This window comes from Prinia subflava, chromosome Z (genome assembly GCF_021018805.1).
Source record: "Prinia subflava isolate CZ2003 ecotype Zambia chromosome Z, Cam_Psub_1.2, whole genome shotgun sequence".
NCBI lineage: Eukaryota > Metazoa > Chordata > Aves > Passeriformes > Cisticolidae > Prinia > Prinia subflava.
The window spans coordinates 21,894,572-21,963,863 of NC_086283.1; the positions used below are offsets into that span (position 1 = coordinate 21,894,572).

Here is a 69,292-nt window from a genome sequence, read left to right on the forward strand (position 1 = left end):
GCCAGTGACAGGACAAGGAGCAATGGCCATTAACTAAGCCACAAGAAGTTCTACCTCAGTGCGAGGAAGAACTTCTTTTCATGGCTTGGGCAGAGCACTGGCACAGGTGCCCAGGGAGCACCGGGAGTGGCTGGGAGGGAGCTGGAAAAGGGGCTCAGCCTGGAGAAAAGGAGGTTCAGGGGGGACCTTCTCCACAACTCCCTGACAGGAGGGGGCAGCTGAAGGGGATCGGGCTCTGCTCCCGGAGAACAGGGACGGGATGAGAGGCAACGGCCTCAAGCTGCGCTAGGATGGGTTCAGGTTGGACATCAGGAGGAATTTCTCCATGGAAAGGGTGGTCAGGCCTTGGAAGGGGCTGCCCAGGGAGGTGGTGGATTCCCCATCCCTGGGGATGTCCAAAGAAGGACTGGAGGTGCCACTCAGCGCTGTGGGCTAGTGACAAGATGGGGATCGGTCACAGGCTGCACTCGATGACCTCGGAGGCCTTTTCCAGCCTCTCCAATGCCGTTGCTCCATGCCGGCACTCACTCCCAGCGCCTCAGGGGAGCTGCGGGCAGATGGAGCCGCGTGAGGGCGCGGCCGCCAGGGGGCGCTCCCGGCAGCCCCGGTGGGCGGGGATGGGGGCGTGGCCACCGCAGACCCCGCCCCGCCCTCCGCGCCGTCCCCGCTGCCGCTCCGGGACGCGGCAGCAGCGCCGGCGCCATGGTGAAGATCGCCTTCAACTCGCCTTTCGCCCTCAAGGATGAGCCCAAAAAGGAGGCGGCCGAGGCGCTGGTGGCCGACAAGGTGCGGACATAGGGGTGTCCCGGGCGGCGGCGGCGGCGGCGGGAGGAGCGGAGCGCTGTGAGGGGGGCGCGAGGAGACGGAGCCGCCGCCATTTTCTGGCGGCCGGGGGAGGCGGCGGCGGCCGCGGGGCTCTCGCTCGTGTGGCGGCCGCCCCGCCGGGCCCTGCCTGGGGCCGCGGGAGCGACTCCCCTCCGCCGTGACGAGCCGCGGGGCCCTGGTGCCGCGGCGCTGTCGCTCTCCGCAGCCCTGTCGCGGTGCGATGTCCCGTGACACCCCCGGGCCAGCGCCGGCACCGGGTGTTTATGTCGAGCTGGGCCCGTGCCAGCGCCGCGTTTCCTGACGGCGCTTTAAAGCTCCCAGCGCGGCCCTGGGCCGGCCGGGGAAGCGCAGGGAGAGCCTCCCCCCGGCGGTGGCAGCGCTCGGCCGGCGCCTCTCAGGCAAACAAAGCGGGCTGAGGCTCGTCCTCCGCTCCCGGCGGCGCTGGGAGCCTGCCGGCAGCTGCGGTGAGGCGTCGGTGTTGCGCTTAAATTAAGAAACCTGCCATAAAGGGTTTTTAAATAGAAACCTAGTCGAGCACCCTGTGGTTGGCTTTTCCTTCCCAGCGAGCTGCGCGTCGCTGGCTTGAGTGGAACTTTCCCAGTTTGTGGGAAATTTTGTTTTGAAGGTGTCTTGCGTTTTAGGCAGATGGAGGAGCTCAGCCTGTAGGTAAATACATCAGTGGTTCTAGACGGGGAAGAAGATGGCATGGGCTGAGTTTATTTGCAATTGGAGAGTAACCGAATTTTTAAAACAAAACTTGTGGAGTTGGACTCTAGTTCTGTTTTTTCTTTTTTTTTTTTTCTTCCGTTCTAAGCTTTAATCAGGAAAGCAGCTTCCCCACCAGCCTACACAGCCTCACCTGAAATAGCCTTCCTTTGGAAGGAGAAGGGATGCAGAGCGATTTTCTTGCTCAGTGCGCTCTTCTGAGCTGTCAGTTTGATGTGTGCACATTTAATACAGTAGCACTCAATTACAGGATCAAAAGGAGAGAAAGCAGGAAAACAAGGTATATAAAGGATTTAAAATTTGAAGATGTCATTAGCCTGGCCAGTTTCTTGTAGGACAAACTCGTCAGCTACTCCTGAGGCAACTGGTTATACATATATTTACTAGCCCTGTACTGTGAAAGCTCTGACTGGAATAGTTCTAACAAACACACCCCTTTTTCTGTTCTCATGAGGGCTGTTTCTCTCAGTTTGGAATATTCTGTATGTTTGCACACACGTATGTGGGATTTTAACAACCCTTCACTCTGACTTCAGGGCTCGGAGTTGCATGTAAACATCAAGTTCATAATTTTACTCCAAGACAAACTTGTTGGAGTGGTTGTTAATTTCTTCTTCAGCTAGAATATTTGTGCAGAGCAAACAAGCTTAAAGGTTAATATTGGCTGAAACAGCACAATAAAAGTTCCCTGGAGTATCTGCACAAAACTCTTTAGCTTGCAGAATATTCTCCCTGCAGGTTCTTTGGGGCTGTCAGTAGTGTTAAAACAAGTGATTTTTCTTATCCCTCGTTTGCTTTGCTTGTTACAGCTTAGAACTGTATTTTGCTTATGGGTTTTTGACGAATTTTAACTGTTACTTTTTTGTGCAGTGGTTTTGTAACCTGCTGGAGCAAAATGTTGCTGTTTTGTTCTCTTAGCAGCTCTGTCAACTCTCCCCTCTCAGGTTCAGCTGCCCACATTGCTGCTTAATATGCTCAAGTACATTTGCTTTGTTTGAAATAGGTGTAGTGCAAGTGTAGCTAATTAGATTTCGACATCACCCCTGCACTGGGATGGCTGCAGTGCCAAAACTGGTGCAGACTGGTGTGTTCAAGTAGGGACAGGCTGGATGAGTAAGGTGGGAGAACACGGAGAGAACAGGATTAATCTCCATTTTACAGCTGCTTAACCCTGAAAGGTGATTTTCACACAGCGCCACAGAAATGCGGCATCATTCTGACTTGAAACCAGGGTTTGGCTTTGTTTTTGTAGTTTGTTGCTTTTTTGACAAATGCTTCACATGCCAGTTGTAGCAGCTTGTGTCCCGCTGAACCAACATCTTTGTGTTTGGAGGATGCGCGAGTGGAATGTGGGAGTACTGACTTTCACAAAACAGCTTGGGGTTTGTTTCAGCACTTGCATAACCGATGGGTTTGACTTTTATGCTGCTGCATCTTGCTGACATGGAAATATTACAGCCCTGGTGATAATGCTGGCATTTGTTGGGAGCACAGGTCACTAAATGTGTTGTGTTCTGCAGGACCCAAATAAAGAAAGGCCACGGAAGCTGCTGTGCCCAGCCCAGCCACTGATTCTGGGAACACCTCAAAGGAAAAGATCTTTTACTGTGACATCCAATTTTCTTCCTTCCTGACTGGGACAAAGAGCAGATCTTGAAAGCAAGCTATTAAACCCTGGAGTCAAGAATCATTAAAGGGACATTCTTGACCAAATGTAGGGGTTATCCAAACATTTTGGGTTTGGTGGTTGTTTTTGTGTTTTGTTTTTTCCTTTTAAAGACTCAAGCCCAGTGTGTGATTCCAGGAGGGAATGTCTCTTCTGATTGGGATTTTGAACAGCACTTTTGCTGTTCTCATCACTTGGCTTGCAGCTGGAAGTCTGGGAAGGTGCTGCAGGAATTCTGGAAGGTTAAACTTTCCTTTCAGACACTACCTCTGCCTTTGCAGTGAGGATTGCACAACTCACTACCAGCTGAGAGCAGTTTCCTTTGGGTGCAGTCATCTTTGTTTGAGAGAACATTTGGTGGCAGAAAACAAGCTGCTGAGCTGAAGAGAGAAGTTTCAGGCTGTTGGAAACAAAACTTGCTGGGATTTGGGTAGGAGAAAGGTCATTTTGAGCCTGCAGGGTAGGATGTGCCACAGGGACTTGTTTTTATTTGGCATTATTGGAAGCTGTGTTTAAGCTGATGAGTCGTTTTCTTTCATAAGGGACTTTGCTTGTGCATATTAAAAGTTCCAAAACCTGGTGACTCGTGTCAGTTGTCTGTTCCCCAGCCAAGAGACAAAGTTGCATCTTGGCTTCTTCTGTTAATCCGGCTTTGGGAGGAAAAGTGATGTTAATGCACATGATATCAAGAGGAGGAGGGGAAGAGGCCTGAAGACACTGTGTGCGCTTAATGACCTTGATCTACAAATCCTGCTTTTTGTGCTACGGTGTGGCTGGAGCACAAGATCTTCTGTGACAGTTATTCTTCCTACATCTCAAGTAGTTTCTGGACAAAGGTTTGTCTAGAAAACGTCCTCTAACTCAGAAAATACCCTTGGTGCTGTTTGAAAACTTTTCTTAATCTGATGCAGTAACGTTTGATGAGAGTGTTTTATTTTATGATGCTGACTTGTAATTACCACACCTAGAAGAAATAGGAGATGGTGGCTCAAAGTGAAACAGTTGATAAAAACTCATTTTAAATTCAGAGCAGGTGCCCATTCTCAGTTCTCCCCTTCTTTATTTAAAGGACCCAGAAGTTGCCACACACAGAGGTGAAAACTCATCTGGAAGATGTCTCTTGACTCTGCTGGGCCTGGCCTTCATCTTGGCAGGGGTTGTTGTGGGTGGAGCCTGCATCTACAAGTACTTCATGCCAAAGGTAATCTGAGAGTTCTTTTTTATTTGAACGGCATTGGTTAAAAAAAGTATGAATGGATTATCACTAGGCTGGAAAGATGAAGGGGAAAGAAAGATGAGGACATGACAACTGCGTGTCCTTTGGGTGTGACACAGCTGTGCTCAGTCTCAGCAGACAGAAGTGCTGTGTTTGAGCTGATTTGTGCATTACCTGCCCTTGCTCATGTCCCAGCACAAGGTGTACCGTGGGGAGATGTGCTACTTTGAGAACGAGGGCCGGGAGCGGGCGGTGGAGCCGTACTTCCTGCCTATCGCCGAGGAGGCCGACATCCGCGAGGACGACAACATTGCCATCATCGACGTGCCCGTGCCCAAGTTCTCCGACAGCGACCCCGCCGCCATCGTGCACGACTTCGACAGGGTCAGTGTCGGGGGCACCGCGCAGCTCCGGGGTTGGCTCCAGGGCTTTACAGCTGGCTGTCAGCGCAGGCTGCTCCTCGGGTTTAAGCCTGGCAGAGCTGACCCTCTGAACTCTGGAACAGTGGGATTAACTCTGCACTGGTGGAACAGTCACTGTGGGTAGGAGCTCTGAGCTGTATCCCAGAACGATGCATCTCAGTGCTGTGCAGCTTTATTGTTGCCCATGGGATATCTGCAAGTGCCACTTGCTGTTGGATCAAGAATCCCATGTAAATGGAGAACGTCATAAACGTGAGTCAAGGGACTGAGGACTCGGCACAATGTCACAGCAAAATGTAGAATTGCAAACAGATGTGGGTCTTGGAGAAGGGCATTGGAAAATCACTTCAAGCAGCTGAAACCTACATCGTGACAGTGCTGTGACAGTACTATGGTAGTTGCGTGGAGTTTCTGTAAGGCAAAGAGGAGAGGGTGGATTTCATTTGCCTTTTTTATCAAAGTCATGTTGGTAGTGTTAACATTTATCCTCAGTCAGCTGTAAAAGCTCCTGTTGGTTGGTTGTAAATCCAGCCTTGGCAATGCAGATAGAATAAACAGATAATTCTAGTTGCTTCAGTTCTTGCAGTCAGGGCAATGCTGATGAGATTTTTGGAGGGACTAACACTTTTCCTGAAGAACTATTTAAAGGGAATTATCATTGTTTATCAGCAGCTGGATACCTTTTGTTTGCACTGTGCTTAATTAGACCTTTTCAGTTATGAGATCACACTCCCAGATATTTCCTCTGTGTTAGTACAAACTGTACTTCTTTACAATTATGGCAGAAGCTGCTTTTTTGTTCAGCTTTCTCTTATGTAGGAGAGTTTTTTAAACTATTGCTGTAACCACTTGGTTTGCCAAAGTGGTAACAGTTCAGTTCTTACACTGAGCAGTTCCCGAATGCATCACCTTTGTAGTAGCTGTGAGTGATCTCCAGCTTTTTTAGCTTGCCTTGGTCCTGGTGGAATTGTGTTCTTCTAATCAAAGGCCCCCTGACTAATTGAAAACTTGTTTTTTAAACAGCTTTTGACGGCGTATCTCGACTTGCAGCTGGGGAACTGCTACGTGATCCCGCTGAACACTTCCATCGTCATGCCTCCGAGGAATCTGATGGATCTCTTTGCCAAGCTGGCAGTATGTGGGAGCTTTGCTGCTGGGTTCTGCTGACAGTCTGCCTTTTGCTAAGAGTGCTGGGTGCTGCTCTTGAACTCCAGGCCCTTGCTAGAACAGTCCTCCCTCCATCAAAGTCCATAATCCCCTGGCTCAGTCACTGCACTGAAGTTAAGGCCAGCTGTCAGTGTATATTATGTTGAGTAGATTCATGCCTAATGCTCTTATTAATACCTGGCTTTATGAGAGCTGAAAGCAACCAGCAGATAAGGTTAAATTCAGCTGTTAGAAAGGAATTTGATAAAGCTCCAAATATCACTGAAAGCCTAAACCTGAGAGTTACTCCCAGCAAGCTCACTCGCCCCGTGAGGGTTTTGCTGAAAAGAACAATGTGAACTTGTTCCCCAGTTATTGGCACTGCAGTTATGAGATCACCATGAGCATTTGACTCTTCAGTGACTAAAACTGGTGTTTTTCCAAGATGATTTATGGGTCAAGTGGATAGAGCTTGCTGCTGGTTCCCATTAAATGCAATACTCGGCTGTCATGCATCAAATGACTTTTTAAAAAAATCATTGGCTCTCTTACACCTGGTTCTAGAGGCCACTGGTCTAGCTTAGCTTGTTGCGTTCTTGTTTTTTGACTCGACGAAGACAAGTTCTCAGTGTATGTCCCTGCCCCTGGTTTTAGGAGTTGGGGGGTAGGAAGCTGTTTTGGTGGTGCTGGGAGCATCTGGTGATGCCTTTTGTAGGTTGCTTTGCCTTTTTTATGTTAGAAATACACTACCTCAAACCTGTAGCCTTTCACAATATTTTGTTTCTCTTTTAGCTGCAAACTGTGTACAGCTAAACCTGACCAGGTTCTATTTACGTTTGCTTCACGGGAGGCTTGCAGAGTTGAGGTTAATTGTGCTCTGTTTGGACGTAACTGCAGCTGTTTGAAATGGCCTCTGTCAGTTTTTAACTTCCCTGGTATGCGACTGATTGAGCTCAGAGATATTAAAAATCAGGAAAGCTGAACTCTGCTGCTTGAATCCCTTCCAAAGCAAAGAGTGAAATGTAGTGGTTTGTCCCTTGTTAGCAGCAGTCTGTACCCTTCAGGCTTTGTCTCTTCCAGACTGGCTCTTACCTGCCCCAGACGTACCTGGTGCGTGAGGAGATGGTGGTTACAGAGGAGATCGATAACGTGTCTGACCTGGGCATCTTCATCTACCAGCTCTGTGTGGGAAAAGAGACCTTCAGGCTTCAGCGCAGAGACCAAATCATGGGTAAGCTTGCCTCAGGAAAAGCAAATGTATTGTTTAACTAGGGAAGGGGTAAATACTTAAACCTTGGGAGTTTTTAATCTGGGGAATCTGAGTGTTCAGCAGAAGCTGAGGCTACTCCTGGCCCTGCTGGGTATTTCCCCTCCCTTCATGTCTGAAGTTGAAGTGTCGTTTGAACACTCTGAGAAAGTTTCAGTTAAACAATTACAGGTTACATGCCCCAAACAGATTTAAGTTTGTTTCTGTTCAATTCTTGGTTGAAGTTGTAAGTAAGTTTGACTCCAAAATTCATATAATCCATCAGATAATGTGAGTCTCTGTGGGCGCAGCTTCTTCTGTCCTTGTCCTATCTAAAACTGGGTTACAGGAGCACCAAATAAAAACATTTTCTTCTGCTTTACTTGCTCTGGAAAAAAAGTAATTGAACAGTGAGCTCTGGACATCCCATACTTCCTCTCTGAAAGAGGAAGAACACTTCAGAACTGCTGAGCCCTGGTTCTTTATTGCCTGTGTGTTCCTGCCGCTGGCAGGGACTAAGCTGAGGTGTCTGTGCCCTGACCTCCTGGGACAAGACCTGGGGGGCAGAAATCTGATGCTGTGTATTTTGTTTCACTGTAGCTCAAAGCATTTCATATTTGCTGCTCCCAGCAAACAACAGTGAGCTAACCCTTTGTCGGTTAGAGCCTTTCAGAATGCAAATGTTTGGTTTGTCAGCACTCTCTGATTTGGCTGCCAAGCTCTTAGGCAAGAGTTTCCTCAGCCCAGTTGCAGCATCAGGAGCCACATCTGCCGCTTGCTGCACACAACATCCTGTTGTGGATGGAAGCGAGGCTCCCTCTGTGGGAGCAGCAGAGGGGTTCTGTGTAGAGCACATGAAGGAACACTAAACGCTGCCCTCATGGGAGGCAGAAGCATATGACTGAGCTGTTGTGAAAATGATTTTGGGAACAAGACTAAATTGACAGCTGCTGTGTCTAGAGACAGCCCTGTGAAGAGTGTTTATGATGTTCCCTGAAATCATCCTGCTCTAACATGTTGACATCTTTGCTGCAGAGTAAAAGATTCCTGCAGAGAACTTGTACAAAAGGATTCTGGTAAATGGAAAATTTTTCCTGGTACAGCTGCTGTGCTGTAACTCTCCTTGTTCGCCTGTGGAGGGGAGAGGATGGGAAATCAGACCAAACTGAGGAGGAAATTGTTCAGGGGCAAGTCTTGCCTTGCCTTCCCTATCTCATTTCTAGCACTCAGTGTATGAGCCATGTCACAGAAATGAAACTGCAATGGATAAAGTCCTGGAACTTCTCTGGAAAAGTCTTTTCATTTATTCTCATTTAACTAGTGCTGCCTGGGCTCTCAGCTTTTGTGGAGTTTGTGTATTCATCTGTTAGATCAAACTCAGGTTTGTGAGGCTGTGTCAATTCCCTGGAGTTGTAAGTTGGAGGTGTGGGAGGAACCCAGGTCATGCTCGTAGGTGGGCTCTGGAAACTTCACCTCCATCCTGATGCCTTGGAATTGAAGGATAGCCCGGATTTTAGGTGTTTATAAACGAAAGCAGTGCCCTGCTGGGGTTAAGAGCTGGTGCATCTCCTGCTTGATCTGAACAATTCTCTGCTTATTAAACAAACTAAATCCTTCTGAATTGTTGCAAGTGGAAATGATTGAAGAGAGCAGCTCTTTGATGGTAGGACTGCTGTGTTCCTGTCTCTTACTGAGCCACGGCTGATACAGGCAAAAGCCTGGGTCAGACCTAGTGCTGGCATGACCCAGAATAGAGAAAATCACTTTAATAGTGTTAGGGAGGACCAGAGGGAGGTAAATCCTCCCAAGGTGAAGTGCTCTGCAAAGCACATCCTGTGCAATGCACACTGGGTGAGGGATTTGGGATGGAAGACAACCTTGTATCAGGCTCTGGTGGCAATTCCTGGCTGGAGAAACACAGTGCACTGAATGATGGAGTCCTGTAATGACGGAAGGCTGGCAATGCTTGCTGTGGGCTGTGGATCCCTTACTCAGCCTCTTGTCCTCTCTCGTCCCCAGGTGTGCAGAAACGGGCAGCGGAGAACTGTCACTCAATCAGACACTTTGAAAACTCCTTCGTGGTTGAGACAAAGATCTGTCAGCAGTGAAAGGTGACAGATGGGAGGTGACCAGGTCACACCTTTGGGGAGAAGTCAGCGATTAGACATCGACTTCTGCAATTAAACCGTGCAGTGATAATCAAAAGCCTTATGCATTTTCTGTGTATTGCTTGTATTTCAGAAGACAAAGTCACCATTTCAGCTTTTGTTGATCCTTGATATAACTTTTTAGTGTTCTCATATAAAACTTAAATTTGAGTAAGGTTTTTTTAGAAGGCTAATATCAGTTTATCTGTTGAATGTGTTTGATTTAGTGTAATCTGGGAATGGCAGAAAAATATATATATATATATAAAAATGTTAACCAGTTCCTTGGCTGGAACCAGTTATGTTCACCTTAACTTTCACAGAATGATTAATATTAATAATCTGTGGTTTGCACATCTTGTGTAGTTCTGTAGAATAGCTCTGCACTCCGCATCTGGGCTCAAAAACCTTCCTGATCTGGCTCATTAAAGGTTTATTTTAACGACCATGTGTGCAGCATGTAAAATCCAAGCTCAGCGATCAGAAACCTTTAACACTACCCTGTTTCTTTTTGTGCAATTACTGTATTGAATTTGTATGTATATTTGGAACCTTCCCTGAGCTTATGTTGAGTTCTTCTCCCTTAGTTTGGTTTTGTGGCATTTAGTTGTTAGATTCTGATAGAGTTGCTCTTAAAGCTTGTCATTATTTTTGGTTATGACTTGGTTTATCCTGTAACTTCTATTTCCAGGATCTGTTCTGGTATAGCTCACTTGTGAACGTGACTGTAGTTGTAAACTTAAACTACTTGGGCTTATATAAAACTTTTTAGATCAACTTTTTATGAGCAAGTAGCATTACTGCTGCAGTCAGAGCATTGTTCCCTTTTTTTGGAAAGCTGCAGTCTACAGAGAATGAAGAATTAGTGTCCTGCAGTTGATAAACTCGAGAGTTTTATTAGGGGACTTTATATTGGCATAAATTCTGCAACCCTATAATAAATGTTTCTCTAAAACTGCGGTGTTTGTGTTGTGTTTGGTGCTCAGAGGTAAGGGGTTGGTGCTGTGGGCCTGGGACAGTGTGCCTTGCTCTTCTCTTACCCCTCTTACTTCTTTTTGAGCTTCTGAAGCTGAGTTTCCTCTGCTGCTGCTACGGAAATGCTTTGTGGTGCCAGACAAGCTCAAGGAGCAGAGGGAAGAACAGACGGCTCTCTCCAAACAGGATCCCCCAGGGGCAGCTTGAGGGGTGTTCGCTGCAAGGGCAGTATTTACAATTCATTTCAATATTGCTGGTGATGAGGCTGTGATTGAAGGTTTGCCGGTCCCAGGGTGTTTGTGGGTGTTAATGAGGGGCTGTGCAGAGGTTAATGAGCCCTCGGCTCTGATCCTGAGCTTTGCTGGAAGCTCAGACAGGAGAGTCCTGCCCTGGAAGTGCTGGGGCACAGAGCTGAAGTGTTGCTGAACCCTTGTGGCTTTCCTGGAAAGTGCCTGGGATTGTGCAGCGGGAAGGAAAACAGGATTTATGGACAGAGAACAGTGGAGTGGGAGAGGTGCCTGTAGGAGTTGCTGCTCTGTCATTGCTCAGGTAACTGCAGGAGAGAGGAGAACACAGGAATTTTAGCACAGGAGCTAACACGGCTCTTCCCCCAAGTTTGTGTCAAAAACCAGAGCTTTGGCTCTAAAATAGAGTGTGTAGGAGAGTATTTCTGTAAATTGAAGTGTATAGTGAAGTAAAATGCTGTGGAAAGTTCCAATTCCTGTCAGTGTGAGCCAGGTTCCCTTCACTCACAGATGTTACTGGGAGAAGCAGATGCACTGAAAAGTTTTTTCTCCAGACTTGTCCTCGGACAAGGGACTTCCTGCTCCTCTGGATTGGCTGGGTTCTTTTGGTAGCCTTGAGTGGGAGAACTTGGAGATGTGTTGGCTGTGGAGAGCAAGAGGCACCTTGTAGCACAGAGGTCTGATTTTATGGAAAATAAAACTCAGGAATTTTTTTTTCCAGATCAGAATGGCCATGCAGTCTAGTGCACATCCAGCCAGGAATGCTGGACCTCCTTCCACATGGGCTGGAATACTTTCTGTACCTTTGTAAGAAAATGAAGTCAGTTCCCAGGCAGGGAGCCAGGGACAGGAGGAACAGGTTGTTCTCACCTGCTCTGAGGTGAGCAGGGAGCTGGGTTTGGTCCCATGTGTGCTCTGCTGGCCGTGTGGTCTTTCCCTAAGTGTTTTAGGCTGGGGCTGGGTGTCCAAGCCAAAATACTGGAATTATTAGGTATTCGTGGGATCTTCTAATGCTGTGTTTGGCTTTGAGCAGCTCCTGTGTTCAGCTGGGCTACAGAAGTAGAAAGGAGCACGAGTTGAAGGAGTCATTTGCACCAGCAGATGGCACAGGCAGCAAACACTTGGGTGTAAAGTGTGTGTAACTGGTAAAAACTTGGTGTATTCACCCATCAGACAGCTTTTCAGCTATTTTACCAAAAATTAAATCTAAAAATGCTTTGATCAAAGCTTCATCCAGCTGGTGCTCAGTGTCTTTGCATAGTTTTTATCTATAGTAAGGAACATTTTTGTAATAGAACTAACCTGTGTAAAACCCTGTTAATATCTGAGTAGAACTGTGCTACCGACCTGGGTGTGGTGACTGAGGGGGTGACACTGCCAGGATGCAAATGCAAACTCAATTACTGTAAGAGCTTCGTTTACTTCGTTTACATGTTTACTGCAAAAGCATGCTGTGGGCATGGGACAGTCAGCAAGATCTCTGCAGGGACATGACAGCTTCCTTAGGGGAGCTGGCAGGTTCATCTTCTGACCCTATAAATTCAGAATCTGGTGTAGATTTTAAATACCTTTATCAGCGTGAAGCTGGCAATGCAGCGCTTTGGATATTTGCTCTTGCAGCATTACATGTGAGTTCGTTTTGGTTTTTTTTAAATCAGAAAAACACGTGAGAAAGAATTACTAAGAACACAGTTGGTTTTGGTTCTCAAGAGGAGATGCTGTTGTCCTTTGCAGAACCTGCTGCTCTGTGTGACTGCTGAGGTGTGGGTGGCTGTGGTGACAGACTCTTCCATTAGAGTATGTAATGGTCTAAATTAGAACTTCAGTCTCCTCCAGGCTTACTGTTCATAAAAATCTATAAACATTGAACTTCTTTGCATATATAAATATCTTGAGATGAAGATCTGGAGAAGAAAAAATAGGGATAGTGTGGAGACATTCGAAAGATGCCTTGAGACCTCAGGCTGGTATGAAAAGGAGCTCTAGCACCTCAGACTAGGTAAACTGCTTATCTAAACGAGGCTTTCCTGGCAGTAAGCTCAGCTCTGTGCAGGGCCCGTTGCAGAACAGCTGTGCTTGATGTGGCAGTGAGAAGCTGTCACCTCCCACCCCCAGCAGCACTCCCAGGGTCTGTGCAGAGGCTGGGGGACAAAGCCTGCTGGGTCTCCAGCAAGACTGGGCTGGCTCCTGTGGACTTTGTTAGTTCCTGGAAAACTCCCCAAAATCCAGCTGTGCTCAGCAGAATCTGGGGTGAGTGATGGCTGAAATATCAGTACTGAGCACCCTGGACCTGAAGAGAACCCGTGTCCCAGAATCCCAGGATGTTTGGGTTTAAGGAAGGGATGTTAAAGCCCATCCCATTCCATCCCTTCCCACAGGCAGGGACACCGTCCACTACCCCAGGTTGCTTCAAGCCCCATCCAGCTGGCCTTGGACACTCCCAGGGGTGGGGCAGCCACAGCTTCTCTGGGCATCCTTGTGCCGGGGGAGAATTTCTTCTGTATATCCAAATTTCCCATCTTTTGGTATGATCCTAAATCCCCCTTGTCCTGTCACTGTACCTCCTGATGAACATTCCCTCTCCAGCTTCCTTGTAGCCCCTTCAGACACTGGAAGGTCTCTTCTTCCAGAACCTTCTCCAGGCAGAACAGCCCCAGCTCTCCCAGCTTTTCTCCGCAGGGGCGATGCTGCAGCTCCTTAACAACTTGGCCTCCTCTGGACTCATTCCAACAGCACCATGTCCTCCTGATGTTGGAGACGCCAGCACTGGACACAGCACTGCAGGTGAGGTCACAGCAGAGCTGTGTAGGACCAGATAAATGGGGTGCAGCCCCCAAAACCTCCACTTTGTGGCTGGATTACCCCCCTGGGAGGGCTGAGCTGGAGGTCAGGCTTGGAAGGATTAAAGCTGCTTTGCCTGTCCTAATTCCAGGCTGGGTGGGGGATGGCTCTGCTGCCAGCTGTGGCACAGAGCCCAAATGCCAGCACTGATTGAAGCTTCCAGGCTGCCACCAAAATAATTACAATATGGATAATTACAGTAACACTATTGCATTAACATTATTTCTTCATTATGAGTATATATTTGTGATATTACCTAGGCAATGGGATGGGTGTATTTCCTGTCTTGAGAGTAATTAGAGGCTCTCCACCTACCACTCCACCTCCCAAGGAAATTATTTCTTGTAGTTCAACTATTCTGTTTACTTGAATGTATTTTTCTCTCTTTTTGTGCTGTGATGGCCCTGAATTTCACCTTAACAGATGTGAGAGTGAATTTCCTGCCTGCATACTCATTCTTACTGTGGGTAGTGGTTCCTGTCTTGCAGAAATGTTTGGGTTCTGCTGAGTTGTTCAGTTTCAGGGCTTGTTGATGCTGAGAGCTGTTGTGGATTAAATCCATGGGTGGACACCTGTGTCTGGAACAAGGAACTTCCTTTCCACTGTCCTAATCCTTTGTTGGTCTGGAACCCAGTGCTTTTATTCTGGAATGAGAGTTGTCAGCATGTGGGATTCATCAGGAATGGATCTGTGGATGGAGGAGGTTTAGATGAGATATTGGGAAGAAATCCTTCCCTGTGAGGGTGGGGAGGCCCTGGCACAGGGGGCCCAGAGAAGCTGTGGCTGCCCCTGGATCCCTGGAAATGTTTCAGGTTAGGTTGGATGAAGCTTGGAGCAACCTGGGATAGTGAAAGGTGGTGTCCCTGCCTGTGGCAGGGGGTAGAATGAGATCACCTTAAAGGTCCCTTCCCACCCAAGCCATTCCATGGTTCTATGGATATACCTACGCTTCCACCTGATGCCCCAAAACCGCTTGGGAGGGAAGGGCTGTGGAGAGTGCTTGGTTCTGTGGAGTGATGATCTCAGTGGTCACTTGGTGATAAGAAATTCACTCCTTCAGATTCTCTGCCCTTGGTGGTCGTAGGTTTTGTCATCTCATGTTCTCAGCCCTTTGCATTAATAAATCCTTATTTTTTTTAAATCAGAGTGATATACAAACTCCACTTCAGACCCCCCCTTCCCTTGCCAGTGTGCATTGTCACTCAGCCTGAAGCTGGAAGCAGTTACAGCTTTGCCTCCTCATCTCATGACCAAAAAAACCCCAAACAGGCGGGAGGATCAGACTTTCACACACCCCAGTGCCGACACTGCCGACACTTCCGTGGTGAGCGGGGCTGCTGCTGCTCCCCGCCTGTGAGCAGGCCCGCTGCGGGGGCGCACAGGAACGGCTCTGTGCTTATCACAGCCATCTGTGCCTCACCTGTGAGCAGCTTTCCTTCCTGTGGGGAGGAGCCCGCCTGCTCCCCTCACGGCTCCTGTGCTGTCACAGGGCACTGCTGGATCCCTGGAGCACGCTCCAAGCCACGGCTCCTGTTCCCTCCCATCTCCAAGGGTTTGCCCTGGTGAGACTGCTCTGGTGGAAGTGGCCGAGAGCTGCTTGCCACAGGATTGCTTCCTGCTGGGGCATTTCTCAGGCCCTGTTTTCCCCTAAGATCAAGACCCTTGATTAAGGAAAAACCAAATTTGTGGCTGTCTGAGGAAAAAGTGAGCTCCAGATCTTCAAAGCCTTTAGAAAACCAGAATGGTTTGAGTGGGAAGGAACCTTAAAGCCCATCGAGTTCCAGCCCCCTGCCAGTTCACCTCCCACTAGACCCGGTCCCTAGACCAAAACCACTTTGTGTTTCTCCAGTAAATATCCCATTTGCAGATATATTGGATAACATGTGCACTTATCCTTTTGCAGGTACATATATCCCAATATTTGTAATTTCTCAGTGGAGCTGATGGTTTCTATCCACAAAACCCTTCATTCTGCTTTCTCCATATAATTTGATTTAGTTGGGTTTTTGTGTTTTCATTTATATTTTCTTTTTAAAAACAACCAAACCCCTCTTGTTCCTGAAGGCAAGATGTGTCCTTGCTGCAGAGCTGGGATCTATAGCCGAGCATGATGATGGTTTGAACCAAATCTCACCAGGGATTTGTAGTCCCATTAGAGACTCTTGGACTGGGCCAGACGAGCCCAGAGGGAGAAATTTTGGGTGAAGGAACTCAAGGAGCAGCATTACACCAATGTGGGCAGTGCTGGTGTTCTTTTTGGGTTTGGGATGGTGCTGCTTTACCATTTTTAGGCTGTTAACAGCAGGAATAGGTTGGGCAGTGGGCTGTGATAGTTTGTGTTGATTTACTTAAATAAGAATCTTCTTACTGAATAAGAACCTCACAGCTGTCTGAGTTTCAGCTTCTGTTTCATTCAGGTGACCTGGGAACTGTCTCTGGAGCTGTTGCAGACGTTTGAGTGACCACAGGGAGTTACCCTGCCCTTAAATATCCAGTGTCCTGTGACTGTGGATTTGTTCCAGATAATGGCACTGGTCATAGGACTGATGATCTGACAGCACAGGAGGGAAACAAGTCAGCCAGAACAAGAGGTTGAGTGGGTTACATTCTTCTTCACATCATTGTAATTCATCCTGCCTTTGCTGCTTGCTTGGACTTTTTATTTTCTTCCGTGAATTCAGGGGGGAAAAAAGTGGGAGTAGAAGGAAACTTGAGCAAAAGGTGTCGAACATTATTATCTTGATGATTGGAGCTCCATGTTGTGGTGACCATGGAGGTACTCGACCTCCAAGGAGCTTCATTCTCCCTCTCTCTTTAACCTCATGGTGGCACCTCTGGGTAGCCCAGAACAAACACAGGCCCTGATGGGGTTGGTGTGACATAAGAGAGAGGAACAGAGCTGGAAGCAGGAACCACAACCAGGTCTTCCCCTCTGAGGCAATGACATTACTACATTTTATCTCTATTGGCTTTACATAACCGAATCTTTTTCATAAATCAGATATTTTGGTCACAGCTGTAGATCAAATTCTCAGAGTTTATCACTCCAAGGGCGGCAGCTCCCCTGACTTAACTGGCAGGATGAACCAGGCACTGATGGATCCAGCTTAATTTTGGTCATGATGTTTATCAAAACACCTCTGACAAGATTTTAGCTTTTTATTTTTGTGTTGGATGGGGTGGGCTCATATTTGGGTCACTCTCTGGAGGTTGGTTTTAGTTATTGAGATCTGAGGAACAGAGCCCAGCAGTGCCAGGGGTGCTCCCTGTGCATTTACACCCTGCGAGCTGGGGCTGAGGCTCGTTTTTAACAGCACAGTGAAAAAGGAAGTAAAAAGTGCAGTAAAATATGTCAAAGCTGTCTTAACCCCAGCAGGAAAATTTAACGAGTTGCAGAGAAATGGGGATGCTGCTCAGGATGTTGAGCAACCATGTGACAAAACAGCACATAAAACAGTGCTGGTAAAAGAAAAGATGTGTGAGAGGACAAAAATTCTTCTTTGGCAAGAGAAGCTGTAAATCAGTCCTTTTCATGGCAAAAAGAGATCTTTGGGATTCCATGGTAATGGCAGAGGATGAAGAGGGCACTGGGAATGTTGGAGGACAACATGGCCATGCTCGCAGCTCGGGGGCAGGAGGTGGCTGGGGGTTCTGAGCATGGTGAGATGTCACCTGCCCAAGGCTGGGGCACAAATGCTGCCACGGAGGAGGAGAGGGCAGGAGGGAGGGACACCCAAAGGTGCCATCATGGGATGGCTCAAGGCAGCAATGACATGGAACTAAACCAGGGAATTCATCAGCACCAGACCTCAGGGATTATTGGGGCTTCAGGGGGGTGGGCTGTGATCCCATCTTGCCGGGGAGGGGAGGGGAGGGGAGGGGAGGGGAGGGGAGGGAAAAGGGAAGGGAAGGGAAGGTGCGGGAAGGGAAGGGAAGGGAAGGGAAGGTGCGGGAAGGGAAGGGAAGGGAAGGGAAGGGAAGGGAAGGGAAGGGAAGGGAAGGGAAGGGAAGGGAAGGGAAGGGAAGGGAAGGGAAGGGAAGGGAAGGGAAGGGAAGGGAAGGGAAGGGAAGGGAAGGGAAGGGAAGGGAAGGGAAGGGAAGGGAAGGGAAGGGAAGGGAAGGGAAGGGAAGGGAAGGGAAGGGAAGGGAAGGGAAGGGAAGGGAAGGTGCGGGAAGGTGCGGGAAGGTGCGGGAAGGTGCGGGAAGGGAAGGTGCGGGAAGGTGCGGGAAGGTGCGGGAAGGGAAGGGAAGGGAAGGGAAGGGAAGGGAAGGGAAGGGAAGGGAAGGGAAGGGAAGGGAAGGGAAGGGAAGGGAAGGGAAGGGAAGGGAAGGGAAGGGAAGGGAAGGGAAGGGAAGGGAAGGGAAGGGAAGGGAAGGGAAGGGAAGGGAAGGGAAGGGAAGGGAAGGGAAGGGAAGGGAAGGGAAGGGAAGGGAAGGGAAGGGAAGGGAAGGGAAGGGAAGGGAAGGGAAGGTGCGGGAAGGGAAGGGAAGGTGCGGGAAGGGAAGGTGCGGGAAGGTGCGGGAAGGTGCGGGAAGGTGCGGGAAGGTGCGGGAAGGGAAGGGAAGGGAAGGGAAGGGAAGGGAAGGGAAGGGAAGGGAAGGGAAGGGAAGGGAAGGGAAGGGAAGGGAAGGGAAGGGAAGGGAAGGGAAGGGAAGGGAAGGGAAGGGAAGGGAAGGGAAGGGAAGGGAAGGGAAGGGAAGGGAAGGGAAGGGAAGGGAAGGGTGCGGGAAGGGAAGGGTGCGGGAAGGGTGCGGGAAGGGAAGGGTGCGGGAAGGGTGCGGGAAGGGTGCGGGAAGGGTGCGGGAAGGGTGCGGGAAGGGAAGGGAAGGGAAGGGAAGGGTGCGGGAAGGGAAGGGAAGGGAAGGGAAGGGAAGGGAAGGGAAGGGAAGGGAAGGGAAGGGAAGGGAAGGGAAGGGAAGGGAAGGGAAGGGAAGGGAAGGGAAGGGAAGGGAAGGGAAGGGAAGGGAAGGGAAGGGAAGGGAAGGGAAGGGAAGGGAAGGGAAGGGAAGGGAAGGGGGGCTGTGCTCCCACTGCTGTGCCAGCTGTCAAGTGCAAGGGCAGCTCTGAGTCTCAGCATGCACAGGAAAAGCCCCAAGGCAGCCGCTGAGTCTCTTATCACGGTGCCAGTGGCAGGGAAGAGGCGGTGCCTGAGAGGGGGTGAGAGGTTGTGCAGCTGCTACTGGGCTGGGAGCGCGGGGGGGGCGATGGAAGCGGGGCAGGGCTGGGGCAGACCCAGAACTCTGCTTCCCCCTGACCCTGCCATCCTCATCCACCTTGTGCCATATGTGAGTAAGGCTCCCAAAAACCGATCATTCTGAACAGCTCAAGCTCCCCAGGCATGCGTCAAACGATCCCTAAGGCTACACTCTTGCTACAATGGCTTTCCTTTGGCCCAGCAGGGGTTAAATGTGATTCTGTGCCCAAAAGCCACTCGTCACTTCAGCACAGAGCCAGCCTGGTGAGGGCACTGGCAGAGGCCTCAGCGCTTTGCTGCTCAGGGTAACAACACCCTGGGGACAGCTGCAGCCAGAGGAAAACCTTTCCTGCAGAATAAAGGGGATATTTTGGGGCTTGGGGGTTTTTGTTCTCAGTTATAGTCTCATTCAGATTCCCATTCCAGATCCACCAGCTGCAGATCAGATTATTCAGATTATTTTAGAGATTCACAGAATATTCTGAGTCAGAGGGGGCTCCTAAGGATCATTGAGTCCAGCTGGTGGATCCTGAGACACTAATAATACAGAGGCATGCCAAAAATACCCACGGCATGAAAATCCACCTCCTGGTAATCTCAGGAACATCTTGATTCTGCAGTTGTTGGTGGCAGCATCCCCAGGGCCTTGTGAGACCTCAGTGTAGCCCCAGCAGATGCCACCTGGAGCAGAGGTGCCCTGGGGGAGGGCAGGGAGGTGTCCCCTGAATTCATCTTGTGTCACCAACCCTGACCATGGCACCAGCTTCCTGTAAAAAGAGATGATTAACACTCATCTGAATTAAACCCACTGCCGTGGTGTGGGGGGAAGGCGCTGCTGCACCCGTGGGATTTTCTGGGTGGAAAATTTCAGCTGCTTGAGGTTCCTGTCTCTGAACAGTTTCTGGACTTCTGACACCACTTTATGTAACCACTTTTCCCCTCAGGAGCTAAAAGTGACTCTGCAAGGGGGTTGGACAGGGCCACCCTGGTCCCTTCCCATGGTGGCCAGAAAGGACCGGGATGGGCTGTATTCCTGCAGCTGGAAGAATTCCCCTTATCCTGGGAAACCCTTGACTTTTCTCCCCAGTGCAAGAAGAGAAGTAAAATAATTCCAGAGAAGCATCTAAAATGTTCTGCAGGTGCTCAAGAGGCATCAAATCCAGGTGCTGTCACATGTTTGTGAGTTTTGGTGACGCAGGGGGGAGAAAGCCAAGAATTACATTTAAAAACAGTTTTAGAAAGTATTATTTTATTATATACAACAGGAAATATAAAAATAATTATTTTTTGTCACTGTGAATGTACTTTGTGGTTTCCATGAATTATCAGTGCTTGCTCAGCCATCAGGCACTGGCTCAGATTCCTGTAGGGAGGAGGTGGTGGAGTTTTCTTTTATTATATGAAAATGTTTTTGAAACGAAAACTAACTTCTTGTGTTCTGACACTCTCTGGGTTTCAAATCATTTTCCTACAATGTGTATGTCTCTTATATAAATTATAAAACAACATTTGCATAAATAAAAAGTGATACTGTCACAGTATTTTACACTTTCAAAAGTAACTTCTCCAATGTTCACAGAAAAATAACATTTCACAAGAAGGTGCAAATGAAATACCAAAGCCAAGCCCAAAGTCTCTGTGGTTTGAATTTAAAGCAAATATTACTAAAAAAATCCCCCTTTTTATTAAAAAATATCCCCCTTAAAAAAAGACCCCTTTGAGCCTTTCTTAAAAAACTCTCCTGGCACCTTTGATTTCGCTTCCAGGGAGTTCCCACTACAGCAAACTCTAGAAAGGTTTGGATTCTTTGTTTGAATCCTGCTGCTGTTAATGGGGAGTGGATGTGATGGATGTGGGTCAGTTATCAGTGAAATGGAAATAATTTTCCCCTCTTTTGGGAAAAGAGGGCCTGAAAGGCTTGATGGACACCTAGCTTAAACAAATACCCTCCAAGCACAACCCCATGGTTCAAGATCCAAGGCATGGCTCTAACCCTAGTCTTTGCATCCAGAAGTGGGAACTGATGGCAGAAAAATAGTGTGCGGAAACTTCACTGACTGTGTGATTTGGGGTGATGCCATTTGCTACACCCCCAAAGGAGTCTTCATTAATTATTTAAATGGGAAGTCTGTTTGGGCCACCTTCTGCTCTTCACTCCGTGTTCAGTGTGGCTGGAGCAGGCTCTAGGCTCTCTCTGGAGAATCAGTCTCTGCTGAATTGTCTTGTGCTTCAGAAACAGAGAATATTGTGTCTTCTGGTACTTTTTGGGATCAAAGCCCTTCTGCACAGCAAGACCCCAGAATCCTTGGCTTTTTCTTGCTGACCAGGACACGTCTGGGTGATGCCGTGGGTGACAGTGGGGCATGGTGTCACCCCTCCCATGGGTCCATGACCTCCTGCTGCCCAGCTGAGGAATGGAAATGCTCCTATTCATCTTCAGTGAAAATTTGCAACTGAAGTATGAAATCAACACATTTTTGGTCAAGTTTGGGTTTTTTTGTGGAGGGTTGTTTGTTTATTCCAACCTTCACCAAAGCAGAAGTTTGAGTTGCTGTTCTCAGTGTCCTGAGGGAAAAATATTGTGGCAAAGGCCAAAATTTAATGAATACTGGAAGTGCTGGCAGCTGTTTGGGAAGGGCAGCTCTAGTATTCTGTGGTGTCCTCCCCAAGCACATCCGTGGAATGCTTCCTGCCATAGCTGAGGTGCTGGAGCTGGATGCTGTCCTGCAGATCCTGCCTGGAGAGGCGTCTCCTGAACTCATCCGTGGTGAAGTAGTAGATGATGGGATCCACGCAGGAGTTGAGGCTGGCGAGGCACAAAGCCACGGCGTGGAACACCGAGATCTGCACACAGCCCTCCTGGATCTGCCTGGTTTTCACGAAGAAGTCCAGTGGGAAGCTGATGTGATAAGGTGCAAAGCAAATCAGGAACACCAGGGCACAGGTGAGGATCATCTTTAAAGCCTTTTTCTTCTCACCCAGGTCCCGGGAAGCAGAGTGCTTCTCTTTTAGTGATAAGATTGTCTTCCAGGAGCAGTACAGGATGATGAGCAGGGGTGTCACAAACCCCACCAACTCCCCTATGGTCATCAGCGTGATGGAGGTGGGGAGGTCAAGTTTCTTGATGGGAAGATCCACAAAACAGGCATTTTTATCATCCTGGTGCTGCATCCTGAGGAGCGGGAAGGGCAGGCAGCCCACACAGACCACGACCCAGCCCACGATGCTGATGTAGACATCACAGACACGCCTGCAGTCACTGAATTTGAAGGGGTGCATGAGGAACAGGTACCTCCTCACGCTGATGCACACCAAGAAGTAGATGCTGGCGTACATATTGACGTACTTCAGGTAGAAGCAGAGCATGCAGAGACCTCCTCCGAACTCCCATGTGCTTGTCAGGTAGTAAAAAATCCTCAGGGGCAAGGACAGCACCTGTGATAAGTCAGCAATGGCTAAATTGATCATGAATATCACGGCCCTTTTAGTCTCTTTCATGTAGCCATAGAAGACCCACAAGGCCAGGGTGTTCCCGATGAGCCCAGGGATCAGGATCACCGTGTAGGTGATGGCGTAGTAGGGCTTGAGGTCTGGCTCGCTGCAGTTGGAGCTGTTGCTCATGGTTGTGCTCCAGCTCTGTGCTCAGCCCTGGCATCATAACATGTCCATCCCACCTGTCCTGCAGCCAGGGTGGCCCCAGGGAAGGAGGAAACAGGGAAACAGTTCCTTTGTTTCCAAAGGGAGCAGTCCAGCCCTGGAATCCGTCTGGGAGGTTCCAGTCACCGGTTCATCATGCAGAGTTTTGGCATGGGAAGAGTTAATTCCAGTCCTGCCCTCATGCCCTTCTCCTGCTCTTGGTCAGAGCTGGCTGAGGTCACCTGCAGGATGGGCAGGAGGGATCCAGACCAGGAACAGCATCACTGTGTGCCCAAGTGGACAATTCCTCACCGGAGCTGTATCTCTGTCACCTTTTGGGTGGCATTTCAGCCTGTTCTCTCAACACAGGGGTTCAACAACAGATGCGGCCCCGCAGCTGGAAGACAGAAAAGTGCAGCTGGAGCATTGTTGGGACACAGGGGAGGAACAGAGCAAGAGTTATGGGAGAGCTGGAAAGAGCTGGAGCATCTCTCCAGCAGAAACCTGTGTGGATTAAGTGTTGATCAGCTCTTCTGCAGCCCAGCAAGCACCATGCCCTGTCCAGTGGAAGTGCAGAACCACCAAGGAATAAATAGAAATTGTGTTCATTTTCTGCTGCAGACCTGGGGGTGCTGCTCTTCCTGTGTCCCAATACGTGGTCAGTGCTGAGATGCTCTGGCAAGTGCCAGACCTGCCTCCCTCCCTGGGAATATTCTCGCCTCCCAAAAACTACTGAGGGGAACACTCCTCTGGCTTCCCAGGAAGACCCTCAGAACATTCCCACCCTTCCCAGCTGCATGTGACAGGAGGAAATATGCTCCTCATGTAACCCATGTGCACACAAACCTTTCCCCCTAGTGCAGCCACTACCTCTGTGTCCTGGTGTGGAAGTCCTAGGTCAACTTTTGGTTTGGTTTTCACCAAACCAGGGTCAACTTTTAAAATTTCACTTTTAAAAATAGGACATAAACTGTCCTTTGCAGAGCTACCTGCATTTGATCCAATCTGAATTTTTCACAGCTCCTTTTTCTAAGCCTGTCCTTGCCCACCGTGCACATCTGGGGCTGCTGGTAATACCAGAACTGGTACTAAGGAGGATGGAAGCGGATTTTATTTAAAATTGCAGGTCAAACAGGTGATGTTATCTGAATGTGTCAGACACAAAAACCTCAGCCAGATCTGATAAATCTTGAGGAAATTCAGATCTCTGCCCAAACCCTCTCAGGTTTGCCTTTGGCTTCCACATGAAGAATTATCCTGCAGGTCTAAGAGGGAGAAGTTTGTAGGTACCAACCCAAATGCTAAAGGCACATTTACTTAATTTAAAATGTTTTAATTTTTTAAATTTATTTTTTAAATTTAAATTTTAAAGATAAAATGACTTTTAAAAAGATCTGCTGCAGTCCCTGCTGCTTTTTTTCCAGTGCTTAGGTACAAAATGTAACACTTATTCATGACATTCAGCACTTGCTGGTGTGGTGGCACCGGAACTCTGAAGTCGTTTTGGGTGGAAACAGAAAATCTGCCACAAAAGGAAATATGTCTATTTTTGTATTTTCTCTTGCCAAGGAGACTGAGATGTCTTCCTTCCTTCCTTTTAAAGAGGGAGCATCTAACTCAAACAGTGGAGTAAAATGGCTTGTGAAATGATCCTGTTGTGCTTCAGAAGTGACAATTAATTTTTTTTTAAACAATTTTTCTTATTAATTTTAGCTAGCTTGTCTCTCCTCTCCTGTAGGCAGGAGCTCCTGTCACCCACTCAGGAAGATTCAATCATGTTCCTTTTCCTCTGGCTGTATTTTCCAGGTGGGAAAACCCACCTTAACTTCATCTCTGGGCCATGGGACACACAGAGGGAAGGACAAAGTGCGTCCCCAGCCCTTCTACATGTGCACATTTTATTTTTCCTGCTGCCCCGCAGCTCCTGTCCTTCCCCATCCTCATCACACAGAAACCTTCCTGGAACTCCATTCCCTGCTCCCTCCAGCCTGGCCCTGGGGCAGGGAGGCATTTGCAGAATTTTCTGGCTCTCCCTGTGGCATGAGGGGTCCCCGAAGTCCAGGTGAAGGTGGGGAGCAGTGAGGGGGCTCAGCCAGGGCACCTAGAGGCACTGGGGAGCTGGAGAGGGGGTGTAAAAACTCAGCAATGTGAGAAACGGCGCTTTGGAAATCCCAAACAAGCAACATCACGGAGTTCAGCCCCATGTGCTGTGTAAAAAACCAGCAGGATGCTAAAAACATCTCCAGAAAGAGGAAATTTAGGTTTGCATGCTCTGTGCTTGCTTCCCTCTCACTGTGGGGGGGGTGGGTGAGAGACTCTTCACAAGCACAGCCTCCTTCTCCCTCTGAACAGCTTTCCCCCCTAATTTCTCCATGGTACCCCCCAAATCAGCCATGTTGGAGCACTGGATGAAGATTTGTACCTAACGAGTCAGAGCAGCAGGTTAGAGTTGAAGCCAGCCTAAAATCAGCTTATTAGAGTTGGGTACGTCCTGGGTAGAGAATTTTCCATGTGCTGGAGGACAGCCAGGTATCCATCTGCTCCATGAGAACACCTGCAGGAGCTGGGGGTGTGGGAGCAGCCCCTTATCCTGCTCACAGGTGGGTTCTGCCCCACAGCCTCAGCAGAGCTCATCACCCTCGGCAGTGCTCAGGTTCCTCACCTGAGGCTGCTTAGAGATGTCCAATGTGGATCCTTGTTAGCAATTCCTGGGGGCTTAACCCACAGCAGCTCCTTAACCCAGCTGGGTGTGGGAGCTGCTCTGAGAGCAGCTCCTGGCTGGGCTTGGTTTGTGGGTGCTGTCCCTCCTGCTGCCTCTGCCTGGAACCCTCTCAGGGCTGGGATCTGCCAATTCCTCCTGCTCCTCCCTGGAGCCAGGTGATGGATCAGCCTGGATGGATCCTCCACCATGCCCTGCTCTTGCTGCTGGCCCAGGTGAGCTGGGGGCTGCTCAGGTCTCCTCGGGTTCAGTCTGGGGATGTGTTTTAAGAGCACATAAAACCTGTGACAGAGCTGACAGAAGCACAGCAGCAGCACCCTGGTGTCCCCTGCTAACTTACCCTCCTGGGGGAGCTGGGCTGGGCTGTGCCTGGCCCCTCTCTGGTGTTTTTCCTTCTTCTCCTCCACGACTTAAAATAAAAGCAGAACATGCACAGGGGAAACATCAAGTGGAAATTCAGTTTCCTTTGCGAGTGAAGGAGGGGTGAGGGTGGCTCAGTCCCTCCAAAGGGACTGAGGGGAGGGGAGAGCTGGCCCAGGGGTGGTCTGGGCTTCTCTCAGTGTTCTCTGTTCTCTGGCTCACCTGAAATGCTGCTGTCCTGCTTTGGCAGGAAATAGAATTTACAAGGTATTAACTGAAAATAGAAATGCTAAACCCAGAAACTGAATGTTGTACGGCTTTTTTTTTTTTTTTTCTTTTAACAAATGACAGAAGAAGAGGCTTCTCTGCCTTGTTTCCTGGTAGGTATTTGGGATTGATCTCTTTCTCCACCAGAGCAATGTTGCCCCTTGCTGTGCTAACTAAATTCTAAGAATACAAAAGGAAAAAAAATAAATGTTCTGGTTTAATGCCATGTGAAATACTCTGCTTTTGCCTTTTAATCCTCGTGAAAGCTCATGTCCTCCTTTGTTAATATTTATCCTGGTTAAGAAGGGAAAATAACCTGGAGCAGCAGTGTTGTGTGTTAGGCTAATCCCCCACTCTCCTTCTCCCTTCCTGGCACACCCTGATGTCCTTGGGAGATGTTTCTGGCACCAAAGTTGTGAGTTATCCCCCCAAACCATCGACACACAGCCCCCAGGGATGCACAGCCACGTCCCTGTGCTATGATAACCCTCTCCTCTTCCTCCCTGGTTCTTCCAGTCAAATGGAAACCGGCCCATGGAAAATCAGCGTGGTGCCACTTGTGAGGAACAGATCACTTGGGAAAATTCATGGGACAAACCCAAGAGGGAGACAAACCCAAGGAAAATGTGGAGCAGTGGGAATCGGGTCAGTTATCTTCGTGCCGGGGGGATGGGGCTGTGTGGCCTCAAAGGCCCCTCACAGATGGGTCCCATCCCAGGTAGTGCTGGGTTTGCAGGGGCTGAGAATGGCTGGAGTTGTGGTTAATCCTTAAAATCAGCTGCTCACTCAGTGATAGCAGAAAACCCAGCTTGAAACTTAGAGGCTGGGTGTTATAGCTTCGGCCATCCCCCTCCTCTCACTCGGATGCTCAGAGCATCCCGTGGGCACACACAGCAGCTCCTCAATAAATGAGGTATTATCTCCTTACCTATAGCTGCGTTTATCCTGCATCTCCTCCCTTCCACCTATTTACTGTGGGGGTTACACCAGGTCTGTGGTGAAGGCAGGACCCCCCTGGCTGTCCCTGGGCTGTCCCATCCGCTCTCAGCACGCCCGGCGGAGCCGCACCAAATCTACAGCACAACAATCAAAAAAAAGCCCAATTGATTCCCCCCCTCCTCAGCCTGACCCGAGGGTAACCGGGACAGAGGAATCCCGGCCCTACCTTTGCTGTCCCGGAGGCTGTCCCGGTGTGTCCCCGCGGGGCTGCAGAGGTCCCCACGGCGGGTCCCTCCCTCGCTGAGCAAAGCAAAAGCGCAACTGGCGGGGAGCGGCTGCGCCGTGGGGAGCGGGACGGGCACGCCGGGGCCCCGTGGCTGCGCTTTGGGGTGCCCCTGCCCTGCATCCTGCCCGGAATCACCCGCTTTCCCCCTCTTCTGGTGCTTGTCACAGATGTTTGTAAGGGTGCTGATGGTCTCGGGGTGTTTTGGCTGCTGCCGCGGTCTCGGGGTGTTTCGGGAGCTGCCGCTGTGAGGTTGGGTGCCACCCCAGTCGCTGTTCCTGCTGCCAGGGGTGGGGATTAGGACTTCTCAGCTCCTGGGGACAGGGACCTGCTGTCAGAGCCCCTCTGTGAGAGATGAGGAGCTGAGCCTGAGGGAATGAGAGGATTCGTCAATTATTTTCCTTCCCCAGCTTGTTGGGAGAGGCTCCTTCCCTCTCACATGGAAGTCTGCACCCCTGTGCTGCAGTCCTTGCTCCCAGTGATTTGGGGGACTTTAGGGTCCCCCCGAAGCTGATCGCGGGCAGGTTTGGGCTCCCCAAAAGCAGCGAGTTCTCCGCGGTCATTATTATCTCATTCAGGGGATCCCCCAGCTCTCAAAGAGCAAACCAGGGTGAGAGCCAGGGGCTCCTCTTTCTCAAGCGTGTCATGAAGTGGTGTCACCTACGGCCACATTCCTGGGCCATCGTGGTCCCCGGCCATCGGCAGAGGGCAGAGCTGGCCGCGCTTTGAGTTTGAAAAGCAGCACTTCCCTGCTTATCCAGCGGAGGACTCCACCTCAAGGAACATCAACAGGAGTTCTTGTTAAGGGGGCAGTGACGCAGTTGGTTAATTTGAAAAAGTGACTTTGCTAACCATTTCCAGAGAAGTTCTGCAGAGATTTGCAACTTTTAAATTTGCATTATTCAGTTTTCTTACACATCTTCCCAGGAGAACAGCGTACATATATATATTAAATTACACCTGCTACTTTAAAGCATAATTGATTTACTCATATCACAATTCCAGCTTAGGGTTTGTAGCTCTCTACACTCCTTTTTATGGTGGTTTGCAGAAGGTCAATGGCTCTTACAGCCTCGCAGGCCTCAGGGTTTGTCACCCTGTGGTGGCCCAGCCCCTCTCGAAGGCTCTGTGGACCACACCTCCCAAAATTGCAGCTGTGTGCCTGTTCCAGCAGCTGATGCTCCTGCTGGTTAAAGCCTGCAGCTTTATTCTGAAGCTGCTGATGACTTGATGGGCTTTCCTTAATGTGGGAGCCAGAGCTTTCAGCGCTGTGGGATCTTCTCTGCAGAGCTGTCCCTTGTGGTGCAGGGCTGGGTTCTGGACTGAAATTTTTGGGCTGGGGGTTTGGGGTTTAGTGCTGAAAGGTGGGTCCTTGGTGCTGTGGCCTCACTGAGCCCTCAGCTGCTGCCTCAGCTCGCGTCAGTCCTGGGCTGTTTCCCTAATTTCGGCAGCATCTGGGATGTGAAACTTCCCCAGCACCTCCCACCAGCTACCTCTGCCATGCTCTCATTTATTTCCTCTCCCTCTCCCCAAAATTGTGTGGTGACACCCAGCGGTCCCCAGGCTCTGTCCCTGCTCCACCAGCACTCTCCTGTGTGATCCTGCCATCTCCCTGCCTCCCATGAGGATTGAGGGGGATGGTTTGGAGGTGACTTTAATAAAGCTGAGGCCAGTCCCAGGAACCGCCAATCCCTTGTGGTTGAGCAGCACCTGGGCTTGGGCTCCTTTGCTTTTCCCACTCCAGCATGTGATGAATTCTCTGTTTCATGACCATTTCCACAGCAGTCAGCCTGGTTATGGGAAGGCAGAGCCTGAGTTTAGGGCAGGGAGTAGGGAGGTTTTGTTTCAAAACCACCTTGCAGAGCACCCCCAAAATCCTGCTTTGCTGCTGCCATGCTCCATGTGCATTGCCACTAGAACCTATCCCATTTCCCATCACTCCAGGAGCATTCCTGAGGTGTGGGTTGGGAACTGAGGGTACCTGTACCACCAGGCAAGTTCCAGTCTCTGCGTTCTGCTGTCCCTAGGGACAACCCTGGCTGGACCTTCCAAACCCGCTGTACCTGAGGCCAACAAAAATCAGAAGGTGTTGGAGCTGGGCATCAAATCAAAAAGCAATTATTTTACAGCATAAAGTAAAATTTTAAAATTGTATTTTTCTCTTGTATTGATTATATTTTCTTTACTTACATTCATATCTTATAAGATTGGGAAGTTCTCTGTTTATCTAAGCTTGTGCTTCGTGACTTTGTAGGTGCTCCTACAGAGAGAACCAGCTGAGGTCTTTCTGACCTGCACTGCCAGTCTTTATTGAAATAATTCCTGGGAAGAGGTTGTCTGCCTGCTCTCCACATGGCTGGGGCTGTCCCAGGGGAAAGGAGTGTGTCTGCAAAGGGGGAGCAGACACAGGTCCCTGGTTGCAGCTCCCAGCATCAGCAGGGCTCATGTGGAGCCAAGGGTGCAGCCATGCTGCTGACACCAGGCTGAGGGCTAAAAAGGGCTAAAACCTGTTGGATTTCCCTGCTCTATGTGCCTGCAGCAGGGAAATCTCTTTAAAAACTAAAAAAGTCTCTGCAAAAGGAGCATGGCTGGGCGATGGCGTGGCAGCGTCTGCCAGGAAGGACGTGCTGGCTGTGCAGGGATGAGGCTTTGGCTGTTCCTTGGAATGCTGAGCACCCTCCCAGTGCTGAACACTGCCATGGCATCCACACAGAATGCCCAAATCCTCTCCCCTGTGCCCTGAACAGGATCCTGGATCAAGGGAGGGGTGATGGACACACGTGGGGCTGTCACACAGTGCTGTCCCACCACACCCCAAACTTGGGCTTTTGTAGGGTGTTACTGGCTGAGCACATTAATCAAAAAAATTGGATTGGGGTCTGATGAAATCATAGCTGTCTGGAAAACGGCTCCCTGGCTTGGAGAACCACTCCCTGGCTTGCCTGGGTTTGAAACAGCAAAATTTTCTTTTGCTGTGTTGGTGTTATGCTCAGGATTGGAGCTGTTGGTATTTGTTTCTTTGCCAGGGACAGCACTTCCCCTCTCCAGCATGAGGTGGGTGGGTGGAGAAGCTGCCCCTTGCCAGCAGTGGTGCCAAAACTCAGGAGAGGCTCAGTTTTGAGGGCTCAACAGAGGCTGAGTGGTTTTCCAGAGGCAAAGTCAGTTTGGGGCTGGACTGGGAGCATGTGGTCATGGAGGGAGGATAAAGGTATTTTTAGCAAGGAGCAAAGCAGCTCCCCTCCCTCCCTGTGGGGCCCTAAAAAGTGTCATGCAGGGGACAGCTTGGATACTCCCAAGTACTGCATAATTTTAGGGATATGTAAGTGTAGTTTAGACACGATCTTGGGAAAAATTTTTCCCTGTGAGGGTGGGGAGGCCCTTGCACAGGGTGCCCAGGGAATCTGTGGCTGCCCCTGGATCCCTGGAAGTGTCCAAGTTCAGGTTGGAGCTTGGAACAACCTGGGCTAGTGGTAGGTGTCCCTGCCCATGGCAGGGGTGGGGTGAGCTTTAAGGTCCCTTCCAACCCAAACCATTCCATGATGGTCCTACGACTGATAAAACAGGAGGCTGGCAGGCATTGGAAGAGCAGGAAGCACCATTTGTACTGGAAAAGGATGTTTCTTCAGGGATTGATTTACAGAAAACCCAGCAAAATCCTTGCTATCTGGAGTGTCCAGCCCAGCAAGGGATTTTTCTAAGGCAGGCACAGCCTGAGGGAAGGTTTTCTGTTGACTCTCCATGGGACATTAGTGAGAGTTTTGGATTTGCTTTTTCCTGTTCTCTGTTTGGAAGGGGCAGGCTGTGTTGCAGAAATGTCAGAAAAGCCATCTGAAAACAAACTGGCAAAGTCCCAGTGGGACCTGGAGCTCCTGGGAAACCTGGAGCTGGTACTGCCAGTAAAGTTGGAGCCACAATCCAGGATTTGCTGCTGCTCACAGGTGCTTATAAATGACCTGTCTGTGGTCATTCAGGGCCACCTGGATGTCCAGCCCAGCTCCTTGGGGTTGTGCCATTCCCAAAACACTCAGGAAAAGCTGCAGTCCTGGTGAAGATCCTGCTGGTGTGGCTTGTCTTGTCTGTGGGAGCTGCCCAGAGCCAGTCCCAGCATCGGTGAGGTTTTCTTGGATTTCCTGTTTTGCCTCCACACTCTGCTGGGTTTGGGCCATCTGAAACAGCATTTTTCCAGCCCTGAAAGCTTTTTTTTTTTTTTTTTTCCCCAAGCAAACAAGGAAAACATGGCCTTTTGTTATTTATATTTTTTGTGAGAGGAGGAGGAAAATTGGGACAGAATGGGCTCCAGGGCAGAGGCTTTTCTGCCTGCTCCTGGGGTTTTCTGCCTGTCTCTGGCACACTTTAAGTACCAAAGCAAATTCCTCCAGTTTGTCTGCATCTCCCATCTGATCTCCCCCATGCAGCCTCAGTACCCATTCTGTGCTCCCCAGAAACACTGCACGGAGTGGAAATGTGAATCCAATCATGGCAAAAGCTGTTTTCTATCAGTCACTCTCTGCCTACATTTACTTTAAAAATTCCCTGTAGGATTTTTGGGAGGATGAGACCTCAGAACCCCTGCACTGGCCACTCTTAAAGGCTTCTCTGAGCCCCAGACTGGCATGTCCCCCACAAATCATGTCACTGCTCTGAGAGCAGATGTGGGGCATAATGAGAGTATTTCCAAGCACTTAAAATAATACTCCTGAAGCTCAAATACACATTGGGATCATTTTATTTCCTCGGAGTTTGAAGCTTTCAGGATGTACTGGAGTCAGTTTTGTAAACTTTCTTTACAGTACCCAGTGAGGGTTGGGATGGTTTTTGGTGTTCAAAGCAAAACTGAAGGTTTGGATAAGATCTTCATGTGCAACCACACACGTCAGCAACATGACAAATAACACAAGACTTCCAATAACAACACAAGATACACCAATGACAAGTCCCTGTTTTTGCAGCTCACACCACAGCTCTGTGAGTTCATGTGCCCTGGGAGGTGTCACATCTCCCTCTTTGCTTGTGGCATAGCTATCATAATTTGTCTTCCAAATATTGATCCCCCATAATCAACGAGCACCTGTGGCTCCCAGGAGCCAGGTGGATCGTTCTGCTCAGCTCTGGGTGCCTTTTCCAGCAGCGTGAGCTGAGCCCAGTTTGTTTGAACCCTCCCTTATAACACTGATGTGATATAGGCTAATACTTTCTACTTGGTTATAGTCTTGCAGTCCAGATTAGGCTGGATTGAACCCAGGTGATGGGTTTCTGTAGTGGAAAAAGGTTCTATTTACGTGGAGATAATGAACTGTCCTGATCCCCGTGTGAGCATGGTGGATGCTCCAGGTGATGCTGGCTGTAGGTACCCAGCATCAGGGCCAACAGCCCCAGAGGTGTGTCCCTGAGCTGCTCACTCACAGCTCGAGGTTCAGAAGGATTCCCAAAAATGGCAAATATGCAGAAGCACTGAAACAGCTGAACTGAGGCACCTGAACCCACTGCAGTTCACCACAGGGGAAACTTTGGCACCAATGATGGCTTTTGAGGGGATAGAAGACAACAGTCCCCAGCAGCAGCAACACAACCAGCAAATCTTTTGGCATCATGACGTCCTTATGGATGAGGTCCTGGCCTCTGTGGCACACAAGGACAATTCCAGACAGATCTGGAGAGTAGAGCAGTCTTCACTGCAGGTCCAAGGAGCCCCTGCATGGACAGGGCTGGCTGATGCTCACGAGATGGACTCCAGCAGCAGCTCATCGGGTGGCACGGCAGGGATGTCCATGCTGTTTATTTGGCCAAAGAACTTGGGGAGAGACCAGAACTTGAGGCGAGGGAGATTCCTCTTCCTGACACGGATGTCATGGGCGGTGTCGGTGCCGGAGGCACTGCTCCGGCGGGGCGGGAGCCGGGCTCTCAGGGCCACGCAGCCGTGGCGCAGCAGCTGTGCCTGGAACTCGGAGGTCATGAAGTAGTAGAGGACGGGGTCCAGGCAGCAGTTGAGGCTGGCCAGGCACAGGGAGATGGGGTGGAAGCGCAGCGTGCTCCGGTGCACGGCGCAGTCCTGGATGACGTTCTCGATCACCATCATGAAGAAGGGGAAGTTGATGTGGTAGGGGGTGAAGCAGATGAAGAAGACGGCGGCACACATGAGGACCATCCTCAGGGCCTTCCGCTTCTCGCCGGCGTCCTGCAGCGCCGTGGGGCCCTCCCGCAGGGAATGCCACATCCTCCATGTGCACCAGGCGATGGTGCCAAAGGGGATGACGAAGCCGAACAGCTCCGCCACCGTCACCAGCGTGATGGCGGCCCCCGGGCTGAGCTGCTTCACGCCCAGGTCCGAGAAGCAGCTGTTGATGGAGTTGGACAGGGCTGGGCTCCTGACGATGATGAGGGGCAGGCAGGCTGCCCCCACCAAGAGCCAGACCAGGGCGCTGATGGCCACGTCGTAGCGGCGCTTCCAGCCCTTGGCTCGGAAGGGGTGCAGCAAGAACAAGTACCGCTGGATGCTGATGCAGGTGAGGAAGCAGATGCTGGCGTACATGTTGAGGTACTTCAGGTAGAAGCACACCTGGCACAGGAAGCTCCCGAAGGGCCAGGTGTGGTTGATGTAGTAGTAGGTCCGCAGGGGCAGCGAGAGGACGTGAGCCAGGTCGGCCACAGCCAGGTTGACCATGAAGATGACGGCTTTGCTCTTCCTGCTGAGGAACCGGCACAGGACCCACAGGGCAGCACTGTTGGCCAGGAGCCCCGGGATGAAGATGAGGGTATAGGTGGTGGCGTAGAGAGTGGACTGGAAGGACATCTGGGGGTCGGAACAGTTACCGGAGGACACGTTGCTCTCCATCCTGGCCGGGTCTCTTCACTCATGGGGCGGTCACGGCAGGGGGAGGGGTTCTGGAGTGGGTAAAAAGATGCTGTGAAGCCAAAAGCTCTCCAAGGAGTAAGCCTGCTTTAGAACAGGAGTCAATTGTGTGTAGGTGTGTATGCAAGCCAATGTGTGTGGTGGGATGGGTGACCCAACTCCCAGAGAGTGATTTCAGGCATCCTCCACCCTCTCCTTGCAGAGATGCTCTGCGGGATCTCGTGAGATGCCCCAATTACAGTGAATACCCTGAGCTCTGTAACATCCATCTCTCGATTGCCAGAGAGCTGCTGCAGCTCCTCAGGTTTTCCAGGACCACTTTTTTTCATCAAATTTTCTATCACACTCTGTCAAATTGCTCCTCTACATCTACAAGCAATTTTAGCTGTACTGTAAATAAATAGGGATTTGAAATGGATTTAGGTGCTGTCTTTGCAGATCCATGCAGGGATCTGATGTGAATCAGCAGCAAAGGCAGTAATTAACATCCCCAGGCAGCTGAGGCCAGGGGAGTGCTGCAGACATATCCATCAGCTCTGGCTCCAGAGTTAAGGCTGGATTTATAAGTTAATAAGTGGCCAAACACACGCCAGCTGCTCTGCTGGTTCTGCTAACTCAATTCCGCTACTCCTGGCACATTGTGCAGGCATCGTGCTGGAGCAGCAGGAACTATCCCTCAGCAGCAGGAATTACCCTTCAGCAACTGCTCAGGACATGCAGGGAGATAAATACAACTCCCTTCTAGTTGAAGTAGAAATTCTTCTCCTCCATTTACCCATCCCAGCTCACTCAGTGCTGAGGGGATTTATTAGGAGGTCATGGGGAGTTCAGGTGCTCCTGCTGCCCTCTGGAGAGGTGATGGATTTTACCATTCATGAGCGGATCCCGTGGGAAAGAATCTGTTCTTTTGGGAAGCAGGGATTTGGCAGCAACATGATACAAACCCAGGGGCTGCAGCATCGTCTGCAATGAACAGTAGGATTTGCCCCTTGGAAGTGGAGCCTGTGAGAGGTGGGCAGCCTGCTCTGCCCTTCCCTGCCTGGAGCTGGGGCTGGCAGAGCCCCCAGCACCTCCTGTCACTGCCACCTAGGCCCTCATCAGTGGTAATTAATTGAGAAGCAGCCAGAGTGCTGTTTCCCAAAGCCTGGTGTTCGTCACAGGAATGGATTTCCAGGAGCAAATCTATCCCCATGCATCAAGGTACAGGTTGAAGTCTCCTCCATCCTGCTCCTCCTCACCTGGGCAGCTTTTTGGTGGGGTTACCACGTTTTCAGATTCAGGAGAAAATCATCATCTTAGATATTTCATATTTTTATGTGCAGATAAATATCTAAAATACAGCCCCAGCCTCTCGGCTGGCTGCCCCTCAGCCTCACCTCTGATGGAGCAGGGTGAGTGCTCACACCCTGCTTTCCAGAATGAGCCTTTCCCAATCTGCCTTCTTGCTTTTCCTTGGTTTTCCAGTGGAACTAGGGCTGCTGAGGGAATGTGCCTCTCGGTTGCCGACTGTGCCAGAGGTTTATGACTGCCCCAGTGAGCTGGGAAAGGCAGGGGAGAGGGGACATCGGTGCTGAGGGAATACTGGGAAACAGCTCCTTGGTCCCTGCAGTATTCCTGTGCTCCTCACCTGTCCAAAAATCCATGAGAGACTTGTGCCCATTGCACTCAGTCTGTTTAACCCAGGGAAAGGAGTGGCAGGACTTGTCTTCACATCCGTGCAGAAAATAGAGAGGGAAAACTGTGGGGGAGCATGGGGAATGCAGCTGTCCCACCTCCTGTCACAGCTGTCCAGTGACAGAGGTGGCTCATGGAAAGGGTCACAGAGCCCCTGGTATCCCTGCCACACAGCTCAGCCCAAATCCTACACCTCTCGTATGGGGAGCCTCCCTGCTGGTTTCCTCCATGATTTTGACTTTCCCTGGGAGCACAGGAGTGCCTGTTCCTGGTGGGAGGGCTGGGTGGCACACCCAACACAGCTTTGGGTGGCAGCACTTTGGAGGGCACTGGCAGGAAAGCAGCAGAGATCCCCACCCTGGGCTGGGGTCAGGCCAGGCTTGTTCACTACAACAGTTCCTGGGAAGGTGGAGTTGTAAATTTTTTATTGTTTGCCAGTTTTCCCTTTGCTTCCCCCTGCTTTGCTGGTGGTGTCAGGACAGAGATGCTCCTGTGGGTTCTGCCTGGAGTTTTGTTCAGTGCCTTTATAAATCTTCTATAAAATATTCCTGTCGTTCTTTGATTATCTTCCCATTTCATCCACACATGGATTTAAACAGAGACAGGAGCAGGGAGTGTGTTTTTTTTTTTGTTTTGTTTTTTTTTTTTTTTTTTGGCAAAGCTGAGTTTTAGTCTGCTGAAATTCCAGAAGGGAGCCCAATATCAGTGCCCGAGGAGTGAGAGCAGTGATTGTGGATGCAGCCCTGCCATTCATTAAACATCAAATAACTCTGAAGTTAATTAGGAGGCCGAGGCAGCTCTTGGAGCACCCGGGGTTGATTTTTGGAGTGTTCCTGGAGGCGAATGTGGCTGTCAGTGCGGGAAGCCGCCCAGCCCCTGTGAATCAGCCTGTGCCCCACCCAGCCCCACACCAACGGAGTGTTCCTGAGTTTACTGCTTCTGATCCATTGGCAAACACGCCCTCATCTTTTCCATGGGCTGCTCAGGCTAAAGCTGAACTCCAGGCATTGCTTGGGAGAGCCCTCCGAGCTGGGGGATGGGGTCAGAGCTGCCTCCCTTCAGTGCTGGGATGCTGGAGGGAAAAGCAGGCTTGGGAAAATAGTTTTTAAAAAATAGTAAATCTACTTATGGCTTGAAATGAGGTCTTGGTTTAATAGTGGAGTTTTCTGGCCCTGGGGTCGTAAGCAACAATTTTGTTTGTTTAATCTAGGCACTAATAGGAAATGCATAAATAGAGCTGGTCGGTTACGGCAGGCTCTGTCAGTAAGGACAAAATTAAGGTTTTTCAGCTAAAATAGCCTCTCCCCACATCCAGCACCACACCACTGACTGCCCCAGGCACCGACTCCCCTCACCCACCCTCGGAGACAAATTTGTGGGCACAGCAGAAGCGGCTGAGGATGTTGCACCAGCTCCTGCCTGATACCATCTCTTGAAGAACTACAAAGAAGTGATAAAGTTGCTAAAACTCAGTTTCAGTCTCCTGAAGAAAAGAGCAGAAATGCCACTCACCTTCCTGTGCTTCCCATGCTCCGGGGGGGTCATAGCCGTGCTAGCGAGCAGAAGCAGACAGCGTCCTGCTTTTATTTCCCACTGGTTTTCTCAGCAATCCCAGCGCCTCCTCGTTTAACTTCCACATGTTTTCAGAGCGCTGGAGTCCTGCCGGCATCTGCAGCCCGGTCCAGTGGCTGCAGAACAGGAAATCCTGTATTTTGTTTCTCTTCTCCACACCAAACGTGTGCAGTTAATGACGTTGAAGCCGCTGGGAAGGCGATGATGTCATTTGGTGCCAGTGCCCTGGGATGGAGACCACGGGTTTCTGTCCCCTCTGGGCACAGGGGCTGTGGGAGGGCATGGTGCCCTTCCCTCCTGCTGCTCCTGCTCCTCTCTATGGTCACTTTGCCTGGGAAGAACTGTAAAATACAGAAGCAACCTCCCAATAAGTGCTCGTTGAAGGAAAACCGAGCGCTCTGCCAGTGTAAGTTACTGGAAGGGAGTAATTTTCCCTCATTTTCTTGGAAGCTTGGTTAGCCTCAGACTATCAAGGCTGCAGGCTAAAGCTGGAGGGTTTGGACTTTATTCTTGAAATAATGTGATGGTTTAAGGTGGAGATTTTCCCAAAATACTATTGTTTAAACAACCCATAATGTGCATCATTCCCAATATTCTTCTTTAATTCCTTTAATTCCCTTCCTTGTTTAATTCCCTTCTTTTATATATGCATATATAGAGAGTTTTCAGCTGTTTTTCTGCCTGCTGAGCATGACCTCCTTTCTGCATGGCTGAAGAAGTGCTGTAACTTCATGGTGTGACTTCTTCTGAGCTGCCTCTTTTCCAGATGAGCAGTTTTACCTGATACCCAGGGTCACAGCTCACAGCCCAGGGCTTGTACAGATAATTTGGCTGTTGGCAACCTTCCCTTTCTGGAGGTAATGTAAAAATAGAAATATTCTTACCCTATTTTTTGTAAATGGTTCTGTGACCTCACAAAATTAATGAGAACAGAACTGTGGAAGAGAAACAAAAGGAGGAAGATCTTATAAACTTTAGTTACCAGCTCAGGGGCTGGGATCAGGGGTGCATCAGAGCTCTGCCACCCACTCAGCTGCCAGGTCTCCTTGTGCCAAGAAATCATGAATCTGAGAGTGATTTGGATTGGGGACCTTTAAAACTCTCTGAATCCAACACCCCTGCCATGGGCAGGGACACCTCCCACTATCCCAGCTTGTTCCAAGCTCTGTCCAGCCTTGGACACTTCCAGGGATGGGGCAGCCCCCGCTTCTCTGGGCACCCTAAATCCCCATGGTTCTCATCTCAGAGGATTTGGGAGCTGCAAGAGCTGTTTGTCATTCCTCTTTTTCTTCCTGTGCATCTCTTCCAGCAGCTGGGGCAGATCCTGGGAAGAAGGAGCAGCACATATGTGTTTGTGGAGCCCCAGAAGGGCTGTGTTCAGAGGCCACAGAAGGGAGGCTGGCACTGTGCCCCATCCCTCTCCAGAGGGCAGAGGTTAATCCCAAAGTGAAGGGGCTGTTTTATCAGGATATCCTGCCTGGGACATCCTATTTCTGTGTCTGCAGCAGGGTATCCAGCCATCCCTGAGCCCTATTTTTAGGTATTTGTTTCCAGCTGTGCTGCTGGGGAAGGAGAGATCAGTGGATGTTAGACCCAAGTGAGGGGTTTGTAACCAAGTTGAGCCCTTCCTCTGCTCCTTGGCTTTTTGGAGGACTTTTGCAGAAGATCATAACATTCCTGGTCATGAGAAGCTGAGGGATTGACAAACCTCAGGCCTCATCCTTCAACACAACTGGATCAACTTCTCCATTCTCCTTTCCACTTAAGCCATGTTTTTGTTTAGCATTTCTGTTTCTCTGGCTCATCCCTAATGCTAATGTGCCTTTCACACTTGGCAGTGTTCTGCTTTGAAAGGCAGAAGACACAAAGGAACTTTTAAAATAACTTTTTGAATAACTGTGAGACTTTATCTAAGGCCTCCAGATAAAGGTTTCTTCTCCTCCAGCCTGGTATCCTGTGGGCAGGGGGCCAAATGCAGATGATCAGCATCTCTCAAGCGCTCAGCATTGAGAATATCTGACAGGATGCACCTGAAGGATGTATGAAAAGCAGGGGGAGGAGGAGTTTTGTTCACACAAAGCAGCTTCACCCTTGTGCAGGGAGCTGAGTGGGGCTGGGTGAGCCCCCAGCTCATTGTCCTTCTTGCTGTCACACAGAGCTCTCTGCAGGGACAGCACTTTGGGAAGCCCTGATTTATTTTACAGCAAATAATTGTCAATGCCTCCCTTACTTTTTGGGCTAAGCCTTTGTCTAATCCACAAACCCAGCATTTTTGGTTGAAGCACACCAGTCATCCCCAAAATCTTTTAAGTGCAATGAAGTGGTTTCATCTTTTTGAACTGTGGAGTTATTATCCTGCATTTCCAGCATATTTTGTTTTTATTCTGGGCAGAGAGCTGGTAATTTCATTTAAGGGAAGCAAGAGGTACTTCAAGATCCTGCAGCTCAGAACCTGAAGCTGCAGCAAGGCTTTAAATCTCACAGGAGTTTTTTCCAAATACGTTTGTTCTCATGCACGGGAGGGCCCTTTCAAGCAGGAGAGGAGGTACCAGACATCTGCTCCTGGTTAGGATGGGGTAGCACTGCGGAGAAACACATTTGCTTTTGCTAAAAGGTGAATGGCTCATGTTCTAGAGGAAAAGAAATGTGTTTGCCTACAGCCATGCCTTGGGGACAAGCACTGTGCTAGTGCAGGTGGCTTGGAGACCTCACAGCATCTCCATCCTGAGCAATTCCCTTTGGGGTGAGATGCTCCAACGCCAGGAGCCCTTCAGATCCATCTTTCACACCCCTGTGGAGCTGTACCAAACCTCTTGATTTGGTTCAGTTCTGTCTTTCTGGGGCATGTCTGTTAAAACAGCTTTCTTGTGTCTGCCCAAGAAGGAGGAAAAGTCTTTTTCTACTCGTGAGTCTGAGCAGCAGGACCAGCACAAGAGATAATCCAGGAGCAACACCATGAAATTATGTTTCCTCTTGTCAGAATAATAAACATGTTTTTTGGTCACAGGAAATGGGGTGAATTACAGGAACCTGAGCCAGGCTTGTTGTGCCTCTGACTGTGTGAGGCAAAGCAGCCCCTGCAGCCCAGGTCCTGGGTCAGATCCAGCACCAGCCAGCTGGGAAGGCAGCTGGAATACTCTCCTCCTCACTGGAATGCCTGTTTTCTTCTCCTGAGTTGCATACTGAGGTTTTGGAAGGCCTGAACTAATTTCACGTGTGGGTTTGTGGAGGCCAAATGGATCGTCTCGGACTTTCAGAAAACTGCAAGTTTTCCCTGATCTCTCTCTGCTCCGAGCTGTTGCTCTCTAGGCTGGCCCTGACTTTCCCTGGTGGTTTAACCCCATCTGGCAACTGAACCCCACAGAGGTGGTTTGCTCTATCCCAACCAAAACCAGGACACTTTCCCCACGCCCGAAGAGACTTTCAGACAGAGTTATCTGATCCCCTGCGCACCACGGGATGGAAAGTGTTGAGTGTGTGACCTTTCCTCACAGACTGGGGCTGTGGAAAAGGAGCATTTTGGAAAAGGAGCATTTTGGAAAAGGAGCATTTTAGGGAACCTAAGGGAGTTCAGAGGGCGAGTGCAGCAGGAAAATGTGGGGAGTTGAGGTGCTTGGGGATGTTATCATGGAGATGGAGAATGTTATCCCTGATGGAGACACCAAATCCATCCTAAGGAATGGGCATGCAGAGCCACTGTCACTCCCGGACACTCAGCAGATGGAGCAGGTATTCCCATGCCTTATCCATCTTCCACCACCTAGGACACCTTCTTATGGAAGATCATCCTCAAAATACTTCTAAATCTAATAGAAGTGTGAAGTTAAATAAATAACCTCTATCCAGAGTGGAAACAAGCAACAGATCTGTTTAAGAATAATAAAAGTTGCTCTCCTTTGCTTGAACCCTGATCCCAGGAGGAGCTGATCACTCGCAGTTTTCCAGGTACCAATGATAACTACAAAACTTAGCTGACGTTTGCAAAATAGCTTTTATTTTTTTATTTGTTTTGAGCATCACTTCTTGGTAAGAAAAACCCACAGAGCAAGCTACAGAATTCCTGTAAGTGCCCTCAGCTTGTTTTCACCTTATCAAAGGAGAAGGGTGCGAAAGTGAAGGGACAGGAAACAGCTCCTAGTCACGTGGAGGCTGAGCAAGGTCTATAAAAAAATCCCCAAAACAAGCACTGAAACTGAAGTCTCCTTCCCTGACAACTTTATACAGAGTGTAGCTTATGAGAGACTGCTGAACTGACAATAATTGAACTGTGTGAGGTCAGCTCTGTCCGTGAGCATCCACCCCTTTGGAAGGGACTCCTTGCAGTGCGTAAACATTTATTGTGTCAGTGACATCAGAGAGAACATTTCCATAGGCTCCAGTGCATCCTACTCAGCCCAAAATCATCTTCTACACCTGGGAGGAGAATTATGAGGACTTGTTGTGTTTAATCAGTGTCATTGCCTTTTAGAGGGAAATGGTTGTTTAAACCCTAATTCTTGGCTTTTCCCCTTTTTTTTCTTTTTTTTCTTCTTTTTTTTTTCTTTTTTCTTTTTTTTTTTTTTTTTGTAAACAGAGAAGTGGGAAAACACAATATACAGGAAATATTTGGCTGAGTTACATTTTAACTCAGTGGAATTGAGTGGTTGGAGTTGAAATACACATAGCAAGTGTTTCTGGTATTTCTTCTGGTTTTGTAGCAACTGTTGCAGGACTGTACAAATTGTTTGCATTCTTTTGAAAATATACTGATTTCCAACGGCAATAAATTGGTGACTGTTCAGCCAAATCCATCCCCAGGTATTGTGAGATACCCTTGAAATTACAGAGTGGGTGGATTCAGCTGAAGAGCTGTAACTAATTAAAAATAAGGGATAAATTAATCCTTCCTTGTGGCTGCTTTGCATAGTTACCTAAAATTTAAACATTAGGATCATGACAGAACCTGGCAGAAAAAAAAATCACAGTAATTTATGAACTTAACTTCTTGTCTATCAGTGAAATCACCTTGGCAAGGATTCCTCTCTTTTTTAAAAGATGCATCAACTTAACAGGTTGAGCTGAGGTTTTGGGGGCAGATTCATCTCAGGTACCTCTGGACCACACAGAGAAAGGAGTGAGAACCTGAGTGATAGCACCAGAACCATCTAACTCACCTGCACTGACCCCGGGACCACCATGGTCCTGCCCCAAGGGGTCCAAAAGCAAAAGCCACCGTCTCATGTCCCGCTTGCCAGCTTGGAGGGGAAGAAAGTCACCTGGAGCAAGGGAACGTGCCGCTTCCAGGTGCCTCTGGATGTTTGAGAATTTGTCTTGCAGAAGGTCTTGCACCAGCTGCAGGTGCAAGTTATGAGACGTGTCAGCAATTAAGGAGCAAACAGAGCTGGGTGAGGAGGGAAAGGAGGAGCAGAACAGGAGTGTGGGTGCAGAAAGGAGGAGTAGAGGTCACGGGTGACCAGTGGGATGCACCAAAACTAGGAGCATGTGGAAACCACCTGCACACCTTCACCTGTCCACAGCCCCCACTGCACAAACCATAATGTCCTTTGGTTGCTACTGGCCAGGTTCTTGTGTGGTTTTCCCAGAGAAGATCCTTCAGAAGATGTCAGTGTATGAATGTGTGATTGTCTATGGCTTGATCATGGAGTCTGCAACTGGGAAAGTAGAGTAAATGCCTAGGACTTTTCCGCCATTTCCCAGTAAAATTTTTTTCACTCCCTCCTGTGTATTTTATAGTCCAGAGAGGCCAGATCGGGGAGGCACAGGTCAGGGAGAGTCACATCAATTGGGTGACTCACTTGATTCCAACACAGCAGTCTTAGACAGGGCTTTATCTTCTATATACTGAAAAAATTCCACTGCTACAAAAGTTTCTTGGATAAACCTGCAGGATCTTCCACAAAAGAGTTGTTAATGGAGTATCCCAGATCAGTCTCAGATTTCATGTAAAATACCTTGTTTTTTTCCAACTGGCTTTCTTGTCACTCCTTCATTGACGAGGCGCTCTCTTTGCTCATGAGCCGGCTCCGGATGACCATGCTGCTGTGCCTGGAAATCTGTTCCTGGAACTCGGAAGTCATGAAGAAATAGAGGATGGGATCCAAGCAGCAGTCGAAGCTGGCGAGGCTCAGGCAGAAGGGCTGGGTGTAGAGCGTGATGGTGCTCAGGAAGCAGTTGGTGATGACATTCTCCTTCACCAACAGGTAGAAGAAGAAGTTGATGTGGTAGGGAGCAAAACACACACAGAACACAATGGCACACATGGAAACCATCCTGAGGGCCTTCCTCCTCTCCCCACTGTTTTCTGGTGGGACGTGGAAGCCCCGGATGGAGTCTCTTGTTTTCCACGTGCAGAAGAGGATGATGACCAGCGGGCCCACGAAGCCCAGGAGCTCGGCGGTGCCGGTCATCAGCACCGTGCCCACCTTGCTGTCGATCGGCTTCACCTGCAGGTCGGCGAAGCAGCTGGTGGTGTTGGGGCCCAGCCCGTGGCTCCTCATGATGGGGAAGGGCACGCAGGCCGCCCCCACGACGAGCCAGACCAGGGCGCTGATGGCCACGTCGTAGCGGCGCTTCCAGCCCTTGGCTCGGAAGGGGTGGTACAGGAAGAAGTAGCGCTGGACACTGATGCAGGTGAGGAAGCAGATGCTGGCGTACATGTTGAGGTACTTCAGGTAGAAGCACAGCAGGCACAGGACATCCCCAAAGGGCCAGGTGTGGTTGATGTAGTAGTAGATGCGCAGGGGCAGTGAGAGGACGTGAGCCAGGTCAGCCACAGCCAGGTTGACCATGAAGATGACGGCTTTGCTCTTCCTGCTGAGGAACCGGCATAGGACCCACAGGGCAGCGCTGTTGGCCAGGAGCCCCGGGATGAAGATGAGGGTGTAGGTGGTGGCGTAGAGACTGCTCTTGAAGGTGATGTCCTGACGGGAGCAGCTCTGGTTGCTTTGGGTCATGACTGGATGGCTGGAAGAGGCTGTGGTGGTGTAGGGTGGGTGAGTCATTCCTGTGGAGAGAAAAATGGGGTGTGAAGGCAAAGGCACTGTGTCAGTGCTCACGTCTGCATCTCCCACTCGGCTGTTCAGCACAAAGCAGAGGTTTGGGAAGATGGTCTGCATGAAACATCCTGGAATCTTGTTCAGAGCTGCCTTGTCAGGGATTCCACTATTCCCGCAGGCATGGGGGACCATTCCTAGTGTGTCAGTCCCAGGAGCACAAGTGAAGCCATGCCACACTGATCACGGGGCAGCAGAAGAAGCTGCCCATACTTTGGTCATCTCCTCAAGGTCTCCTGTGGTTTGGCCTCTGAGAGCAAGGCAGGAATACATGGATGAAAGGTGGGCATATCCCAGCCTCCATCATAGTCACGGTCCAATGCTCAGAGTGGGTGCCAAGCACTGGATCATAGAATGATTTGAGTTGGGAATGACCTTAAAGCCCACCCAATGCCACCCCTGCCATGGGCAGGGACACCTTCCACTATCCCAGGCTTCTCCAAGCCCTCTCCAACCTGACCTTGATAGCTTCCAGGGATATGTTGGGTTGTGTTGGGCATTATGTGGGTGACAGGCCTCCTGAGCCCCTCAGAGGACCTCACAGACCCACTTTCTCTGGCATTACGGGCACAAATCCCATGCAAAAGAGTGGCAGGGAGTAGGCTTGGAAAATCTGACTGTTGTGAACACAGTCAGTGCTCCTGAACTTGTCTGTTAATGTATTTAAGCTGATGGAACACACAGGAGACCTGGTCACGCCACCAGCTTCTATTTCTCATCACCATGGCAGCCTCAGTCTGACTCTTTTTTCCATCAGATAATTTTACTTTTTAAGTGCTGCCAATTTCTGCCTCTTGGCCATCAGCAAAATGCCACGTGTTGAACTGTTGGGGCATCTTTCTCTTGCCAGCTTTTGTAGCTAGGACCAGTAAGTTGGTAACTTGTCCTCAGTGAGTCAACACAGGCAACACAGGCAATAAACACAGGTTTATTGGGGGTTTCCTCCCAGGGTTATAATTCTCATTCCAGTGATTCCTTCCCATGTTGAATATAATGGTTAAAGCTGAAAATCAGCTTCATGTGGCACTGCAGACACTGATTCACTCCTCTGACTCATTTCCTGCAAAAGGGGCATTTGCCAGAAACACTGTCTCTGTAGGTAGAAATTAGTAACTCCTACTCTAGTTACTAAAGCTTTTTCCTTCGTGTTACCAAAAGAGTTGAGTTTAGAGCTCTCTGTGGCACAGAGCACAACTGGCTGGCTTTTCAGCCTCTTAATCATTGTGGTGCTTACATGTGGCAGCTCATCCAGATGCTGCTCCGGGAAGGGTTGGGATTCAGCCCCCAAAGTGCCCAGACATGGCGAGGTCCCACATGGGACATGGGCAGTGAGCAGGGCCTTGTGATTCTGCTCCTACAGGCTCCCCAAACAGATACTTGTGCTTCTTTCTCAGTTTCTCTTCCACGTTCCCACAGCCCTCAAAAAGCAAGGTCTGTGTGTTTATGTCTTGCAGCAGGCTCAGCTTTAGCAGCTCCAGCTGCTGTGAGCATCAGGGAAGTGCTGCCTTTGGGAAGCTCTCTGGCTCGTCCCCTTCCTTCACCGAGGTGTTGGATCCCAGGAGCTGCTCGGAGCTGCTTTTGTCCCTCCCGCTCCCTGCCAGTGCCCCTCACCACACACAGCTCTGGGCCAGGATGCCCTGCTCCCTGTTCCCCAGCAGCCCCATCCCAGGACACCACGGCCTTGCTCCTGCCATGAGGCCAAAGCAGGGCCATGCGGAGGGAAGAGGCTCAGACTGTGACAGAAACACAGAAGAAAGATTTGTCTGCCTCATGGATTTATCTCCCCTGGGAAGCAGCAATGGAGGCCTGCTGCTCTCCCTCCTGGTGTTGTCAGGACAGGGAGTGAACAGGGACTGGAGCTGAGCATGGGGGTGTTCCTCCCCTCGGAGTGGCGGATGTGGGTTACATCCCATGTGGGAGAGCTGTGAATTTCTGCTGCTCGGAAGGTTTCATCCCTTTCCAGCTGTTGTTCAGCTGGCCATGGCCTTGTCTCTGGTAAAAGCACTGCCCACTGCACCTTCTGTGCCTTTAGGTCACCCCTCCATTTGCAAAGAAACCATTTTCCTAGTGCTCATGTGCCTGGTTTTCCTTAGATATCAAAGCTGGAAGGCCTGCCTGCTGCTCCTCCAGACACAGCTGGTGGATTGCCATTAAAAACACACAGAATCAGGTACATCTGCAAACTGTTGTATTTTAAAGACACTTTTACAATTAATTATCTAATTAAATGCTAGCCAGCGTGTGCTTGTTCTTCAGTCCAATGAGTGACAGCTGCCAGTTTGCTTGTCAAGGTCCTTAAATACAGCAAGGCCTTATTTAGTCCTCTCTAACCCAGAACATTCTGTGATTCTGTGACTTAACTCTCATGTGACTAAGGACAACTGGGGCGATGAGGTGAAGGTCTGCTGACTCAAACTGGGCTCTGACCAGAAGTTGTAGGGCAAACTGCCATGTCCAGGGTGATGCTGAGGGCACACACTCCATCCCAGAGCTCAGCTTGGCTCTCTGGTGGGACAAACCCTGCCCAGGCAGGAGCCCAAGGCCCTGGGGGAGCCCAGAGCATGGAGAGCTTCCCCCTCATCCATCACCTTCATCTGCTAATTGTCCACAAGGTGTCAGAGTTCATCCAAGTTTCACTTCTTGGCTCTCTTTAAGCTATTTTTCTCACCCCCAAGTGTTGTCTGAGTGGCAACAAAGGGAGCTCTCATAAGTCCACCTTGCCATCATTTAGGAAGATCCCAAACTGAAAATATCCAGTGTTGCCGAATAACTGATATTAGGGAAAAAGTTACTCCCAGGAGTGGGCCTGGTTGGTGGTATGTTTTCTGATGGTCTTCAGAGGTATTTTCCAGCCTAAATGATTCTGTGATTCAATTTGCAGGTAGTAGAGTCCTGAAAAGCTGCACTTTGATGAAGATCATGGAGCTGTGGTGAACCTTGGAGCCAAGAGGTTATAAAACCCATCCTGCAAGTGATGTCCCAGCCCCACCACCCCAGCAGATCTAACTCAGACACTGGGAACAGGAGGTGGATGCTCTGGAGTCAGAAAAATCCCTCGTTACATTCAGGGAGCTCAGGGTCTGAGCAGGATGACCTGGCTGGCAGTACACACAATTAACACATTGCCACAATTAATATGCATGGGGTGGTGTCTGCTGGTTCATCAGCAGGGCTCTTTCTGAAGATGAAGGATTTCATAACAAAACCATAAAAACGTAATGAGATTAAACTATCTCTTTAATCAAAATGCACCCAGACACGCATAGGACACCACAAAATTACTGCATTTCTGCCTTCCCTCTCACTTTGGCTCAGAATGAGGCTTAATGCCACACCCACCCCTTGTCTTCTCACTTGTGCCCCAAATCAGACACTTGAGATACCACTGAGGGCCCTAAAATTACATCTCCAAAGTCCTTCACTGAGTGGTGGGTGTGCAGCAGAGCCTGCAGAAGACTGAAATCTCCAGTAGATTTTATAAGTGCTCATTTACATCTTGTAGAGGTGGCTCTCACTGCAACATTGCTTTCAGAATATAATTTTTTTTTTTTAAAACAGTATCAAATAAACACACTGAGATCCAACCACTATTTTTTACATTTTTGTGAGATTCTGTATCCCTGACGCTGTTGCAATAAGGATATAAGAAGTGAGCATGTTATTGCTGGAGCTTTGGAAGCTAAGCATAGGATTCCTAGGCAAAAGATGGTCTTCTGGATAGGCTGAGAAGCACAGGGATGTCATTCCAGAGTCCTGGATCTGTCTGAGGTGCCTATCAGAGCCAGGTTAATTGGTTTGATCAGGGCACAAACATCTTCACGCTCTGCCCTCAGTGTGTGGCCATGACACCAGAGTGAAACCTCTGCACTCAAAATGGAACATTCTACAGTTAAAGGTGCTTTTTTTGGTTCTCTTTCACAGAAAAGGAGCACGTCTGGGCTGTCTGCTGTGTTTTCGTTTTGCAGCATTGATGGAACTACTTCCTGCATCTCCAGCAGAGGAATTAACAGCCCCCTCAGGATGCTGGCTCCAGGCTGGGCAAGGGCTATCGTACAGATGCACTTCCCTCATGGGTGGAATTCCCACGGCTGATAATGTTTGCACTGGAGCTAAAGCCCCAGCACTTTTACTTGACGCCAAAAATACACCCCCCTGTCCCCTCACAGCTCCTGCTCCAGCCTGCTGAGGAATCCCCTCCTGCAGATCCTGACATCCTGACTCACCTTTCATGAGATTCTCTCTTGACCCACTCACAGAAATCTCATATTCATGGGCCACCCACTCTAAATCCTGTCTGTGACCACAGTGTGGACTGTTTGCTGGGCTCCCAGCAGAGCTGAGCTGCTGGTGCGGGTGAAAGCAAAGCCAGCAGAAGAGAACCTTTTGCAAAGTTCAGCTGGACCCCTGCAGACCATGAAGTCACGTTTAAAAGCTTCAGCTCACGAAGTTAGGTTTAAAACCTTCAGCCCACAAAGTTAAGTTTAAAACCTTCAGCCCACGAAGTTTAAAAGCTTCAGCCCGTGAAGTCAAGTTTTAATCCAGAGCAGTGACTGCAGTCTGAATTGGGAATTAAAACCACCTTGGGATTCTCATTACCAAAAGCAGGTCCATGCAATCCTGCTATTTTTGTCATCTTGTGTCCCCTCAATATTATTAATTTCCTCCTGCTGCTGCTCACTCACAGAGCCTTAGATGGCACAAAGATAGGCAGGGTGTGGATTTTATTTTATGGCAATATAAATCCCCGTTGGAAGAAAACCAGATTTGCATGTTACCCTTACTGTCAAGTATGACTTTAAAATAAAACATATTCCTGGAGGAATCAGGCAAGAGACAGAAATTATCCCTGTTAATGACACTGGAGAACAGTTGGAGCACTGCTACTTGCCCATGCCGGACTTTTGTTTTTGCGGGCGCAGCGGCCCCTGTTTGAACTCCTCCATGTGTTCACCCAGAGCATTGGCACACAAGGAGAGCAGCGGCTGCTGCTGCTGCAGGGCTCCAAGTGCCACAAATCTCCTCCTGGCAAGAGCCACCCCCTAAGGAAAAGCCCGAGGAAAGGGACTTTTCTGCAGGAAGCAGCATGGGTGCGGTTCTAGATCCCAAGGAGAGGGTTTAAAGCAGCCTTACCTTGGCAGGCAGAGCCGTGCTCAGCGCAGTCGAGTGCTCAGGAGGAAGTGGAATGTCTCCTACACCACTGTTTACACAAGCAAAGGACCTGGGTGACATCATGAGATACCACAAAGGTGCTGCTTTTGCTGGTGCTCAGCTGTGGCTCCAGCCCTGCTCCCAGTCCTGCCAGCTCAGTCCTGGTCAGGTCCCCAAAGTGGGGTTACGTGTCTTTGTCCCAGGTGTTTTCTGCCCTGGGCTCTGCCAGGTTGGCTCAGCACCCACTGGTAAGATTCCAAGTGGATTTGGGTGCAGGACACCCCTTCCTCCTCTCCAACTCTTTGGCCTCTCCAACTCTTTGTCCTCTCCAACCCTTCCTCCTCTCCAATTCTTCTTTCTCTCCAAGCACAGCTCCGAGCAGACCATGAATATGCTCCCAAGCTTTCTGTCTGCTCCTGCCTGGCAGCTCAGCCTTGCTGTCCCCTCCTGCCCCTGGGGCTGAGGACCTGCTGGGTGCTCTGTTCGAGCTCAGTCCTCCTGTGGATGAGGTCTAACTTCCCAATAGCTTTTTATAGCACAGTGTGAGCCTTGCCTGACATTTCTCCTGAGCTAAATAAGTCCCCAACTCAATTTACACTTGCTGGATCTCCCTGCTAGCAATGCCCAAGGGTGACACTTCTGACCTTGCTTCAAGGAACGGGCACAGATCTAGCCTCACCTTATCCCACGAGATAAATACACAGCTGGGGCTACAGCTTTACCCCCTTGGAGTATCTGTGGATTTTCAGAAAGCCACCAGCAATCTGCCCTGCTTTGCCTCTCTGGGGTTTGGCTCTCACCACTTGACTGTCCTTGTCCTCACCAGTTGAGCTCTACTCTGTTATGGTTTGAGAGTGTGAAGTCAAGCATCACAGCAGCTCCTACCTGACATGGGGACAATGTAAGTGTTGATGTCTGACAGCTCAGAAACCTCAGAAATCCAAAAAGGATGTCTCTCATTCAGATAATTCCACATGAGCACCCTTTAAAATGTTGTGCTGTGCTTTCCAGATGGTCTCGTTTCCATCAGCTGTCAAAGGAGGTTGGCAGAAGTTGGGACCTTGCCAGGTGTTTATTTTAAAATTATTTATATGGACCTTGTGAAAAGCAATAGTGAGGTTTTGGCCAGTGCTGCAGTGTTTATCAGCACATCCTGTTTAGCTGGTTTTGTTTTTTTTTTCCTCAGCAATGGAAACATATTTGTTGGAATTTATCCAATCACAAAATTGTCTTTCACATAAAATCACTGCACTCTGCAGCCCGGCAAGCTGAGAATTTGGGAACAGCAGTTCCCTGACTGACCTCGCCAGCATCTGTGGAAAACAAACATTCATAGAATCACAGAATCATGGCATGGTTTGGAATGGAAAGGAGTTTAAAGCTTATCTTGTTCCACCCCCTGCCATGGGCAAGGACATCTTCCACCATCCCAGGGTGCTCTAAGCCCTATCCAGCCTGGCCATGGGCACTTCCAGGGATCCAGGGAAAGACACAGCTTCTGTGGGCACCCTATGCCAGCGCTCCACCACCCTCATTATCAGCTCTTGTGCAGATGCTCTCCTCTGCATGAACCCCCATCTAGGACAGGCTTGAGCGAGAAAAAGCCACAATCCTTGTAAAAAAATGGAGAGGGAAAAGATGCAGCTGCTGTTCCTGCCTTTCCCTGTGGCCGTACCTTTCTCTGGTTTGGAGCAGGTTGTTACATGAGAGGTTTAGGACCACGTAGGAAATTTAAAAGCACAACCCATTGCACCTGCAGAATGTCCTGCTGAATGTCTTCTTTCTTAAGTAAGTGCAGTTGCAGAGGATCTGAGCCCTGTTTACTGGGGTGGTTTATCAGTTACCCTGCAGACAAGGGCTCAGGAAGTGGCTTTTTCTGCTGATAAACCAGAACTGGCCGGAGATTTTGCAGACAGTTATGCTGGGTATGATGGGATTTCCCTACAGAGCTCTTTGCCCTCATGATGAGGGTAAAACTTTGGTTTGTGCAGCGTAAGGCTCTTCCTCCTCTTGGCTATGGCTTCCCAGAAAAATTCATTACCATAATTACCTGGATTAAAGGACAGCTTGGATCCTGCAAGGCCACCTGAACTCCAGTGCCATCATCATGTGACAGATAACTGAGCAATACCATGGTTTTAACTCAAAAAAATAGCTCCAGCTTTGCCTGTTTGTTGTTCAGGAGCTGGTTTGATGTGCAATGATCCCAACTAGAAAGAAGTTTCCATCCCCTTTCCATGCTTCTGTTTCCTTTCCAAGTTCTTTCCCCAAATCCAAAATTAAGTGACTGCTGTGTGGTTTTTTGTGGTTTAGTCCATAGAACTGTAACTGGTTTTTTAGAGTTTTTCCACATCTACAAGGGGAGAGATCAAATAAGGAAAAAAGCCTTCCATATAGCAAATTACAGCCCTTCAGTGAGACCCAGAGAAAAAGCAATTGCATTTCTAAATTATTGAGATAGCATGTAATTTATGAAAATTTATTATTTGGTATATAGAAAACATTAATATAATACATTGTCTAGTATTATTAATATAGCGATATTCACAATAATGCATAATTATTAATTTTTTTCTAAAATCACAGCATTGCAGGATATTTGGATGGGAATTTACCTCAAAGTCCATTCAGGTCCACCCCCTTCCATGGGCAGGGACACCTTCCACTCTCCCAAGTTGCTCCAAGCCCCATTTAACCTGGCCTTGGTCACTTCCAAGGACAGGGCATCCAATAAATAATAATAATATTGGCCAATAAATAACATAAAGATTTGCATTTCATGTCAATTTTTTTTTTTTTGCTGTCACATCAAGCCTTGGGAGTGTGGAAAAGCAGATATTCAACAAAAGATCACACCAAGAAATTTATCAACGTTTGGTCATAAGTTGTAGTCTGAGAAGGAGAAAATAAATAATTGTATCCTGATTCAGTGATTCTTCCCATGGAGAATTTAAAGGATTATTTAAAGGAGAGCGAAATGTACATATGGAGGTTAAATTACATAACAGTGTTGTTTACTCTAATATGTCAGATGACAGGAAGAGGAACAGAGAATGACAAACATTTCAAAATCCTTCCCTTTAATTTCTGGTTTTGAGCCTCAAGCTGACAATAATATTTTCCCTTGCAAAAAAAAAAAAAAAAAAAAAAAAAAGAGCAGGAAGCACATGGAAAAAGTCAGAACGGGGTGTTCTGTGAGAAATAACTAATTACCTGCATTTTCTGGCCACTGAAATATCATTGCTCATTAGTGCCTCTCTCTGCTGTTACAGAGCTACAATTGCACCACATCGTTAACTCACATCGTTAACGATTTCCTCTGCCCCCAGTACAGACACACACGCTCCTCCTGTCCAGAAAAGAGGCTGATTCTGTTCCAAATAAATTGATTTTTAATTCAGAACAGCAGCTTTTCCTAACAGAGCTGCCCGGTAGCTCTGTCTCAGCCCATCCCTGTGTCCCACGACAGCCGCTCTCTTCCGTGGGCGCTTGGAACTGGGGATTAGTAACGAGCTGGAAACGTCCGCACCAAGGGTTTCTACAGGAACAAAAATATTTCTCCCTGACAGCAGAAAGAGAAAGGAGATCCTAGAATGCTGGTGCCCAAACCCTTGGAAGCTCGCCCCAGATTTTATTCAGAGCAGCTGAGCTCCATGAGTCCCTGGAGCTGGAGGAGAGTCTGAGGAGATTGTCCAATGAGAGATCCAGGGTCTGCCAGCACCAGCCGCAAGGATTTGCCCATCAGACCCATTTGTCAGAGTCATTTACTTCCCAAATTCTGATTTATAGCAGGAACTAAAAAGGAGAAAATGTGTCTTCCCCTCTAACCAACCAGCGCCTCTGAGAAGTATTTTCCATGCAGCTGATGCTAAAAATGGTCATTGGTTTTCTTTGCTGAAACTTCCCCTTCATCCCTTGCAGCTCAGAATCCCTTGACAGACAGATTCCAGCAGCCTTTTTGGAGGGGATAAAAGAAAATTTTGATGGAGAGGGAACTGGAGAGGAAAATGAACTCTTAGTTTTGCCTGTGGTGGTTTTAATTTATTGGCTCAGTTTAATTTCTTTGCAAAAGTTCTGTTTCCAAGGGAGTCTTTGTAGTGATGAGTTACCCTGGAGCAGCTGCCACAGGCTGGCACATGAAATTTCTTTTCCTTACGTGCACAGGAATTGAGTGCATTGTTTGTGTTCCTTCTGGAGCTTTATGCTAAAGCCAATACTCTAGATTTCCCTGGGGAGACTCACCAGCACAATCTGGTGAGATCCAGCTAAATGTAAAGGTTATCATTTGTTAGTTTAGAGCTTCCAGCAAAAAGAGCTGGAAGTGTTGGAACATCAGCCTCAGGGAACCAACTCAGCCTCGAATTACCTCCTGGAATTCTGTCATCTCTCACCCACAGGTGGCCTTGCCCCTCTGTAGAGGCAGGACAAGTCCGAGAGTTATGATATGAACTTGGACACGTCCCAAACCATCCTGGGATTCCATGATCCAAAAGCCAATGTCCCAAATATCGTCTGTGACACTGGTGCAGCCTCCCCATGAAGGCTGCAAAGAGAAGGGTGAGAATTTCCATGAGAACTGAAGACAAACTAAATTAAGTTCATGGGGAATTCCTGAGACTGGAAAACCCCCTCCCAACAAATATGATCAAGCCCAGTCATGTTCTTCTTCACATTTTCTTCATGAGGCTCTGGTTCCCCTTTCACTTCATCTGGGAACACCAAAGACTCCAGCAAAGAGAGAACTTGATTGCATTTAAAAATTAGGAGACTTTTAGATGAGATATTGGGAAGAAATCCTTCCCTGTGTGGTTGGGGAGGCCCTGGCCCAGGGTGCCCAGAGAAGCTGTGGCTGCCCCATCCCTGGAGTTTCCAGGCTGTACTCACTCTTGTCAGGTTATTCATGGAATCACAGGACTGTTTGGACTGGAGGAGACCTTAAATCTCGTATCATTCCAACCCTCTGCAATGGGCAGGGAACCCTTCCAGATGTCCACCTGGACTACGTTGCTCAAATTCCTGTGCTACCTGGATTTGGAAGGTGTCTGATGCCATGCAGGACATGTGTGAGGGGAGTTACAAACATGAACACAGGCTTAGGCCTGGGCCTAAGATATAAATCTGGTCAGAGAAAAAAAAGTAATTCTACACCCACAACAACTGACAGCAAGAAATCAACAGCAGCAGCTGTGTCTCAGGTCTGCTCTGTGTGGTCCTGGCTGGGGAAGGACTCCAAGGAAAATGATTCCTGGGAGAAAACAGCCTCATGAGATATTTTATCATTTCAATAGTATTAGAAATACTGGCAGCATGTACAAATCGCAACAGCTACAGCCCAGATATCACTGGCTGATTGGAATAATGAAAACGCATGAAATAGTTTTGCTCTATCACTGCTTCTCACAATTCTAAACGAGCACGACAAATTCTTGGGAGCTGGTTTCATTTCCCCGCCCAACAGCAGAGATGCAGTGATATGTGCAGGTGTTGATGGAACAGCTTGATTTTAGCTCTTCCTGAGAAACATTAGCTCGGCATCATCTGTTTGGGGGGCTTTTTGGCTTATAAAGATCTTTTGTCAGTCCTTAGTCCTGCTCCAAGGGCCTGGATGTGCATGGGTTCTGCTGAAGCTGAACCCCACCAGTCACAAACTCCAACTTTTTGCCCTCCAGAGCCAAAACTGAAGACCTTCAGTTCAGCAAGTTCTCAGCAACAGCAAAGGAGTCCTGGGAAGGAGCTGTGTCGTCCCTCAAAGTGGATTTGTCTCCTGGAGCTGGTGGGAGGAACAGAGCAGGAGCCAGCAGCTCCTGGAGCCTCCTTCCCATCTTGGAGAGGGCTGTCCTTTGCTCACATCCCACAAAGACGTAAATCCAGCTGAGTGTTGGAAAAGATGAGTAAGCCTTCACTCTTACAAGCATTTCTTTGGATAGAGGAGTCAATATTTCCTTGGCAGCCAAAATTCATTGGCCCTGTTGGATTTTGCTTCTTGTTTTGACGGTTTCTCCAGTAGCTCTGTGTTTAGGTTCACTCCTTGTTTCTATTTTCTCTTTCAAATCTGTCTTTCACTCCTCCGTTTTCTCTGACACCTGGGGAAGAAATGCAGCACAATCATATCTAAGCTGTGTTGGCAGCACCCCAGTCTTGCAGGAAGAATCCTCCAGATTCTGGGATCAAACAACAGTTAAGCTACACCTTAGTTCTCCAATGTTTTTCCTTAATGTTTTGCTTTTTCATTTCATTTTCTATCCATAAGATGGATTGCATCAACCTACCAGTTCCTTGGATAGTATTTCTGAACAAAAGGTATCAGTTGCTATAAGGGTTTTACTCTAAATGGATGTTTCTAACCGTGTACCCTCAGATTCAGAAGTTGGGAGAAGGAATATTTGCTGCCTTTGTGTCAGTTTAAATTGATTTTTTACCATATTCCAGCTGTACTCAGAGAGGGAAAGCACAACTTCTAGTTCCATTCCCCTTGAACCAGTACCACAACTTTACTGGGGTGAAATCCAAAACTTAACTAGCAAAATCCCATTTTTTTAGGGACATTTCCTGCAGTCACATCCCAAAACAATTTGCAGTTTAGCTGAGATACCTCCTCAAGGCACCAGATTCTAGGAGTCCTCCCTCTCTGGAAAAAACAAATATCCCACCAACTTCCAATGGGTTTTCACTGGATTAGAACTCGCAAATCTTCCTGCTTTGAAATGAGAGCCTTTGAGAATCCATTTGGGAAACTGAGAATAGGCTTTTGGGATTGGGATAACTCCTCCACCTTTAAGATCTGTTGAGAAAAAGGAGCACAGGGGAAGCTCCACACGTAGGACATCCCAGTGAGATGTGAGAGAAAAACCGTTCAGAATTGGCTGCTTAAATCATCTAATTTTAGACTAAAAGCAAAGTTTCTTCTTTCCCTTCCTTCCTGAAACCAGTGGAAGAATCCACAACAGCCCTATGATTCCCTCATAAATCAGGCCATAGATAATCCCAGTTAGCACTGGGCTCTGACTGGGAAATTATAATCATCTCTGAATTAGAATGGGACTTTTCACTTTCTCATTTCAGGCTGAGTTATTGGGGTTTGAGTTTTTTTGGTTGGGCCTGGTTTGTTATTTTTGCTTGCTGAGTTTACATAAAACCTTGGGGTTGGGTTTTTTCCTGTCTTCTCTTCATAAGCAAAACCCAGGTGTTTCCCAGACTCGTCAGTAACACTCAGGTTCCTCTTCCACCTTGATATCAGCCCCATCTCTGCTTTTCCCAGAACGTCTTGTTGTTTTTGTGTCTGCATAAAGAACCTTTGTAGCCACCACATGACCAAGCACCTCATCTGGAAAAGCTGCAGCTCATAAATTCACGGTGCAATCATTTTATTCTGAGAATTCTTGTACAGGTGGAGGGGAAAAAAAAAAAAGGAAACTGCTGGTTTGTGGTTGAGACATCAGTGAAACCGTGTAACAGCGTCAAGATACAAAGAACAGCTCTGCTAATTCCTTTTTCTTCCTTTCTTCCCAGCCTGAAGGAGAACTGAAATCTGGAAGAAGCACTCGGCAGACGCTGGATCAGGGATTTTGAATTAGCCTCATTAACATGCATTAATTAGATTTCTGCAGAGCCAGAGACATCAGGCTTCAGGAAAACAATATCCTGCCTTTTGTCAGCAGCCTCACAGATGCTCCGGAGGAAGGGAAGCTGTGCCTTCTCCATGGGGAGCATCTCCCGGGGCAGGAGGGACATTCCAGAGGGAGCACAAGAGGCTGAGCAGCTGCACCAGCTGGGGATGCTCAGACAGCCCAGAAAGCAAGAAGTGCTGGAAGATGCTGCCATGGGAGAGGGATAGGAAAGGGATAACTGTGTCCTAAGCAGTCCTGGGCTGGTAGGTGGCAGCAGGGACATAGTGTCACCGCAGTGCCTGAGCAGTGACAGACCCACAGTCAGGTGCAAGTGAAGTCAGCCAGAAACTACAGGCAGGAAATGCCCATGATATGCTGGCAAGTTGGTTTTTCTCTTATCAAAACCACTCCTAAGAATCCCAAGTCCTTTGTCTATCTTCAGCCTGAGTATCTGGGAGTGTCCTTGCTGAGGGAAAGGTCACCAGGGAAGACAGCAAAGGATTTCCCCAAAGAGGTCTCAAAAGACAGTTTGGAGGGCAAAATGCTTTTTCCTAACAAAAGAGTAAACTTGGGCAAAAGGCTGCTGAGACTGTCACAGGAGCCTGCCTGAATTCCCTGGGGTTTCCCATTCCTTCAGGAAATACTCACTTTGGAGTGGCAAGTTGGGAATTCTGTCCCGTTATATAAATTTGGCCGTTCCTGCCCACTGCTCATCCTGATGTGTTTGACTGGAGCATGACTTCCTTGACCAGAGCCCAAACCAACCCCGGTGTGTTGGATAATCCTATGGAATACAAATCCCATGTGTCCCTGGGCTGCAGCTGCTGCAGTACCTTTTCCCTCAGAGTGTTCAGCAGCAAGCAAGGGCTGCAGGAGCACACAGAGTAGGAGGTGTGGGGACACTTCTGCAGCTTTGTGGGCATTTCTGCAGCTCAGAGCCTGTTCTGGTTTCTTGCAGCTGTGGCTAAACTGTCATTAGCTCCCCAGGTCTGCAGGCCACCGAGCTGTGACAGAAGTGTTTGTGTATTAGATAACGATTCTGAATAGTTATTTGAGCACCTCGTGGCCTTTCATGAGCTTAGCCTGCCTGGAGAGGCTGTGGGGTGAGGTCTGTTTCACAGATAGGACCAAGAAATATCAAGGGCTAATATAATTCTTAATTCTTCTTCTAATTTCTCATGTAGGGCTTGGTCCCTTTGCCCCAGCCCTTCCTGTCACTGTCGGTTGGGCTCTGCTTTGGAGCTGCCTGTCCTGATGGGAGCCCTCCCTGAGCACAGGCTCAGTTCCATCCCTGCATCCCAGGAGAGGATGCACCACAGGCCAGACCACAGACTATCCTCACACTTATAACCTTCCTAAAGACCACAGCAGTCCCAAATCCTTCCTTCTGGAACAGCAGCAGGTTCTCAATCTGTTCTCTGTTCCATCTAGAGAGGGAAGAAGGGATGGATCCTGAGAGCTCTCCCTATTTCTGTGCTTCCAAGCCCAAACTTCAGTCCCTGGCCCCATTCCCAGGCACATCCCACCCTTGGCTTGGAGGAGCCCAGCTGGGATCTGCTGGAGGGAAAGGACCAGTCCTGGATCCACAGGATCACATTTCCAGTCTGGAATCAGCAGTCAGGGTGGTGGTGAGGAGAGGAAAAAGGCCTCGACTTTGCAGTGAGAGCATTGGTTTGCTGGGAAAGGAAGCAGGATTTTTAGGGGGCTGCTGGAAGGAAGGAAGGAAGTTTGTATGGGAGTGACCCAGTGTCTTGTGGAAAAGTCTGGAAGCTGCAGAGCTCCCCAGACCCCAATCTCCCAGCAGGGCTATGCAGCTGCTCTTCCACCTAAACATTTGCCATCTCAACACCCCGTAATGGCCCTGAGCAACCTCACCTGGGGCTCCCCACACTTGCTCACGGTTCCATTTAAGCTCAGCCTGGAGCACTCCTCCCCTTCCTTGCCTTGGGCATGCTCAGCTTTGAGCCTGCCTGCAGGATGGACCTTCTCCATGCAGGTGATTTCCCTCTGGAATAAGCCATTGGATGCATGTTTTAATTTGTTTCCAGGCTGGGGTTTGACGCTGGTATTGGGGGAAGTTTTGGGGTCTTGTTGTAGGCTTGTCTCTAATCCTGGCTCTGTTTTCTTATATTCTGGAATTCCTGGACTATGCATGTCCTGCCTGGGATTGTTGAGGGATGAGCTGGGCCCCCAGGAGGTTTTCAGGGAGGGGTGAGGGCATTCCCTGTGCTGGGGTTATCCTTGGACCCCAGGTTCCTGGTCTTTAGGGATCAGCCACCCTCATGCTCCTGGGAAGCCTCCTGCTTCTCTCCAGGCATCCTAAGAGTGCCTGGAGAGCTGCTTCCTCCCAAAGAAAGTTGTTAGAGCAAATAATGGATTTGTAGGCTCCAAGACCAGTGTTAGAGGGGGAAATTTTAGGACTTGGAGTGGATGCAGGTCTTGACAAGGTGTTGGTGCTTCCCACGTGTTCCCAGGGAAAACGAAAATATCTTAAGATTTCAGCTCCTCAATTTCCCTTTCTGTGAACTGCCAAAATCGTTTTGGGCTCAGACCTGTCAGATTTGGCATGAAACTCAAAGCAGGGCCCCTTCTCCTTCAATCCAGGGCCTATCCTGTTTGTTGGTTGTTTTTTTTTTTTCCTTTCAAGCATGACACCCCCAATAATGGGGTGATGTGGTTTTCCCTTCTTCCCTGCCACCCATTTCTTGCTTCCCTGGAGTTCATCCCAAATCCAGACCATTGTATTTCCAGGGTAAAAAATTTCTGACAACCATTTTTTAGCTTCTTGGGCTGAGTTACTGTTTTATTTTTCAGTTCCAATATAAGCTCTGCATAAACAGACTTTCCCTTGCTGAAAATGTGCCTTCAGAGCAGGAAGGAACTTGACTTTGTGAAGATTTATGGCCCTTTTAACCTCATTATGGTACTATTTGTAACAATCAGCTTCAGTTCCACTTGAGATAGTAAAATTTCTGTAAGCCCTTATGTGCCCCAGGCTGGAAGGTATCAGCTACTGAAAAGCAATGAAATGAAGGAATTTATCCACATAAAACATTGCAAATGTGCTGTTAAAAGCTAGATCCTGTCTTGAGTTTTTAATGCAGAAGTCTAAGGATGTGGAGTTGGGAATAAATTGGAGGTGGGGAAGAAACAGAAGAAAATGTTAATTGTTATAGATACCAAAACCAACAAAAAAAACCCCAATTTGAAGTAGTTTTAAATGAACTTTAAGTGTTTTCTAGCTGAAATCAAAACAAGATGAAAAGGTGTAGGGAAAGAGAAGTTGTTATTGAGAAAATTTTAGAGAAGGAAAAAATGTTTTATTGAAACAACCTGATGAGATTTTGATACAAAGCACCTTCACCACTTTTGGTTTGACATTTTCCCATCCAGCCTGAATTTATTTTAGCCGTAAATACAAACCTAGGAAGGTTTAAGGAAAGAGTTCCCTCAAGTGCTTAGTTTTTTCCCTTTCTCCATTTTCTTTGCAGCTGCTGGTTTATCTTTAATTAAAAATAGAGTTATTGGGGTGCTGATAATGGGATCCTTTCCAACCCAGGAGAGTCCATGACACAATTCATTACCCAGACTTTATCTGAGACATCCAATGTCATTATCAATGTTTTCAATTTAGAATTAAATAAGTTTCCAAATGGTGTGCAAGTGGTGAGAAGACAGAGTTTTGTTCTGTAAACCTCAAGGGAGAAATAGCTTTGCTTGGGCTGACACTTTAACAGGTGTTTTTGTGGGTTGGTTTACGGGGGTTTTGTACTTTTAACCACTTCAGCTGTGCCTGCTTTGAAGGCCAGAATTTCTGTGGGAAATGGGATGATTTTCAGGCTGTGTCTGTCAGGGATGTTCCTGATTTACTGTGGAAGATAGCAAAAGTCCAGCCTTTTCATGTCCATAAACTATTTATAATTGTTTGAAAAATCTGTTAGAACGACCAAGGGAACTCGGGTTCCCTCTGAGGGCAAGGGCAGTCTGGATAAAGGGATTAATGAGCAGAATCACTACAAACAGCACCTGTATTTTTAGGATCTCACACTAATTCGCAGAATTTCTGGCTCTGGGATTGTGGCTCTGCTGAGTGCCAAGGGGTGACTCTGAATTGCAGTTTTGAAGGATTTTGATAGCCATGAGCAGTTTCTCATGGCAAGGAGGGAAAGTGGTGGGAGGGAAGACGGAAAATGGGCCCAGCTGGGGTTTGTTCAACACCTGAGTATCATCCTTAGGTCAGAACCAGGATGGGGACAGCAGGAGAGGAGGAGTTTGTGTGATGAGTGGTTTAATAATTGGATTTTTGGTTGCTCTGGGTGGTTTTTTGTACTCTGACCATCTTACTGTGCATTCTCTCAGTGCCATTTGAGGGCAGGGTTTGCTCCACACCCTGAGGAAATACAGCAGTGTTGTTGGGGTAAGATTTTCTTTCTGTAGGAGTATTTTAGAGCTTATGTGGACAAACAGTCTGAGCTTCTTGGAACAATAAATCCAAACTCTGGTGCCAGGGAGTAGCTGATGTTATGGGATGAGCTGAAGGGGCTGCACAGCAGAGCTGTTTTCACCCCCACATTGAGCTGTTTAGAAGTTCCTTTTCTTGCCTGGAGTGTTTTCCTCTGAATGTGGGATGGCAGCAGGTGCCCCAGCACTGCTTGCACCAGGTAACTGTGGGAAAAACAGAAAACAAACTCCTGAAAACAGACTTTGGCAGGCTGAAAGTGTTGGGTATGTCCAGCCTGGAGAAGATCCAGGGTGACCTTAGAGCCCCTTTCAGTGCCTGAAAGAGCTCTAAGAGAGCTGGAGAGGGGCTTGGGACAAAGAGAGGGTCTTGGGAGAGAGGGACAGGTCAAGAGGAAATGGCTCTAAGCCAGGGAAGGCTTAGATTAGATATTGAGAAGGAATTCCTGCCTGTGATGGAGACAAGGTCCTGGCACAGGTTGCCCAGGGTAGATGTGGCAATCACTGGAAATGTCCAAGGCCAGGTTGGATGGGACTTGGAGCAACCTTGGACAGAGGAAGGTGTCCCTGCCCATAGCAGGGAGTGGCACTGGAGAAGCTTTGAGGTCCCTTCAACCCAAACCATTCCAGGATTCTCTGAGTCTAATCCTTTCCTTTGCAGCAGCTTGGAAGAGATAAAGGAAGGATTTAGTCCCCTGTGCCTAAATCTCTCCCTTTCCCTTAAAAAAAATGCAATCCATCCCTTGTTTTCCCCTCTAATTAATTCCTGTCCTTATCCCTGACATTGCTGAGTTTCCTCCTGGGGCTGTGCGTGTTCAAATCCCAGTAGGATTTGTGCAGGATGGGGCTTTCCCTGAGCAGATAACACAGATCTGGGCTCTGTCTGACACTCAGGCTGCAGCTCAGGGCACTGCAGTGGCAAAAGCCATTCCTGGCACGGGAATAATGAACCTTTCATCAAAGGAATCTGTCAGTGCTGGAATAAAGAAGATGTGCCAGGGGAACAGGACCCTCAAAGCAGCTGGAGGGGGAGAAATGTGAATAAATGGCAGAGGATTTGCAGCATCTCAGGCTGACTTGGATAAGCAGCTTTTGGACAAGCTGGTTTTGAAGAGCCCTCAGGATTTTTTCCCCTTATCTTCCTTCTACTTACAGGGCTCATGTAGATGCTTATCCTGCTTTTTCTCTGTTGTTTTGTTTTGTTTTTTTCTGTCGGGGGATGAATTTACGAAGGCAGCTCTTTCTGCTGTGCTCTTCTGGTTCCTGTGAGCTCCAAGGAGGGTTTTTTTGTGTTCCACGGCTGCCCTCTGGTGCCCTCTAAACACCGAGCAGGTCCCTGGGTGTCACTCAGCAGATTTTCATAGCGATTTTGTAGCCTGCAGCTACCAAGGGCTTGTTTCATGTTGCTTCTCTTGTGCCATTACTGCGTTTGAAAGTATAATTTAGGACTTTGATGAGCAACCCTTAATAAAGGCACCATTTTGTTACAGCAGGTCTTTATTTCCCCTAAAATGTGGTTTCTCACCAACTACATTTATATTCTTCACTAAATGCTTCACAGTTTCTGAACCTCTTTCCTTCTGATTTAACATTTCTTGTTATATTTTTTATACATATAACAGTTTTGTGGTGCACTGGACTTCACACAGGAAAAAAACTCCACAAGAAGTGGCCCTTTTCTTTAATTATGCAGCAATTAAAACTATGTCCCCTTGAGTGAGATGATGCTTTTGGTCCAGAAAGCCTAGCAATCAAAATAAGGAATATGAGAGCACCTTGGATTTGCCCTTTCAAGGTGAATGAAATGAGAGGCAAAAAGCCTGTGAAATTCAAGGCTTAAAAGTGAGATTTTTTTTGTCTCTGAGTGCACTTATTTACCTAACTGTGAATAAATAATGTTTTCTAGGAGAAGAGTGAGAAAAGAAACTCTGTAAGGAGCATATTCCTGCTTTACTAAACCCCAGAGAAGAACTGATGGTGTGGATGGATTTATTTACCACCGGAGAAAGCTCTCCTTGTGCTCAGAACCAAATCATGACATGGGTAGAAATGAGGAGCATCCTTGGGCACCTTCAGTGGTCAGACGTTTACAAAAACGCCTTAAAAAAGGAAAGATCAGTGGGGTTTTGAGCGCTGTCCTTTGGGAAAGGGAGCAGAGATTTGTTCCTGCCTTGGGGAGAGTCCTGAAAACCCTGAAAAAGGGTGTTGGAATCCAGGTCTCAGCACAGCACTTTCCACCCTGAGAAGGTTAATTAATGAGGCCCAAGTCCTAATGACAATAAGGGCAGAGCTATCAGTCACAGGCTGTGGAGTTTATTGACACAGAATTCCTGCAGCAGGAGGAGCAGGACAGGGGACAAGGCACTTGTGCCTGCTGGGAATTGAGGCAAACAAAGCCCCAGTGCTCCCACAGAGCCCTGGCCACCTTCCAGGCCCCTGGGTGGGAAAAAAATATCAATTGAAACTCGCCAAAACCTCCTTTCTGGCATTGCTAAAAGGGGTTTCAAGCAGTCCTGGTTCCTAAGGTTTAATGTTAATTTCTTACTTCACTCTATAATCTGTGAGTTGAATATGCTGCACTTTTAGGAGTTTGATTTGCACCAAAGCGCAGAACATATCCCTGAAAAGTCCCTACTTTTCCAAGTCCAGGACTGGTGTACCCCTCACCTGCAAACTTCTGCATGCACAGGAGGGAGGGGGGAAATCGGAATCTTTAGTGGAATTATGACTTGTCACCTCCTGAAGCTTTTTGTCACCTCCTGAAGCTTTTTGTCACCTCCTGAAGCTTTGCTGAGCAGAAGGCAGGAGGAGATCCTTGGAGAGAGGGACTGGCAGGAGCTGGAGTTAGGCAGCAGCCCCTTCTCCCTGGATGCTGCTGAGTCTCGGAAAGCTGTAGGGAGATGAGGTCTGGGTGGTAGTCGGGTGTCAGTCACTCACTCGCCCATTCTTGGTTGTCAGAGCTCTCCTGATGGATCCAGGAGATCTGGATGCTGATGGATCCTGAGGAGTTTGGAGCTGGGACAGGGGCTGTGAGGCTGCACAGCAACCAGGCCCAGAAAGTCTCCAGGAAAAGGATTATGCAGAAAATAAAATCTGGAGGTGCTGCTGAGGCAAGGATCTGCCTGGGCCTTGAGTGATTTCAGACTAAATCACCAGCTGCCCTCCCCAGCAATCTGCTCTGTGAAGTCAATCAGTCTCCATCAGTCTCCAGTTTAATGAGGAGGGGTGTTGTAAACTTGTAGTAGCAGCAGCTCAGCAGTGTTCTGCTTGGCAGAGCTGTGCCAGGCTCTGCCTGTGCCTGGCAATTATTTAGGAATTGTGTCTGTGACAAGTAGTGGTGGGAGGTTTCTGCCTGCCCCCTCAGCCCAATATCCCCCCGAAAGCAGCAGTACTTGTTCAGTTTTTGGCACAGGCACTGTGTTTTTAATTCCTGCCTCGTTACCCCAGCACAGTCATTTCTGCAGCAGGGAACAGGATGGGCTGCTGGGCTGTGGGTGTTTTTTGGGCTGAGAAATGTCTGTGTAGAAGGTGATATCATCAGTGATTCTGGACTTCTGAAGCCTCTGCCCTTTGCTTGGTGCCTGGGAGAGGCAGTTTCAGCGTGTGATAGATGGGCTGACTATGGCACAGTGACTCATGCTGGTTTAACTTATTTTGCATTTTATGCTTTGTATAGGGTTTTTCTTCCCTATCTGTCCTACATCACCTTCCTCTTCTGCCTTGTTATATTTGCTCTGTAGCCAGTTCTGTCCTTCCCTCTAGTTCTTAGAGGCTTCCCTTTGTTTGATCTCTTTATTTTTACCCCTTCATGTCTCTCCCCCAGTTGTCAGCACATCGTCTTTTCATCTCTCTCCATTATTCCCCGCATCCTCCATTCTCTTGGGATTCCAGAAGGACTTTGAACTGTCTCCTCTATTTTTTAATTAGGTAAAGCCTTCAGCCCATCTTAGCTGATCCCCCCTCTGATTTTCCCACAGGGTATCACTTAACTGGTAAAACCATGCTCAGGGTAGGCTGGGGAGATGTTTGGCGAGCAGCAGGTGCCAGACAATATCCAGGTGGATTTCCAAGGGCAGGAGGATGCTGGAAAGGCAGAACCATGGTTGCTCATACCTTCAAAAGTACCCCAAGGCTCTCTGAGCAGGACCTGCCTGGAGTGGGTGACACCCCTGTGCCCCCAGGGCACAAACACAGGTTCCTGATGAATGTGCTCCTTCCCAGGGTCCCAGGAAGTGTTGGAATGACTCTCCAGCCTCATCCTGGCTGATCTGCCCTGCAGTGACCAAGGAGCATCATCTGCCCAAGGAGCCCTGATCACATCCCACTTCCTGTGAGCCTCATGACCTTGGATAACAGGGAGGCAGCCAGAGCCCCTTGCTGCTCCCTTTTGGGTGTGCCATTCTTGAGTTGTTCATGGAGGCTGGAAGAAAGGATGGTTCCTGTTCCAGAGTCTTATATGAGATGGGATAATTCGCATTTCTGTTTGTTGTGGTGTCTCCTGAACCATCTCAGAGACATCAGAGAACTGATGGAGGGACACGGGACTGTGTTGAGTTATCCCTGAGCCCAGTACCAGGTATTTTAACATCATTTAAAATGTGCACTAGAGCATCAAAGCCCAAAGAGAAACACTGAGAGTGCCTAGAAATCAGATTTTTTCTATTTTCAAATAATTTCGGAGCTTTTGTCTTGAGCTCCAACACCAAATCCAATGTGGCAGAGCTGGTTTGGCATCTCGAGGCCAGGAAGGCTGAAGATTGTGCTTGGATCAGTGGCCACCCAAAGTGACCCAGGGCACAGCTGGATGTTCACAGCCTCTTTCCCACTGCTGGATTTGACTTGAGCTGGCTTTTTGGAGGGGAAGAACATTGTCACCGCTGTGTCCATGAAAACCCCTGTGCAGGTGCAGGCATGGTTTGGTGTTCCAGGTGTCCAAAATGCAGGAATCTGCAGACTCTGCATTTCTGGTTTGGCTGTACAGCTCCATGTCTGGGGGGTTGCTGTGGTTTTAAGGAAAAAGTGTCTGTGTCATTTCCATGGTTTGGGGGAAACCTTGAATGTGGGGAAGGGCTGGGGGTGAGCCCTGAGGCAGCACTTCCCCCAAGCCCATGACAGCTCAGGGCCGCTCAGCAGAGCTCCCCAAGGCTATTCCATCCCTCTGGATTTGGAGATGGCTTCAGGAGGGTCTGCACAGCCTCTGAAGTCTGTCCTGGGGTCATATCCGTCCTGAGCCACAGCTCTGAGCTGAGGCTGCTGCTGGGCTGTGTTCAAAACCAAATGAATTTGGGTAGCCATGTGGGTTGGTTTTCTTCCTTTCTGTGTATTTCTAAACAATCAGTACAAATTCCAGTCCTCCAATTAACAGAGAAAATCTAGATTATTTAAAGGGAAATCAGGTTTTTGTCAGCAATCTGCCCTGGCCTTTCCCCTGTCCATCAGTGTGACTACAAAAAGTAACTGCTTTAACATCAGGGACTATAGCAGCAAAGATTCATTAAAAGTATTTCTGCAAGATTCTCTTGAAAATAAATCCTCATTTGCTCTCTTGCCCTGCATCTTCACCAGAAAGATTTCCATTTCCATTTTTCCTCTTGCATTAGGAAGCACAAGTGTTAAATGGTGTGTGGATATTCAGGCAGTGGGAGCAGACCAAGAATTTGCAGCTCCTAAAAGGAAGGATTTTCACATTGGATTTTCACCTTAGAAGGGTTTTCACTTTTAGCCCAAGCTTAAAAAGAAGTTGCTCTTGGGTGTTTGGCAGCAGCTTCGCTGTAGAAGTCAGTAATCAGGCATTTAAATAATGCCCTTTCCCCTTTGCCAGTTTTTCCTGCTTAAAAAGAGTTGCTATGGGAATTCCAACTTGCCATAGAATAGAGTTTGACTATGAATCAAGAAACAAAGGGAACTGGATGAAAAGTCTTTTTTATCTGAATACACATCTTCAGCAGTGATCACTTGTAATCAAAATTCCTCCCCTGATTTCCTGCTGGAGACACCAGGCTGGATGCAGGACAAGCAGAGCTCACATAAGTGATTTTTGGTCACTATGGAGCTGGGAATAAACAGCCTTTTTCTTAGAATGGTGTCCAAAACACCACTGGAGCTTGCTGGCTAACACACAGTTCAACCCCTGAAACATTTGCATCCCTTTGTGTTTCAATTTATCCTGGGTTTCCTTAGTGAAAATGTTGATTTCAATATGGGGATGGAGCTTCCTTCCTTCTTCAGGATCAGAAATCTGCACTTGTGACCTGCTTCTTTTTTTTTTTTTTTTCCCCCTGAGGAATTAAGTGGCAGTCTCTGAGCCCACATGTTTTTAGCCAGTGTAGAAGATTGAGATGCTGAGCTCCAGTGTTACAAAAATACCTGGGCAGGTGGAGGTTTGGGAGGAGCAAAATGATGAAAAAATAGTGAAATAACTGAGGTGGGAGGACTTTTTCCCCTGGTGTGAGACTGCAGCTGGGCTCTGCTGTTCAGTGCAGAGTAGGATGTGACCTTGAGCTGCCCAATCTTCCTGGATGTGATAAACCCCACTTAGGCCTGGCTTAGTGGGTGTTACAAAGCTGAGCCACAGCTTTCACCAGCTCTAGGAGGTGCCTGTAGGCTTCTCTCAGAGCGCAAAAATGAGCCGAATTCTTCCTGGGAATGCAGCCTTCAAACTGGGACAGGCTCAGCTCATCCAGTGTGTGCCCCTGATCCAGACAGACAGCAGGCTCTAGCTCTGGGCTTTATCCAGAACTTATTTCAAAAAAGGAAAAAGAGAGAGAGAGGATAAAAAGGGAGTAAAAATATGCTTGATATGTTTTCCTAAGAGAGTGGTGTGGAAAAGGATCTTTCATTTCAAACCCTGCAAGGAAGGGAAGTAAATCTGATTTCTGCTCCTTGCCTAGAGCCCTTAGGTTGCTTTCTGGAGCAGTCAAGTGAGACAAAGCCAGGAAAAACAGATCTTGTTGAAGCAATTGGTCTCCCTCCACTCCAGCTGCAAGAGCCTGTTCAGCCTCAGCAGAGGAGATTTTACTGCTGGAGCTGTGAAACTGAGCTGGTTTTATGGGGAAGTGCTCTAAATCTCCCATGTCCATTTTTCCTCCAAAATACTGAGCAGAAGAGCAAAGGCAAAGAGCAGCCCAGGAGAGGTGTGAAAATCCTGCTGCTGGAAAAGCCCCTGTTTGCTCTGAGCCCGTGTGGTGCTGACTGCGATTTCCTGTTTGGAGCAGGGAGAGAGCTCTGGGGGTGATCTCTGTTACCAGCTAAAGGTCATCTGTAAGGATGAGACAGCACTCAAGGAGCTCTGCAGGAATCAGGGAGAGTGCACAGGCTGCTGCTTCCGTGGTGGGAAGCATTAGGCACATCCATATGGAGCAGAGGATGTATTCCCTGTATAGGATCCAGGATGGCTGGGGATTAATGGAGCCTTAAAGCCCGTCCCATGCCATGGGCAGGGACACCTTCCACGGACCAGGCTGCTCCAAGGCCTGTTCAACCTGGCTCTGGTAAAGCATCCAGGGAGCAGCTTTGGCTGGGATTGGAGTTTTAGCAGCTCTTATTTCCCAAACAACTCCTGTCAGAGTGGAAACTCTTGGATTCTCCTTTAATACAGCCAGAGATGTAAAGATTGCACAGAGCTGCTTCTGAGAACTCCCACATGTGAGATGAGATCCTGAACTCAAGGGTAATTCCAGTTTGTGTCCAATCCACACACCATTTCTCTGCCTCATCAGGATTTTTTCCATCTCTCTACAATTTAGATTAACTTGTAGCATTCCCCTTTTACCAAGGTGTCCTTTTTCAACAGTGGTGCTTCAGTCTGTCGTTTCCTGTGAGTGTTCCCATGGCTGTCTGTCCTGCAGCACATTTTTTCAGGGCCAGGCTCCATGGAATCTCTGCCAACTCTAATCTGCAGCTCAAGTGACTTGGCACCCAATTCCCACCAAGCCCCTTGGCATCCTACACCTCCATACACATCCCAGATACTAATTTTTATCTTTCCCTGATTAGGGCTCGTCTGTTGAGGAGTTTCTGCAGATGTTTCTTTATTTAAATGGTGCTGGATGAAGGGAAGGAAGGAGAGAGAGACCCC

At 48.6% G+C, this 69,292-nt stretch overlaps 4 protein-coding genes across 4 annotated transcripts; 1 reads left to right on the forward strand and 3 right to left on the reverse strand.

Moving 5' to 3' along the window:
* Positions 1-627: 627 nt before the first annotated feature.
* LOC134563865 (integral membrane protein 2A-like) lies at positions 628-10,349 on the forward strand. The gene is made up of 6 exons (XM_063422249.1): positions 628-786; positions 4,287-4,418; positions 4,629-4,817; positions 5,879-5,989; positions 7,082-7,232; positions 9,267-10,349. The coding sequence occupies exons 1-6, from the start codon at positions 703-705 to the stop codon at positions 9,353-9,355; spliced, it is 756 nt and encodes a 251-aa protein (XP_063278319.1). The 5' UTR covers positions 628-702; the 3' UTR covers positions 9,356-10,349.
* A 9,320-nt stretch (positions 10,350-19,669) lies between these two features.
* Positions 19,670-27,122, reverse strand: GPR174 (G protein-coupled receptor 174). The gene is made up of 2 exons (XM_063421629.1): positions 26,798-27,122; positions 19,670-22,683 (listed from the first exon to the last, which is right to left on the reverse strand). The coding sequence occupies exon 2, from the start codon at positions 22,269-22,271 to the stop codon at positions 21,294-21,296; it is 978 nt and encodes a 325-aa protein (XP_063277699.1). The 5' UTR covers positions 22,272-22,683; positions 26,798-27,122; the 3' UTR covers positions 19,670-21,293.
* Positions 27,123-31,576: 4,454 nt separating this feature from the next.
* On the reverse strand, positions 31,577-37,099 carry LOC134563586 (putative P2Y purinoceptor 10). Its single transcript, XM_063421625.1, has 2 exons — positions 36,891-37,099; positions 31,577-33,736 (listed from the first exon to the last, which is right to left on the reverse strand). Exon 2 carries the CDS (start codon positions 33,684-33,686, stop codon positions 32,571-32,573), a length of 1,116 nt encoding a protein of 371 aa, XP_063277695.1. The 5' UTR covers positions 33,687-33,736; positions 36,891-37,099; the 3' UTR covers positions 31,577-32,570.
* A 2,436-nt stretch (positions 37,100-39,535) lies between these two features.
* On the reverse strand, positions 39,536-49,632 carry LOC134563589 (putative P2Y purinoceptor 10). The gene is made up of 2 exons (XM_063421628.1): positions 49,133-49,632; positions 39,536-43,953 (listed from the first exon to the last, which is right to left on the reverse strand). The coding sequence occupies exon 2, from the start codon at positions 43,949-43,951 to the stop codon at positions 42,929-42,931; it is 1,023 nt and encodes a 340-aa protein (XP_063277698.1). The 5' UTR covers positions 43,952-43,953; positions 49,133-49,632; the 3' UTR covers positions 39,536-42,928.
* Positions 49,633-69,292: the final 19,660 nt, after the last annotated feature.

Coding starts and splice junctions, on each gene's coding strand:
- LOC134563586 (XM_063421625.1), bottom strand. CDS start 33,686: ATGGAGAGCAACGTGTCCTCCGGTAACTGTTCCGACCCCCAGATGTCC.
- GPR174 (XM_063421629.1), bottom strand. CDS start 22,271: ATGAGCAACAGCTCCAACTGCAGCGAGCCAGACCTCAAGCCCTACTAC.
- LOC134563865 (XM_063422249.1), top strand. CDS start 703: ATGGTGAAGATCGCCTTCAACTCGCCTTTCGCCCTCAAGGATGAGCCC. Junction 787..4,286: donor AGGCGCTGGTGGCCGACAAG/GTGCGGACATAG, acceptor CTTTATTTAAAG/GACCCAGAAGTTGCCACACA. Junction 4,419..4,628: donor ACAAGTACTTCATGCCAAAG/GTAATCTGAGAG, acceptor CTCATGTCCCAG/CACAAGGTGTACCGTGGGGA.
- LOC134563589 (XM_063421628.1), bottom strand. CDS start 43,951: ATGACTCACCCACCCTACACCACCACAGCCTCTTCCAGCCATCCAGTC.